Here is a 70,979-nt window from a genome sequence, read left to right as displayed (position 1 = left end):
AAAGGGTTGTCTTTATAGTGGCAAAAAATCCCAAAAAGAGATGAACTTTATCTTTTTTTTTTCACTTTTAGGAGCGTTTACATACCTCCTTTTCGGATGTGACAAATGAAATCCAAAGTACAAAATTTTTCCATAACATTCAGCAATGACTGTTGTTTACCCTACTAGATCAGGACACTTAATTAGAGAAAGAATAGTTTATAGCTTTAGATGCCCTATACCAATATGATTAATGAGTATGACGTTCCATAATGGAAATGACAGCCTCAGTCAATACACATTATATCTTTTTTCCTTGAGAATGCTGTTGATTATTTACTAAGTTTAAATTTTGGGGGACATGAATCATGGAAATTACTACTTTAAAGGGTTAGAATTGCTAGTGATCCATTTCCTAAGGTCCAAAACCCAGATGCTCCTCGACTAGGCTTTACCTAGTTTGAAAATTGAAACTTGGAATTTAAGCTTTCTTTTTGCAGGTTGAATGCAGATAGATTCTTATATATATATACACACACACACAGACACACTAGTCATTTAATGATGGGATTTGGTCATCCAATGCAAGATCACAGTAGTAAAAACTAAGCACAAGAAGTTGTTAAATTAGCTTTGCAGTCAAACAAAGCTTGTACTTAGCATGTCACTTCAAACTTGTACTTCGGTAAATTTTTTGCCACCATGCATCTTATTCCATAGGGCATGACTAAGACACCCTAAACCCTAAACCCTTTGAATGGGATCCCATTTGTTTGATGACTTTGATCATTTTGACCATATAGAAACAATCATTTTTAACAATGACCATGACCATGACCATGACCATGACCATGACCATGACCATCACAGTGGTAAACTGTTAGTTGGGTTTGACCACATATTAGAGTACAAGGTAACATGTTAAACAATTTTAACCTTGGATGCTTGTTCCTTGGATTCAATATCAAGGCATGCTCAAATAATATAGATCCAAAAAAGGAACTTTAGCACAAATTTCTAACCCTTTTTTCCTTCTGCATTCTTTGAAATGCTTCTTCTTTTTCTAATACTCTCTGGAATTCACCTTTCCTCTTTTGCAGTTTCACATTCAAAAAATTTCATCTTTAATTAAAACCCAAATATTAAACACTTGGAAATGTCAGATTTGTGCTAACTTCAAAGACTATATCCCCACTTTATTTTCCAGAATATAGAGGATAGTGAGGCCCCTCCTCCTATCTAAGACTTTTCCTTTTGGTATGAATCTTAAAGAGAGTCTTACCTGTTTGAGATCCGAGCTCTACAGTGTGTCACTCATATATCACACCCACTACACAATTGTTTAACTCATCCATTCGTAGATTGTTCTCTTTTTCATTACTAGAGGCCATTGGCCGATGTGGAGTCGTAGGATGAAATTCAATCAGACCAGTCAATTCGTTGAACTTTAATTTGAAGTTGATACTTTCACTAGGGGATGAAATCAGGGTTTCTATGAGTCACGGCTAAACTTACTAATAAGTAGGAATCTGAGTCAATCCAATCGAACAATAGTCTAGATGGTTTATTGATATCAAATGAGGGATTATAAATCAATAAACTCAATAAAAATAAATAAGTAGATTCGATCCATAGTCGTTGGGTTGACATATTTATATTTATCACAATCTGGACATTTTCTCTTTCTATAAATAACTTAAATCGTGTTATTCAGTTAGTGTTTTAACCCTTCAAGAATACATGAACAAATCACAAGAAATTTTTTATGATCAATCATTTATGAATATTCAATGTTCTCTATCTCTAATTTATGCTCCAACACAAACAAATTGTTCATTTGAATCACGCTCGATGACAACCATATATAATCAAGCTGTTCTTTTGTTAACCATTAACAAGGAAGCAGTCATCAGCTGCAGCATTGGGGAAAAATTGGATTAAAAATGCGGTTGCAAGCTATCTAGCAATTAAACAAAACCTAGCTAATCCTTGAGATTCACCACTTCATTAGTTAAAACATCTTTTGACCTATCTAAAGCAACTATAAGGGATTTACTAATAAGACCAACTCGTGTTAGAGATACTAAATAACTCCTTTCCAGAAAAAAAAAAAAACTCATATTTTAAATTTTCAATCAATCAACATGGTAGTGTTTTATTCGTAGAAACTACTATGAATTTAATTTATTTCTAAAAAATGAACGGTAAAGTCAAACTAATAATGCTCGTTATATAAATTTTGAACTAAATTAAAAAATGTTAGTAAGGATGTTAAGTTCAACAAAACAGTAACAACAATGAGCTCAATATGCAAAAATAAGATGGACAAAAGTTGTACTAGCAACTTAAAAACACACACAACTCAAATTAGGGTTGAGCCATTATCCAAATCCACACAATGCAAAAGAAACAAAAACCTAAAAAAACTCGTACGAACTAAATCACTACCATCACTAAGAACTGCTGGACCATGGAACTCACATATTTTAACCAATAAGAGTTTGCAAAACAATAATTTATCTTATTGGTGAATTAAATATAAGTTTTTAATTTTTTTTATTTTTTTTTATTTTGAGAAGATAAGGAAATAAACAACTACAACGAAAAACCCATAACTGTACTAAACTGATCTAAACTAAATGAAAAAAGAAAAGAAGTTAAATAGAGACTGTTCCTCCAAATCTGGAGACCTTGAGCAGATATAGGTACACCTGTGCAGTAGACAATTTTTCGTAAAGCATTATTTTTCATAAGTAATTTAATTTAACTATGAAAATGTAAAAGGAGGTGGTTGCATTGTGTTTGGAACCTTTGTTGGTGTTTGGGTCATATTCCAAAGAGCATGTGCGGCAATGCAAAGCAGCTTCAAGTCTTCAACGCCGTGGTCCGCCATCTACAGCGTCCAGAACATCCGCCACATCTTCCGTGTCTCCACGACACTAGAGTCCACGTGGAACACGATTGGGTCCACAGTTCCTCCCTTTTCGTGCCTCTCGTGTCATTTTATATTTGCCTTGTCTCTTAGTTTGGTCTCCCACTAGAAGTGACATTCTATCATTAGAATAATATTAATTTCTTCCTAAACCAGATTGAGCTGGCATCCGAGCTATCTCCTGTCTCTACCGCTCTAGGTTCAAGCTTTTGTCTTTTATCGAACTTCTCAAACGTTCTGCAGGTAAGGAAAAATAAAAATAAAAATAAAAACATATAACCTTTCTGAAAATAATTTTATGAAAACCATTTTTAGGCAAAAAAAAAAGAAAAAAGAAAATTAAATTATATTTTCTAAATTTAAAAATATGTTCAGTAGTTGAGTGTGAAAAACTATTCTTTATATTTTTTAAACGGGAAGATAAAAAAAGTGTAAATGTCAAATTGTTATTTTTAATTTCTTCGAAGAAAAATTAAAAATATTTTTTATTTGTTTATGAAAAACTGAAATTGGGAGAGAATTGAGTCATGTTTTCATTGATAATAGGGGCCTATTTATATAGAGGATTACAAGACATAGAATCAGAGTTGTATAAGGAAAGTTATCGTACAATTAATCGGATATCTATGAATATTTCCGAAAATATCTCTAATTTCTAATCCTATTACAACTAAGTTAAGTAACTTAGAGTTTGGGCCAGACACATTTTCTAGATTTACTTGAACACTCTCCCTTGTGTCGCCCAAACGTGTGCTCATCTCGTTGCCTCATTAAAAACCTTGTCGAGTAACAAAAACCCTGTGGGACAAAAATAACCTCGGTCGAAGGGGAAAAAGACCACAACACACCCTTCACATTTCAAGACCCTACATGTAGATATCTCCCCCTGAGGACTACGGTCTCATGAGTTCGGATAACTTCCGCAAACGATGCTACCAATATGTTTCTCGAAAGTGGAATTTAGGCAATGACTTAGTGAGCAAACATGCCACACCATCCTCATATCGAACCTAGTTCACTTTGATTTTGAGGAGAGTCTGTTGTTGCTGATTATCTTTGGTGTTGTCGCTTTTGATGTAGCCTTGCTTCATTTGTTCAAAACAAGCAACATTATCCTAAATGCTCGTAGGCTCATCTATGGTAGACTTCAAACCACAATTGTTCGGACATGCGTAATTATGGATCCAACCCATATACATTCACGAACCACTTCGTGAAGAGCAATGATCTCTGCATGGTTCGAAGATTTAGCGACTAGGTTCTGTTATGTAGACCTCATCATGGTCTTTACCCATGGTGAACACTTAATCAGTTTGGGAATGACCTTTGTGTGGGTAAAAGAGATACCCAACATCAGCAAAACCTTCCAAAACACTTATGTCGTTTTGGGATGGGGATAGAGGACGCAGGCCAGTGTTGGCGGCGTTCCTAGTATGTGATGGGTCCGAATCCATCATCTCTATGTAGGGATAGAACAAGCCCATATCAATCGTACATCTCAAGTATCGAAAGATTTCTTTTACATCAATCTAATGGCGTCGCGTTGGCGCAGAGCTATACCTTAGCTAACAAGTTCGCTGCAAATGAGATGTCCGGTCTTGTGCATTGAGCTAAGTACAATAATGCGCTTATTGTACTTAAGTAAGGCACTTCTGCCTCTAGCACATCTTCGTCATCATCCTTTGGACGAAGATGATCATTTTCCGGATCAAGACTACAGATGATCATGGGGGTGCTTGAAGGTTTGACCTTGTCAAAATGCCTAAGCATCTATCAACACGATGCTCAAGTTCCAAACTGAGACATAATCGTGTTCTCCCAAAATCCTTCATCTCAAATTTGGATTTCAAGTGTTCAGCGGTTTCCCTTAACTCTTTAAGGGCTTCCAATGAAGATCATGTCCAACATGAACCGCGATAGAATCAGAAACTTGTTATGGAAACGTGCGGGCATATCTCTTCCCAATCAAGTAGTCACTTTAGTGAGCGTTTCAACCTTATTGTAAACGCGCTCTGTGGTCTAGAGCCACTTGATTTAGGTAAATGAAGTTCACCATGAACCTTCATGTATATTTCGTATCTAGATCCCTATAGAGATACGTAGTGACCACATTCGTAAGCTGCATGTTCAGTTAGTTATTCGGAAACTACCAAACTGACAAGGTAGTGGAGTGCAATGACATCCATTACGAGAGAATATGTCTCATCGTAGTCGATTCTAGAGCGAGATTACTATCTCTTTTTCTCAACACACTTTCTAACGAAGACCCATTAGTCAATAGGTTTTATGTTAGGAGGTGTTGGCATCACTAGCTCAAAAACCTTCTTCTTCGTTAGAGAATCCATCTTAACCTGGATCGCATATTTCCATTTAGGCCAGATTTCTCTACGTTGGCATTCATTCATCAATGAAGCGTGGTTCGATATCATCGGACTTAACAGACTCATACGCAACGAAATGCACAACTACATCATCAATTATGATGAAGTTTCTATCCCATGTCTCATGTACACTAGTGTAATTTTCAAAGAGCTCTATATTCTCAGGAATCGGTTCTGACGTTAAGGCGTCCCCCAACGATAACCATAACCTGGAAGATTCTCATGAGACGGATTTTGAGTCTTGATCAATGATCAAAGGATAGGAATGTGCCAAAGTATCCTTCGAATCCACGGGCCTATCATGCATCCTAGCTGGGGCCAAGGGCTATAATGCCAGAGTGCCAATTTCTTTGGCGTTGGCGCCATGCCTACCTCCATGTAGGGTGGCGCTACGTCCTCTAGTAGGGACGTCCTTCCTTGCAGGCATGTTTGCAGCATATATGTATGATCTTGTCACTTTATTGGGGATCGAGATGAGACATAGTGGGGACATGCCACGACAATTCATGTCGTTCCTGCTGAACATCTGTGTTCTTATCTCCCTCTAACGACGGGAAGACTGTCTCATCAAAGTGACAACCCGCAAATCTAGAGGTAAGGAGATCGCCTTGCAAGGGCATTAAGTGGCGGATGATTGTTGGAGTCTCAAATCCAACATAGTTTCGCATTTGTCTGTAAGGACCCATCATAGAGCGCTGTGGCGGCACAATTGGCACATAAATGACACACTCAAAGATGTGTAAGTACGATACTTGTATCTAGTCACTAGCTGTAACGCAGAGGTAGATTGAGTGGCAGTGGGTCGTAGATGAATTAGCATAGCTGCATGAGATATTGCATCACCCCAAGCGGATATATGGAGATTGGTGCGCATTACCAATGTCCGGGCTACCATCGTAGTCATTTCCTCTAGACCATTCGGTGTGTTCATGGGAATATGATGTCCAACATCAGTCCCAATGCAATAACCATCGAAAGTCTTTGGTGTAAACTCTCTAGCATTGTCAATTCCAATTGACTTAATAGGATGACCCGGGGAGTGAGCGAGTTGTTATATAGTATGTGCTAGGAGTGTAGTATAAGCAGCATTTACAAATGGACAATGACACAACACGTGATCAACGTGTTTACTAGTCAACCAACATCATGATATATTTAAACGTCTGCAAGTTGGTTGAAGTAGTCCACAGAATCCCTACGGATTCTCTGTAAGCTGTAAGAACAAAATGATTATTTTCATATCCTTTGCATAGGACCGTCTCAGTCCTAACTTCCCTAAGGAACAGGCTTTGTAAAATGAGCGAGAGGCTTTAGAAGCAACTAATGAGGATTTTGGTTGGGCCTAAGTGTCTGAAGCGTTATTTGAAGTAAAGTTGCTGATTGCAGCATCAACTAGGGCGCCGTCATTATGATGGATGCCATCCATGGCGTCATGGATAGGGACTGTGCCAGCCCTAGGTTGGTGGTGGACGGCGGCGGTCACACTTAGTCCAGGAATCAACTTTTGATTCATGCTTCGTTTCTCTCTAGAGAAAGGATGTCCATGTGAAGTCTTTAGTAGATGGATCATCATATCATGACTAGGATGACCTATCCTGTCATGACAAAGCCAATATGTGTTTAAATCCAAGAGATCTTCTTTCATAGCTCAAATAGTGATATAAAGTCCACTAGAGAGACACATAAACTTCTCTAAGATGCGCTTTTGTTCGCAATCGTTAGGGGCATTGCAAAGGAACTCATTTCCGTTCTCTACATGCGTTTTCGCATGGAATCCGTTGGCTGGCTATTCATAGGTGCGATTTACTCTAGGAGCGTAGAGAGTTTTTGTGACAGTAATCAAGGTGCCATTTGGCAAGGGGAACTTGGTCTATTCCATGTCCTTGAATTAATATTGATGGCCCAGTCATCGTAGTCACAAAGTAATATGCTCAGAATCAAAATGAAGTCATAATGAAAAGAACTCAAAATTTTATTCATAAGCCAACAGAGTACATCATTGTCTCTTAACCATTAGAAGAATCTAATCCAAATGCTAGCTAATGCAAAACAATGGTAGTTGTTTGACTTCTTTCGGTACGTAACTCCAAAATAAATATGACCAGGTGAGTAGAGAGATGTCGGTAGAGCAAAACTCGCTTAAGTACCACTTATCTCAAAACCTTCCTAGACATCATACTTATGTTGGATAAGCCTATGTGAATAAAAACTAAAGCAATGGCATTTACTACAAAGTATATGGCAATTGCCTATTACATCTCTTGGAAAAATAAAGACTTAAATAGAATTGGTGATCTATTGATCCCAGCCATATTTGTAGTCTTCAACCCTTCACTTTAGATCATCTTCATGATCTTCTTGTTCCACATAGTGTGCTTCTCTTGCTTCTGTAGGCTGTGACAATTTCTTCACGAGCTCTACAAATGTGTGCCTAATGACCGAATACTCCACATCGAGAACATACATCTCTTTGCTTAGACTCCATTGATTGAGGCGCTTTAAAAGCGTCATTTAGATGGCTCTTAGTGTTGGTGGCGCTACCAACATGGCCAGAGGTGTTGCCTCCCTCTCTCTTTCCACGTTGACTTCTTCGGTTCCGTGATCGCCTATTTTGGCGGTTACCTTCCCAAGTAGAGCGATTATATGGACTAGGACGTCCAGAAGTATCCCTAAGATTAGGGTTTCGCTCTTGGCTCCCTCTCTTAGGGGCGCGACTATAATTGGATTCTGGAATATGCTCTGTTTCCAGGGATCTCTAATTATAGTTCTTCACAAGGATGTTATCATGCTTTTCAGCTACATTCATAGCTCCACTAAGCTCATGAAACCTTGTGATCCGTCCTGCAGTAACATCGATTCGATAGTTCTTAGTAACCATCAATGCAGAGACGGGGAAGGTAGAGAAAGTCTTCTCAATCAACATCTCATTTGTGATCTCTTTACCACAGACTTCCATTAAGGATCTAATGCGAAGTGCTTCCGAGTTGTAGTCAAGAACTGACTTGAAATCACAGAAGCGGAGGCTATGCCATCTCACTTCTAGGTCAGGAAGCAGGGAGTCATGGACGTTGCCAAATCTTTCTTCGAGTGAGACCCACAGCCTTCTGGGGTCTTCTTCATTCATACACTAGTACTGGAGCAAATCATCCATATGACGAGTCATTAGGATGATGGCTTTCTCCTTATTTGCCTCTAAGGCTTCTCTATTTGCTTCTAAAGCTTAAGCTTGCTTAACAGTTAGCATGTCCTGGCTAGGCTCGAGAATCGTATCCAGAATTCCATCGGCCTTGAGATGCTGGCCGACATCACGAACCCACCTATGATATCCAGAGCCAGTTGTTCCCAATGGAGCAAAGTCTCATTTATTCAGGTTACTCATCCTGAAAGAGAACAAGAAAAGGGGATAGTTTCAGAGCGAAAAAGCTATCATGAAAACATATAAAATTCCTGAGCGTAATCGCTTTCAAAAAATTAGGAATTTCTGAGCGTAATCGCTTCCAAGAAATTCAATTCCAAGAGATATTGGATTAGATCGAAACAATGACGTAAGTGGTCGATCAGAAATTCTCTACAAACTCTAAGTTTGGAGATCTCAACAAGCTCTAAACTTGGAGTGAGCACGAACCCCCACAGTTCAGCTTAATTAAGTCTCCCCTATGATGAAGAAAGGGGGGTAGAAGAAGGCAGTTTGCAAGTCACCTAGAAAAAGAAGAGAAAAATAATAAAAACTTCAAAAACGGGAACCTTTAGTAAAACATACCTCTTAGGATTGCAGAGAGTATTCGATCCTCGTTGCAGGATTGTAGACGAGTTTCAGTCCTAGGCAAACAGACTTATAAGATTGCAGACAAACTTCAATCCTAGTGTAGGCGAACCGATTTGTAGGATTGCAGCGTGGTTTCGATCCTTGTTATAGGATTGCAGACTGCTATCAATCCTAGTTGCATGTTGAAACTGATAGACGAGAGGGGCGCGGGGCTGCTGCTGGCAAGTTGTGGGCTGGGCAGCCCCGGTGTGCTGCTTGTTGGCTTGTGACATTGGGCTGCAGAGATGTGCTATTGATCCTAAGCTAGGATTGCAACTGGTTTGCAATCCTGGTCGAAGCCGGTGCTAGGTGGATGCGGTGTTGTAGGGTCATGCGAGTAGCGGCAAAGGCTTGTAGTAGGAGTAGGCGCACGGGCGCGTATGAGAGGTGCACAGCGAATGGCAGCAAACGGGAAGAAGGTTTTTGGGTTTTTGGCTTCTAGAAACTAGGGTTAGAGCTCGTGCTGATAACGTGTTTAAGGAAAACTGAAATTGGGAGAGAATTGAGTCATGCTTTCATTGATAATAGGGGCATCTTTATATAGAGGATTACAAGACATAGAATCAGAGTTGTACAAGGACAGTTATCGTACAATTAATCGGATATCTATGAATATCTCCGAGAATATCTCTAATTCCTAACCCTATTACAACTAAGTTAAGTAACCTAGAGTTTGGGCCAGACACATATTCTGGATTTACTTAAACATTATTTTTATTTTTTACGTTTTGAGAAATATGTCACCAAAATACCAAATGCATTCTCACCCTATATTCATTTTCAAAAATAAAAATATAGACATGAAATTATTAGTGAACGCTACCTTAGGTTTGGTTTTTTGTTTTCACCAAAAATCTGTTCATTAGACCTAGGTTTTTTTATTCAATTTGTTGAGAGAAAACTCTTCATAGCTGACATGTTTAAAATTTTTGTTTTAAAAGTTAAAACACAAGTATCTAATGATTCATGAATTTTTTTCCTTCCAATTAAATAAATTGTCTTAGGAGAGAAAGAGAGCAAAGAAATTTTTGTCGGTATTTAAATGAAAGTGACATTATTAAAAACTATTGCACTGAAAAAGAAGTTGTCTTCAACAATTGCTAGTCTACGTCTTTTGAACACGCCTCACATGCTATCTTTCACCGACTCCTATCCTCACAACCACACCTCCTTCGTGCTTGATTTTTCCGGCAATCTGCGTCGGTTCCATCTGAATCTTCCACTACACTGGTGACGGCTTCCTCACCGATCTTCACCTTCTTTGCCCTCGGGGAGCGATGGAGAAGAATCATCTTCTTCATTTAAGCGTATTCATATTGGTGATGAAATTTGTGGTAAGCTCCAAGCAGTTAAAGTTACTGCTACTGAATCTGACTTCTCAATTCCTGATTTGCTTGCCAAATTGAACACGTATGTTGCTCGGCTACTGAACCCACTTAGCAATTATGGTTGTGCTGCGGTGGAGAATTTTGAAATGACTGAAGATGATTATCAAATCTCTGATGGTAAAATCGCACCCAATATTTGCTTCTCGTAGAGAGTTAAAAACAAATTAGACCTGGAATGGCGATGTGCTGTGATTATCAAGTTAATGGGTAAGCCTAACACTGTTAATGATTTGAAATTTATGCTGGATAGTCTTACTCGTAAATGGAACCCTCAAGGTCCTTGGCAGCTAATTGACATACCAAATGATTATTTCATAGTAAATTTAACCTTGATGAAGATATGCATAATGCTTTGTGTGGAGGACCTTGGATTATTGCAAGACAGACTTTAGTGGTTCAACAATGGAGACTGGACTTTGATCCTTTCAATGATAAAATTAATAGAATGGTTGTCTGGGTTTACCTGTGAGATATTTCAAGGATTACACATTGAACAAAATTGGTAAAATCTTGGGGTCTGTTGTTAGAATTGATAAACTTACTCTTGCTCAATCTAGGGGCAAATTTTGCAGACTCTGCATTGAAGTTGATTTGCAGAAACCATTGAGGCCATTTGTGGAGGTGGAGGGAATTGCTTATAATGTGGTGTATAAAGGCATATCTATGATTTTCTTTAAGTGTGGATGTTATGGACATGTGAAAGCTAGTTGCCCATATCAGAATGAGGAACCTAATGTTGCATCTGGGACCAGCAATGACTATTCAATGAATGTGGAAAAGTCTACTGATACTACTACATCAACCAACCCCCCTGATCATTCTCAACCTACTGACATGGACACCAACACTCTAGTTCATCTCTCTACAACCAAAGATTCTTCTCTAGATACTGTTACACCCATCAAAGGTCATGGACCCTGGATGTTAATGTCCTATAAAAATAGAAAAATGAACAATGCTAAAGCTCCTAGCAATCTTGCCCCTGCTAAACCAGGTTCCAGATTTGCTATCCTGCAAACTTATAATGCTGAAGGTGAGAATGCTATGCAGGAAGAACCATTTATACAGGATGATCAAGTTAGCAAGCATGAGAGTTCTTCTGAACCAAAAATTGTAAAGGTTTGATAAAAGGTTTAGGAGAAATTGGCTCGAAAGGGTAAGAATACCAAAGAGACTACTTCTAAATCAACCATTTATGCTGCGAGTCCACCCAAGAGTACTGTGATCAATTCCAGCAAAGTCAATATGGCTCTTAAGGATATTACTAATGACAAATCTCCTGCTGTTATTGGAATCAAGAAGACTAATACTACTAAGACATCAGATGTTAAGTCTTCCGTCCCACCTCAGCCCAAGAAACACTTTATTTTGAAGCATGATCCAGCCAGGAAACCTCCATTTCCAAGTTTAAATGCTCTGATCAATGGTACTCATGTTTCTCCTTCCTCCTAGAAGAATCCTGATTCATTTGGACACAATCCTCCTATAATTGTTGAGCTTGGTGGTTCTAATTCATCTCCTATGAATATTCCTCAAGGTGGTAATACTTGCAGTGACCAGGTTTGTTATGGAGAAAATTAGATATAAACCAAAAAATATAAGCTTCTATTGAGAAAAATCCATAGATATTTTTCTTTCAATTTACACCCATTCTACATAAGCAAACCTTCCATATAGAGTAGATGTCTATAATTAATAGTTTTTCTCATTCTTTGATATACCTAATATGCCCTTCTGATTATGGAGAGTTAAATTAAGTATCTTGCTTAATCTTATCATCCATTTGAATTTGAAATATTAAGCTAAAAAATCAATTCATTTGGACTTTAATTATCAAAATCAATTACGTCCTTAATTTCTTCCTTACTTTATATTTTGATTACTGACTTGAGTATATATTTCTACATATGCTCATTACAATAGTAGTTCATTTCCAGCACAAATTTCAATTCTTGTTTTCCTTATATGTAGGTATTTTCTTTTCGAATAGATTTTCAATTTTCTTTTCCTTGATGGGGTCAATTATTGTTTCAAAAGATGGAAAGAGATTTGGATTCAATCACTGGGAGAAAATGTTTTTCTTGCTTGAAAGAAAGGGCGAGGGGCAAGCAGGTATGATACTTCTCGCTTGTGTCTATGAAGAACAACTAAAGAAATGTTATTAAAGAAAAGAAAAGGATTATATTCAAGATGGGGTCAAGAAATGGGAAAAAAACTTTTGTTATTGTGTTTTCACTCTTGGGCTCACATTCGGTGCCTCTCTATATTCTCGAAAGATTTCTAATTGTAAGGTATGTATCTTGTTCTTGGATTACTTTCTTCTTTTTTTTAGGTATATTGTCATATTAATCTCATGATAGCTTTTTACTCTCAACTACTACATTTCTAATTTACCTAAGTAATTAGATGAAAGTGAGGCTTGGATACCATAAACCTTCAAGCTAAAAAAAGATCGTATCTTCTACAATCATAGGTATAATATAGTAGAAAACCTAATAAAGAGGTATGATACAAAAAAAAAAGAAAAAAATTTATAATATAGAGATGTCTGTGTCATACAAAAAAAAAAAAAAAACCTCCTATATATCAGATACATACTTGAAATCAAATTAACTAGAAAAAGTGTTTTGATGATCAGATACCTAGCTTATTATATAGGTATACACATATAGGTATAATATAGAGACTTTCAACCTAATAAACATGGTCAACTCGCAATGATAGATTACCTAAGAAAGAAGTTGATGTTAAAAATGATTCTAATAAATAGGTTGATATGAAAATTTCTAGGAATCAAGTTAGCTAAACATACCTGTCTAACTTTAGGTTGTAATTTAAAAAAAAAAATACGATCTATTAGTTGGGTTAAAAACTTTAAACTTCTACCTTTAGGTTAGGTTGCAAGTAAAACAGAAAGTTCCTTTTAAAATAGAAAGTTTAAATGATCAAAAAGTAAATATCACATCCACTTAAATCTATATAACTTTTGAATTCAGAAAATTATGCATGTAAAAAAAGATCCATAATTCTAGCAATCATGATGAATTTAATGAAAATTGCGATAATAATGGGACCAATAAAAAAGATCTACAATTAAGGTATTAAAGATGACGTTAATTTTGTTAGTTGATTTATGTTTGCTTTAAATTATGGCAATTTGTGTAATTCTTTGAAAAATGAAATCTAATATTTTATCCTAGTTGGCAATAATTGGGTGTAGATTGAAAAGAAATAATAGGTGGGTTTTTTTCCATTAAATATTCAAGAAATTGGGTGTATAATGAAATGCCCCTTTGTTCTGACCCTGTTATGAATACTAGTACTTCTGATAATGACCAAACTACTACTACTGGTAGTTCCGGTATGCTCTCTAGTATAGAGGGTATGGCTGAAATTTAACCTTTGGGATTATATCCCACTCTCCTACTTTGTTCAAATGATTAAAATTCTATTTTGGAATTCTAAAGGTGCAGGTAGTGAGAAGTTTAGATATGATATTGTAGATCTTGTTAAGATATATAATGTTGATATTCTTGCTATGTGTGAACCTAGGGTTCAGTTTGCTAAAGCTAAAAATACTCTCTTGGCCCTTGGTTTTACTGATCATAAAATTGTTGAAGCAAATGGTTTTTCTGGAGGCTTATGGCTTTTATGGGATAGTGCAAAGTTTTCTGTTAATTTTATTGATGCTAGTTCCCAGGCCATTACCATTAAAATTTCTATTCCTAGACATCCTCCTTGGATGCTAACCACTCTCTATGCAAGTCCTACAAACTCTGTTAGAAGTGGATCATGGAATTATCTTGATCATTTGTTCTCCAACAATCCACTTCCCTGGATTTATATTGGAGATTTCAATGAACTTTATTCTCTTGCTGATAAAAATTTTGGTTTTGTTTGCTGGAAGATTTGGTGGCCTTAAAACTTGGGTGGATAATAATGGTCTTATTGATTTGGGTTTTTCTGGATCTTGTCATACTTGGACTAATAATAGGATCAAAGAGAGACTTGATAAAGCCTTCTGCACTTGTGATCGGAGGAGTTCCTTTCCTGAGGCTTTCATAAGTTACTTGCCGAAATTAAAGTCCGATCACTGCCCAATACTGCTTCAGCTACATTCCAACAACACTGTTAACAGGACTATCATTCCTTTCAAGTTCTAGGCCACGTGGTTGACACATAATGATTTTGAGGATTTTGTTTCCACAACTTGGAATGCTGTAACTGGTAGTGTTGATAAAACTGCTCAACTTGGCCATGCTTTGAAAAAATGGAATTTTGAGACCTTTGGAAATATTTTTTAGAGGAAAAAGAAGCTTCTTGCTAGGATTGGAGGAATTCAAAAGTCCAGAGATAGATTTGATAATCCTTTTCCTGCAGGTATGAATCACACTATCATCTCTCTTATTCCTAAAGTCCCTGGTCCCCAAAACATGACTCAATTTAGACCAATTAGTCTATGCACAACTGTTTATAAGGTGATTTCTAAAATAATCGTTGCTAGACTTAGGCCTCTGATGCATTGCTTGATTAGTCCTAATCAAGTTAGTTATGTACCTGGTCGCCATATCTCTGATAACATCATGGTTGCTCAAGCGTTGCTTTATAAGTTCAGAAATTCCAGAGGTCTTAGAGGTTTCTTTGCTTGGAAGGTCGATTTATCAAAAGCCTATGATAGACTAAGTTGGCAATTTATTGAATCTGTGTTGTATGAGGCTCTTATTCCTGCATCTCTGGTTAAGCTTATTATGAACTGCATAACTTCTACTAGCTTCCAGATTTGCTTTAATGGGGAACTTACTGATTCTTTTACTGCTCATAGAGGAATCCGTCAAGGTGATCCACTTTCACCTTATATTTTTGTATTGTGCATGGAAAAATTGTCCTATCCAATTCAATCTGCAGTTGATATTGGTGAATGGAAAGATGTTAGTGCATCCCAGTCTGGCCCCAAGATTTCTCATCTCTTTTTTGCGGATGACCTCATGCTATTTGCTGAAGCTACTGAAAAGCAGGCCCATGTTCTTAAGCAATGTCTTGATATCTTCTGTTCCTTATCAGGTCAGTCTGTCAGTTATAAAAAATCTCTCATTTTTTGCTCTCCTAATACCAGTACTGAGATTGCTGAAAATATTAGTAATATCTGTGGTTCCCCTCTTACTTCTGATTTGGGAAGATACCTTGGTATGCCTTTAATCCACTCAAGAGTTAATAAATATACATATGCCTCTATTCTTGTTAAAGTTCAAAATAGACTCTCTAGTTGGAAGTGTAAGATTTTAAGCTTTGCTGGAAGATTGACTCTAATTCACTCTGTGAATGCTGCTATTCCCAATTATGCCATGTAAACTGCAAAGCTCCCGATGTCTAAATGTGATGATTTGGATAAGCTAAATAGGAACTTTTTGTGGGGTGACTACGACGAAAAGAAGAAAATTCATCTCATAAATTGGGACACTATTTGTTTGCCTAAGAACTTTGGTGGTTTGGGCATTAAAAAAACATCTGATATGAATCAGGCTATGCTTGCAAAAGCTGGATGGAGACTCCACAACAATGATTCTGGATTGTGGGCTATAATTTACAGGGAAAAATACCTTCGTAGTGCCAATCTTGTTGATGACTCTTATGTTGTCCCCAAGGATTGTTCCAGTACATGGAGAAGTATTGTTCATGGGGCTAATCTTCTTAAACAAGGCTTGACCTGGAGAGTTGGAGATGGAAGACGAATTAATTTCTGGTCGGATATGTGGCTAGCTCCTTTTTCCCTTCAGAATCATATTCTTCCTTCTGCCTCCTTTAATTCTGCTGATAAAATTTATAACTTTTGGGATGACCATGGTTGGAACATTGATAAATTAACTACTTGTCTTCCTCAACATATTATCGACCAGATTATTCATATTCCTCTTGGCTTTGATGGATGTGGAGAAGATAAACAAATTTGGGGGTATAAGTCTGATGGTATCTTTAGTGTAAAGTCTGCTTATGCTATTTTCTTTGCATCTTATTGTGAGGATAACTCTCCATGGAAATTCATTTGGAAATTGCAGCTTCCTCCCAAATTGAAGACATTCACATGGATTGTTTGCCATGGCAAACTCTTAACCAATGTTCAAAGAGCCAAAAGGAATTTGACCAATGACAACTCTTGTCCTTTATGCCATCAAGCTCCTGAGACTCTTGCTCACCTATTTCGAGATTGCCTTGCTGCTCAATTGATATGGAATTCTTTCAATATACCATCTTGCGTGGCTAATACTTTTCAGATGGGTTGGAATGGTTGGCTTATGGCTCATCTTCTGTGCAAGGTCAGTTTTAGCTCTGAATTGCAATGGAACTCAATATTTGTGTTCATTTGTTGGTATATATGGAAATGGAGAAACAAGGTCATTTTTGAACTAAGTTTCCAATATCCTTTAATCTCAAATCACCTAATCATCAATATGCTGGTACCGAATGGGCTACTGCTGTGAATCTGTGATGCCCCAGAAATTCGTATTTGTTTTCCGGAATCTAAATTGTGGTTATTGGACGGTTTCGTGGCTCGTGGGTGGAAAGTGTTTCGGATGATTTTTTATTCAAAAAGTGTGGATTTAGGGGGGCGGTTTTAAGGTTGACTTTTGATAGATTGAGATTCTCCAAAAACTTCCTTCACGAAAGTTGTAGAGCGTGTCGATACGAGTTCGTGGATATGTGGAATGTGGAAATCGGAGTTCGTATGAGAAAGTTATGAGCGTTTGAAAATTTGGAAAGCAACTATTTTCATTTTGGTAAGTTTCCATTTCCGGAAACTCAAAAATCCTCCTTTCTCTCTCCTGTTTTTCGACTGACCCGACCCGACTTTTCCGGAGAGCTCCGGTGGTCTCCGGCAACGAAACTTTCCATATTAGTTCATCTCCTCCCTTCGGTCGTCTCTGTGGCATCCTCTAGCGGCTATATCCACCGTGTGCGGCGCAGCAAGGCGGCGCAGTTTGGTGTTTTCTGACCCGGTCGGAAAACATAGCTCCGGCGACGTTGTGACTTCATGGTTCCAGCGGTGAGTTCGTAGGAGCATTCCTGAGCGATCCATGGTGTTTGTTTTGATCGATTCACGTTGGAATCAGATCAACTCAAAGTGAACAGTTCACGGCGGCTTGTGGCGGAGATAGGCGGCGATCTAGGCTTTGTTGGCTTGAACCCCAGGTATTAAAGTTGATCTATTTGGTGTTCTTGACATTTTGGACGGTTGGATTAATCTAGTTTTGAGTTTTGGCCGGTGGTGGTTGCACCACCGACTGTGGCGGCGTTTTGGCGGCCTTCCGGCCATGTAATGGATGGTTTCTGGTTTTATATATCATCTACTCGTCGATACGAGCGTTTTGATATATAATACGCAATTTTTGGAGATCGTATGAATATATTGTGATTTTTACGGTTTCGGACCGTTTGATGATTCGATCTGTGAGGATTTGAGCGTCTGATCGACTTGTGATTTTGACATATCGATTGTAGAAGTATTCTAGATACATTGGGTGGTCTCGGATGTGGTTTTGTCTCGATTGGCGTCACTTTGGGGATTTTAGTTCAAAACAGGGGTTTCAGACTTAAATCGTTTGTGAATTGTTACTAAGTGGAAACCAATTGTGATTAGGTACTTGACGAAGTATCCTTTGGACGGTTGTTTTGCAGTTTGGCTGCTTTGTTCTTTATTGAAGACGCAACGCAAATTTCGAGATGAGTAATCTCACAAGGTTCATTTATTAACGGAGTTACCATTATTGTTTTGGCGTTATTTGTTTAACTGCAAACTATAGTTGGTATTAGTAGGCATTCCTGAGCGAATGACTATGTATATATATATTTACGTGTATATATATATATATATATATATATATATATATATTCTTGTGAGTGATGTGTGATGGAATAATATGCATGATGTGTTCATATTATTGTTGAAGGCGACTTTTCAGGAAACAATATTGTGGAAAAAGATGTTTTCTATTGTTTAAAAAGTATTGAGTTTGATGTTACATATTGAGTCAAGCGTGACTCATTTTAAATGTATTAGTCCTTGTACTAAGAGCCACAGATGGTGAGCTGGGATGGAGAAAGCCGAAATTAGATGTTTATAACGTTTTTGGTCGGGTGCGACTTACTTAACGTTTAATTCGATCAAAGACCAGATGGGGTCTGAAAATCATGTCACATATGGTGATAGGTCGTAGATGGTGACCAAGGCAAGAAATCAGAAATCACACCTTTGAGCCGGGCGAGTGGTTACGATCAGTTAGAGCTGTAATCTGTTGCCATGGTACATCATGGGGGGTAGCGGGGAGCTATCTGATGCTCATGAGTGCTTGTTTTTAAAAGAGAGTTTTGGGGATTCTTTCTTTTAAATGTCCGGGGAAGACTTGTGAATCATATTCTATTTGTTAGGTTAACGATAGATATGATTGAGGTGCATTGATGTTTTGTCCAGGTTGGACCGATTGATGTTTTGTCCAGGTTGGATTGATATGTTTTGTTGTGAGTTGCTTTCTATGGTACGATTGATAGAAACCAAGGAGTGAGTTGTTTTCGATGTTGCGTGTTTCTAAGGAAATCAAGGTGTGAGTTGCTTTCCTTATTTCGTGATTTGCGTGGGTTTTATCTCGTGCTTTAGTGTGAGTTGTTTTGAGTTACTCATACGGGCTTGCAAAAGCTTACCGGGTTTGTTGTGTGACAACCCGGTGCACCATTCAAAGGGTGTAGGGGTTAATCCTGCAGGTCGGGGAAATCATAATTGAAGCTAAGGTAGCTGGTTGGCAACAGAACGGGTAGGAAACAAATTTTGTTGGCTTTGCCATTGTATGACATCCCCTATGTAGTAAACTCTGAGGAGTACTCACGTTTTATTTTGTTGTTGACAATTTAATTCGTAAGCTTATGTAATATATGACTCTGTGGAACGGGTCAATATTGACATAGTAGGTTCAGGGCATCAATATGTGTGTAGTTCAATGTTCTAAAAAACGGCTGCCTAGGCCGCCTAGGCGCTGGGCGGTGAGAGGCCGAGGCGAGTAAGAGGGAATCGGCGGCATTAGGCGGAGAGAAGTTAGGCGGCCTGGGCGCCCGCCTGGGCGGTTCGGGCGTCTAGGCGGGTTTTTTTTTTTTTTTTTTTTTTTTTTTAAATGTGTTTGCTAAACACCTAAACCTAAACGAAGTTTCGTCGATCCCAAATCAGACCGCAGCTTTCGCTCTGTAGCTCCTCTTCTCCTCCAAGCCACTGCCTCACTCCTCGTCTTCTCCACGCTTCCACTGCTGCTCCCTGAGCCACCGCAGCTCCCCCAAGCCACCGAAGCTCAATTGCGCCCTTCCACAGTAGCTCCCTGAGCCATCGCAGCAGCCCCCCGAGCCACCGAAGCTCCCCCCGAGCCACCGAAGCTCCATTGCGCCTCTGCTCCACCACCTCAGACTTCCTCTGCTCCGCGCCGCCTTCAGACTCGCGATTGTCATTCCCAAAATCGACCCAATCGTCTATGCATTTCAGGAGTTCTCGTAAGTTCTTATCTTTAATCTCAGAAATTGAATTCAGATGCGATTTGATGATTATGTTTTGCTCCGGAATTTGATTGATGAAAGAAAAAAGTGAAATTTTGATTGTTTTGGAAGAGAAGTGAAAGAAAAGTTTGAAAATTTGATTGGTTTATATGGTAGAAGAGAGTATGCAGTAGCTGATTTGAGCTGGGCTAAGCTCAATTTTACAGCTTCAGAAGATTGATGAATGCCAATTAATTGTTCTGTATTCTGGATATCTGGGTAAACTAGAAAAGTGATAATCTGGGTAACTGGGTTTGATTGTTTGAATGTTTGATAATCAATTTGCTTGTTGCTGAATGTTGATAATTACTGCCTCTAAATCTGATTTGTATGAATGCCATCGTTACTCTGCTAGTATGCGAATTTCAATTTCTTCTGGAATCTAGATATGAAACTAATGAAAGTATGAAACTGTTGGTTTGTTGTTGGCTTTTGAGTTGTTGGTTTGTTGTTGACTTGTTGCCTTGTTGGTTGAGTTTATTGTTGAATGTTGATAACTTGATATGTTTTAGACTTTTACCGACTTTGTGTCTTTGTCAAAGACCGAAGACTTGAAGACTCTTATTGTTGAATTTGTTTTATTGTTTTTGTTTTATTTGTTTCATTGCTTGTTTATTATTTGTTTTATAACTTTTATTGTTTTTGTTTTATTTGTTTTATTGTTTTTGTTTTATTTGTTTCATGCTTTCATTGTTTGTTTATTGGTAGGGTAAAATAGGATGGCATCTTCCGGAGGATCTAATGCTACTAATGAAGTGGGTAGATCATTGAGGCGTGGGTCAACCGATGTTGGATGGGACTTTGCGGTATTGGCGGATCCACACAACTTAGACAAGTTGAAGTGTAAGTTGTGTGGGAAAGTGGTTAGTGGTGGAATACATCGAATGAAGCAACACATTGCCAACATTAAGGGAAATGTTGCCTTATGCAATAATTCTACGGATGCCGATAAAGCCAAATGTATAGCCGCAATAGAGGGAGCAAAACTTAAGAGAAAGCAAAAGGATATGCATGAGAAGGAAGTGAGGGAAGAAGTTGAAGTTACTCATTCCCATGATGTAGAAGATGTAGAAATTGAAGGGCCAAGTTTGTCAAGAAAAAGGCCGCACTTTCTTGGGCCTATAGACAAGTTTGCATCTTCAATCACTCCCGATTCTTCAATTGATGGAAGCAAGAAGATGCGTCAACAAAACATTAATGATGCAATTTGGAAGGAAAGAACACATAGTGTGCATCAATGGTTGGCTAGGTGGGTGTATGAAGCCGGCATTCCATTTCATGCCATTGATAATGATAGCTTCAAAAGATTTGTAGAAGCGGCTGGTCAATTTGGCCCGGGTTACCGACCTCCAACTCAATACCAACTAAGAGAGCCATTGTTGAAGGAAGAGGTTGAGAGGACAAAAAATTCACTCAAGAAGCATGAAGAAGAGTGGGCAAAGAATGGTTGTTCCATTATGACCGATGCTTGGAGTGACCGAAAAAGAAGAAGTATTATGAACTTGTGTGTTAATTGCAAGGAAGGCACTACTTTTCTTTCTTCAAGGGAAGATTCGGATCAATCACACACCGGGGCCTATATCTTTGAATATGTTGACAAATGCATTGAAGAAGTTGGGGCACAAAATGTTGTTCAAGTAGTGACGGATAATGCTACTAACAATATGGCGGCGGGGAATTTGTTGAAGATAAAGAGGCCAAATATATTTTGGACTTCATGTGCCACTCATACATTGAATCTCATGCTTCAAGGGATTGGTAACCAACCAAAATTCAAAGGAGTGATTGAGAAGGCAAAGGCATTCACTATCTTTATCTATGCACATCACAAGACATTGGCTTTGATGAGGAAGCATACAAAGAAAAGAGACATAGTGAGGCCGGGAGTCACTAGATTTGCCACTTCCTTTCTAACTTTGCAAAGCTTGATGGAGAAGAAGAGTGAGTTGAGGTGTATGGTTGCTTGTGATGATTGGACCGCTTGCAAACATTCTAAGAGTGCTAAGGGGAAAACGGCATATAATACCGTATTGAGCACCTCTTTTTGGAATGGGGTAACACTTTGCTTGAAAGTGTTTGCTCCTTTGTTTAAGGTGCTTCGCCTTGTGGATGGGGATAAAAAGCCATCAATGGGCTTTTTGTATGGAGAATTACTCAAGGCAAAGGAAGACATTAAAGAGGCATTCAAACATCAAGAGGCCAATTATCGGCCAATTATAGAGATTATTGATGAGAAAGCCCGTGGTCGTCTTGATAATCCATTACATTTGGCGGCTTATCTCTTGAACCCCTATTACTTCTACAAGGATGAAGACATTCAATATGATCATGTTGTCATGGAAGGGTTCTTTCTTTGTGTGGAGAAGTTCTATCCCGATGACCTTGAGACCCAAAGTGTGGTGACAAATGAAGAATTGTTGATGTATAAGAGCAAAGGGGGTGGATTTGGAAGAGCAATAGCTAAGTTGGGATGTGCAAAGAATGATGACAAGTATGATCCGGGTAAGAAACTAAGACTTTCATTATTTTGTGAAAATTAGAAGGCATGATATTTATTTTGTTTAACTCATGATATTTATTTTGTTTACTTATTGTTATTGTTTTGTTTGTGGCTTTGTGCATATGTAGTTGGATGGTGGTCCAATTATGGAAATGGAACACCCAAATTGCAAAAAATGGCTAGAAGAATACTCTCTTTAACTACAAGTTCATCCGGGTGCGAGAGGAATTGGAGTACTTTTGAGGGAGTAAGTGTTTTCTTTCAAATGCCTAGAATAATTCTCTCTCATAATGGTTGATTTGTTACTAACTTATCAATATATATTTATATATATATTTTTTATGTAGATCCATACAAAGAAAAGGAATAGACTAGATGCTTCAAGATTGAATAATTTAGTCTATGTCCAATTCAATGCCAAGATTATCAACAAAAAGAGAAGGGCTCAAGAGTTGGGTGTGGATGTGCTACTTGGTAATGAAGCTAGCAAGGCTCAAGGGTGGATTGTGGATGGTGGTGATGAAGAAGATGACTTGGATATTATTAGTGAAATTGAGGGAGAGTCTTCGGGAGTGGATAGTGGGCTTAGGAGAAGTTCTAGAAATGTAGAGGTAAGAGAGCTTCATGATGAAGATTTTGTATCGGATGAGGACACGGAAGAGGAGGGAGAAGAAGAGGACGTTGAGTTTGAGTCCGACACCGAAGGAGTCTTGGATGGATATGGAGAGGAAGAGTTAGAGATTTAGCCATTTAGGCTTGCAATTGTTTTATCACTTTAGTCTTTAACTCTTTATGTATGCTTATTTCGGACTCTTAAAATTTGAACATTCTAGGTGCAATTTTATAACTTTAGTCTTTAATCTTTATGGATGCTTATTTAGGACTCTCTTAAAATTTGAACATTTTAGGTACAATTTTATAACTTTAGTCTTTAATCTTTGTGGATGCTTATTTAGGACTCTCTTAAAATTTGAACATTCTAGGTGCAATTTTATCACTTTGGTCTTTAATCTTTATGTATGCTTATTTAGGACTCTCTTAAAATTTGAATATTCTAGATTTTTTGGTGCAATTTTATTACTCTTTGAGTTTTTATAAGTTTATATATTTTTAATTACATAAATAAAAGCTATAAAAATTAAATAAAAATTAAAAAATACAAACCCGCCTAGCCGCCTGGGCGCTCCTCCCCATCCCACCGCCCGACTAGCGCCTAGCGATTTTTCGAACCTTGGTGTAGTTTAAGGGGAAAAAGTTTTCAAGTATTTGATATTGATGACTGAACGTTCACACATGTATAATTATGGGATTATATATCGATTTTTATTGTGTTAAAAATCAGGGGCGTGACAACTGCTCAGGCAAAGAAGTCCTTAAATATTGGTTATTGCTTAAATCTCTTGAATTGGTCCAGACCTCCTAGTGGTATGTTTAAACTAAATGTTGATGGTTCTAGGAATGGTAATTCTGGACAAATTGGAGCAGATGGTATTATCAGATGTTCTTCTGGTACTTGGATCAAAGGTTTTCAGGCCAATTTGGGCATTGGAGAAGTTTTACATGCTGAATCATGGAGCTTATACTATGGTTTGAACCAAACCATTTCTTGTGGTATTGACATGCTGGAAATCAAATATGATTCGACTCTTTTGGTCAAACTTATTCTTGACAGTGATACTACATTGCACCCTCTTAGCTCTCTGATTTCTTGTTGCAGAACTTTGCTTGGGAGATTCAGTTCTGTTTCTCTTAATCATATTTATAGAGAGTGCAATATGGTGGCTGACTGCTTAGCCAAAAACAGTATTAACCATGACTATGGAGTGATTGAATTTGCCGACCCTCCTCCTCATGCTTTGTAGGTTTACTTGGAAGATCTGGATTCTGTTGGTAGATCTCGGAAGATGAAAATTGGGCATGATTCTGATGCTGTTTAGTTAGCTTTTTCTTTTCTTTTGTTGGCCTTTCTGGCCCCTTGTTAACCAAAAAAAAAAAAAAGTTGTCTTTATGCTTGACCGAGTGAGGTCGTATGATTTATCATCAATGAATTAGTCTTCCGTTGCCCTAAAAAAAAAAAAAGTCTTCATATTTGATTAAATAGGCCGATGAAGAACAAATTCTTACCATCAGTCCTTATAGATCAGGCCCCAATTTTTTGGAGTTATTATATTAAAAAAAATCGAAGTCCTAATCAAATAATTTTGTATCCTTGATAACTTCAGCTAATCCAAAGGATTTAAAATTAAGTAAGGTTTCCTTTAGAAAAAAAAAAATTAAGTAAGGTTTAAAAACCTAAATTAGGTCTACTCAAGTTAATCAATTCAAATCGACCTTATCACCTGCTTATAAAAAATGAAGTACTTTTAATTAAGAAAAATTAGTACTTTTAAAAGATCTTCGATTAATCAATTCATTATCTACCTTATCACCTGGTTATAATTAAAAATGAAGTATTTTTAATAGTTACTATAGATCTTATCGTTTAGAGATACTGTGTTTTGCAGTCAATTTTGGACCATATGCTTGGAAGAAGGGAGGTACATTTGATTTTTGAGTCACTAGTGTCCTTATTAGAGTAAATTACTCAACTAATTACTATGTTGGGAATCTCAGTTCATGATTAGTTCCATGTTAATTAGTCAAATGCACTCTCATTGTGGAGATGCTAACACCATTTCAGAAAATGTCATCGCAACCAACAAAACCTTACCACTTAACGACATTTGTGATCACCATTTCTTTATTAAATGATATCTTTGCTTCATTTGTCATCACTTCTTTACTTGTTTAATCTCATACTTAACTTCAGTCTTATTTGTTTAATATCTAGGGAGAATTTGTAGTTTCCCTTATACTTTAAGTTACCACTATGGTGCCTTGATGTGTAATGAAAGAACATATTGGGAACTAAAGGTAAATAAGTATTGGGGACTTTGGAGTTACATATTATCCAAAGAATTGTTGAGGTTTTTCATTTTCATTGTTTATGTTTCCTTCCAGTGCCTACAACACCCCTTAATAGGAGTTATAGTTCATCCGGATCTAGATGGTGTCTATGGTTTAGTAGTTAGGTAGTTACGTTGATGGGTAACACAGCCATACACTTGTGTTCAATCATATTATAAATGAGTTAGAAATGTGGTGTTGAAAACAAAAATCATATACAAGTTTCTGTTAAGCAAATCGATACAAATACAACACGAACACATTATGTCCAACATGAGTTCATTTTGTTCCATGTCCATTTCAAGTGTCATACCCATAGTGAGTCTCTAAGTGAAGACTTGTTTATTGACTTTGTTCGCACCATCTTGTGATTAAAGAGATTCGGATTTGCAGTCAACGCCTTGGAGCCCAAATCTGATACACGTACAAATCCACTATGGTATAAAATTATTAATGCATTGAAGCTCAACTCTACTCGTGCCTATAAAATCAGCCAGATCAGACTAGTTACCTAAAATCCTAAATCATTATAACAAGACAAATGAACATAACATTTTTTATGAAGACTAGAACAATCATTTAAATTATTAAATTATCAAACAATCCTTAGCATACTTGATTATTTTACAGAACACTCGAATTTTTCAATTTAAGGGTCTACGGTCAAATGATTATTATCTATACTTTATTTAAGAGAACAAGCTTTGTGAGCCAAAGTGAGTGTGGAAATACAATAAAATCCTAGACCTTTATATTAATTTTAAATAACTTTTAATAATTGAGTGGTATTATGCTAAATAGAAAAATAAAGAATAATATGAAAAAGAAAATAAATAACTGTCTGTGATAAAAAAGTTTCTATTGGAACCTCCAAATCTGTTCACTTGACCTCATTTTATTATGAATTATTAAATGACATATATAACCTACTATAAAATGACTATTAAAGACAATAATTATACCAAAAAATATTATATTTATTTTATGTAGACTTTCCAATTCAATAATATTAGATTGTATTTCTTATTATTTTCCTTATCTATTTTCATTTTCCAATTTCACTACATACTCATTAAAGTATTCATATATATTTAATAAGAATTAAAAATATGATTAAGATCATGTGACATAAAAATGTATGATATATATGTTGAACGCATATTGGTGAGGGAAAACAAAATAAATCCTCTTAGGGTAATAGAAGGAAAACAAAATATGATTTTATTAGGAAACACAAAATATATGTTTTTATAGGGTGGCACAGCTCAAATTATGATTTTATTAGGAAACACGAAACATATATTTTCTAATAAAATCATAATTTGATTTTTTCCATTCAATTTCAATGTTCGTTTATTTCAATCCATATTAAAATAAATTAGTAAGTGCCACTATGAGCAATGAAAAAAAGATTGATTTATTTTTTTTGTTCGTGTTTTAGATTTTTTACTTTCAGTGTTTATAAAGGTATTATAAAGATTTTGATGAAGTTAACACTAATGATTTTGTGAATTGAATAACGAATTAACGATGAGGACGCAACAAAAGGATAAAAAAGAATGTAATAAATTGAAATTTGGATTGAGAAGATGAAGATTAATGTTATCAGAAGAGAAATTAAGTAGTTTTGTATTTAATTAGTTATGTATTTAGTTTTCCTTAAAGATTTAAATTTTAGAAAATTAGTGTACTTATTAGTCATTTTGCATTTGGGTAATATAGTCTTTCAATAATTCAAATATTTGTAGGGTGAACAAAGAAAATGGTAGGGTGGCAATAGCCGCACCCAAAAAAAATAAAAAAATAAAAACAGAATAGTTCATGCCATTTTCTTATTGATTAGACATTAATTTTTGAAACTCAAGTTTGATTACGAAATGTATATTTTAGTTAAGATTTATAGAGTGATTAAATCATTGAAATGACTAATTTTTTTATTTTAAATATAATAATTTGTTTGCAAATTATATGAGTGAGGTTATTTGAGGAAGTTTAGTGAGGTTTAGTGAGTAAATTTAGTATTTGAAAATTTGATAAGAGGTATAAAAAGTATAGAGGTCAAGTGAGTAAATTTAGAGGTTCTAATGGAAAAACTCCTGCGATAATGCCCATAACTCAGACAACTCCCACTTTCTTATTTCTCAAATAACTTCTATTTTTTTTCTCAATATAATAAATAATAAAATTTTTACACATGCAGATCATGTGAGTAGGAGACTAGTTTATATTTAAGAGAACCCACTTTGACTAACAAAGTGGGTGTGAATCTCACAGCATAGATTATATTAAATTAATGTTAAAAAAATAAGAGATATAAATGTAATTAACAAAATAGAAAAAAAATATTGAACATACGAAAAAAATTTAAAAAATGTTAAAGTAAAATTGAGATTGGAATGGTCTACTCATTTCATTTCATAGTCCCTTTATATAGGGATAGAGTTACAACGGAAATACATTGAATGCTGATTGATCTATATCTGTGCTGATTGATGGTAATCACTGATTCCTTGATTCCCTCTCCGTCAGTTGCTTTGACGAAGGCACACAATATGTTTTTCCTTTAACACTCCCCCTTGTGCCAAGTCAAAGACAAAATGGTGCATGAGTTGTTGCCTCACTAAAAACCTTGCCAAGTAACAATAAAAACCATGTGGGACAAAAATAGACCTTGGTCGAAGGAAAAGAGCACAACGCACCTTCTACATTTGAGAATGACATGTGTGTGTTAGACTCCCCCTGAAGTCTACACCTCCCCCTGATCTTTACATTAATCAAGTGAGTTTGGAAAGTCTTCGCATTCCTATGCTTTTCACATGTTTCTCAAATGTGTCCTTAGGCAATGATTTGGTGAACAAATCTGCCACATTCACCTCAGACCTTACTTGATTCATTTGAATCTTGAGGAGAGTCTGTTGTTGCTGATTGTAGGACAACTTTGGCGATATGTGTTTTGTGTTATCACCCTTAATATAACCTAGCTTCATCTGTTCGATGCAAGCTGCATTGTGTTCGTAAATGCAAGTAGGCTCTTCAGTGGTAGAACTCAAACCACTAGTCCCTCGAATATATGCAATGATAGTTCTTAACCATACACACTCAAGAACCGCCTCATGTAGAACAATGATCTCTGAGTGGTTCGAGGAGGTAGCCACAAAGGTTTGCTTGGTTGATCTCCAAGATATCGCTGTGTTCCCATTGGTAAATACATAACCAATTTGGGAACGATATGTGGGTCAGATACGTATCCAGCATCAGCAAAACTGACCAAAACGTCATTTGGCGTTTTAGTGTAGTGAGTGGCGTTTTCGCCATCAACATTTCCTTTAGGGATTGCAGTTCCATCTGCGGTCCCTCTTGTCTCTCTGTAGGGAAAGAACAGTCCCAAGTCAATGGTTCCTTTTAGGTATCGTAAATGTTCTTGATACCATTCCAGTGACGCTGCGTTGGCGCTGAGCTAAATCTAGCTAACAAGTTCACTGAGAATGCAATGTCTGGTCGAGTAAATTGGACTAAGTACAATAATGCGCCTATTGCACTTAGATAGGGAATTTCAGCTCCCAATACTTGTTCGTCATCTTCCTTTGGACGAAATGGATCTTTCCTTGCATCCAAACTTCGACCGATCATGGGAGTGCTAGCAGGATGTGCTTTGTCCATGTTATATCGCCTGACTTTTGGACATATGCAGACTGGTGGATTAATATTCCACAAACTCGTTGTTCTAGTTCAAGGCCTAGATAGAATCGAGTTTTCCCAAGATCCTTCATCTCAAATTCGGATTTCAAGTAGCTCGCGGTTTCTCTTATTTCATCAAGAGTACCAGCTATGTTCATATCATTGACATATACTACTACAATTGCAAATCCGGAACTTGTTTTCTTTATGAATACGCAGGGGCATAATTCATCGTTCTTATATCCCTTCCCAATCAAGTAGTCACTTAGACGGGTATACCACATCCGCCTGGATTGTTTTAATCCGTAAAGTGAGAGTTTCAACCTAGTTGCAAACGCACTCCGTGGTTTAGAGTCACTTGGCTTGGGTAATGTAAGGCCATCAGACACTTTCTTATATATCTCTGAATCTAGATCCCCATGGAGATATGCAGTAACCACATCTATGAGCTGCATTTCCAGTCCTTTGGAAACTACGAAGCTAGTTAGTAGCGGAACGTTATAACGTCCATTTTGGGAGAGAATGTCTCCTCGTAGTCAATTCCAGGGCGTTGTGAGAAACCTTGCGCCACAAGGCGAGCCTTGTACCTTAGGACTTCATTCTTCTCATTACGCTTTCTGACAAAAGTCCATTTATGTCCTACAGGCTTTACACTTGGTGGGGTTAGCACTACCGGACCAAATACCTGTCTCTTTGTCAGAGAATCTAATTCTACCTGGATTGATTCATTCCATTTAGGCCAATCTGCTCTTTGTTGACATTTTTCAACAGAGCGTGGTTCGATATCGTCGTGCTCTATGATTCCTTCAGCAACAGTATATATCATCAATGTGTATGGAAGATCTTTCTATCAACTCATACGCACTCTCGTAATCCTTTGAGATTTCTTTGTTCTCTGGAATAATTTCAAACATCGGAGCGTCCTCCAGTATTGATTCATGGACATAACTATAATCAGAGATAATCTCATGAGAGGGATTCTATACATTGATGATTGGTTTGTGCCTTACTCACCCTCTTCTTCCTTGGGTGAGTGTCAATCGAACCAAGTGACCTCCCCCTCTTCCTTGGGGAGCCACGGCCTCAACCACACCTCCACTAAGTGCGGTTGCAGTGCCTCTATCTGCGGCACCGTGCCCCTTGTTGGGGACTTCTAACCTTGCAGGCACATTTGCAGCTGGTATATGTGATCTCGTCACTTTTGCGATATCAGTAAACGTATCAGGCATCGAATCTGCTACGTTCTGAAGATCGATTATTCTTTTCACTTCACTTTCACTTTGTGAAGTGCGAGGATCAAAATGAGACAGAGTGGGGACAAACCACGACGATTCCTGTCGTTCCCTTGGAAAATCCTTTTTCCTATCTCCCCCTAACGACGGGAAGACTGTCTCATCAAAGTGACAATCCGCAAATCTAGCGGTAGAGAGATCGCCTGTCAAGGGTTCCAAATAGCGGATAATTGTTGGGGATTCGTATCCAACATAAATACTTAATCGTCTCTGAGGACCCAGTGTAGTGCGCTGTGGGGGCGCAATAGGCATATATACGGCGCAACCAGATATGCGTAAGTGTGAAATGTCAGGCTCATATCCAGTTACCAACTGGTACGCAGATAATGGTTAGCTAGCAATGGGTCTGAAACGAATAAGTAAAGCTGCGTGCACTATTGCATAACCCCATGCAGATATAGGCAGGTTGTTGCGCATAACCAATGCCCTAGCCACCATCTGTAGCCTTTTGATGGTGGCTTCTGCGAGACCATTTTGTGTATACACATGGGGTACATGATGCTCTACATCGATCCAAATAGATATGCAATAATCATCAAATGCTTTTGATGTAAACTCTCCAGCATTATCAAGCCGTATAGACTTGATAGGGTGATCAGGTGGTGAGCCCTTAAACGTATAATCTGTGCTAGGAGTATTGCAGCATTTCTTGTGGACAATAAAACGACATGTGACCAGATTGTCGAAGCATCCACCAGAACCATAAAGTACTTGAATGGTCCGCATTCTGGATGGATAGGTCCACAGACATCTCTTTGTATCCTTTGTAAGAATGGAATGTTTTGTTTTGTATCTTTAGCATAGGAAGGTCTCGATCCTGTTTTTGCTAAAGAGCAGGCTTTGCAAAACGAGTGATGTGCCTTTGAAATAGTCAATGAGGCATAATGGGAGGGAGGTAGTGCTTCTGGTACCTCAGAAAGCAATGACTGCATTTGAGCAATCCTAGAACCGACACCTTGCAGTGTGGCGGATTTTTCTCCCATTTTTCACTCGAAAGAAGGGATGTCCGTGTGAGTTCTTGAAAAATACGGATCATCATGTCACGACCTCGGTGCCATAGGCGGTTATGCAAAAGCCTGTATGAGTCAGTGTCCCACATTTCATTGTTGGTGACAGTATAGGATTCAATGATCCGAATCGTAGTGAGGTACAGTCCACTAAATTGACTCATGAGTTTCTCTAAGATGTGTTTCCTTCCACAGTCATTAGATGTAATATCAAGGTATTCAGTTCCATTCTCACGGTGTGTTTTTACTGGATAATCGTTGGCACAAATAGCTTTGAAACATTAACAACGTTCGATTAGCTCTTGGTGCATATAGAGCGTTTGTGACTTGAAATGTTGCGCCATTAGGCAGCAAAAATTTGGCAGTTCCTCGCCATTTTATTAGTTTTGATAATCCAATCATCGTAGTCACAGAGGAATTATAGGCTATTAGTTCAATGAATAATTGCCTATTTCTTAATATTGTGTGGGTAGTCCCACTATCATCTAAGCACTCAAGTTCTCCTCCATTCATTCCTACAAATAAATTGGAGGTATTTAGAAAATATAACTCATATTCTTTAGAGTATTTCTATTTGCGTAGAATGGTATTCTTTTCATTCTAATAATTTTTCTTTTTTCTGGATGTATTGCTTTCCATCTTGATAGTGCTATTTCGAACCATGTAAATATGTGTATAGAAATAAATTTGAATAAATTCAGTGCTTCAGAATAAAATTCAAAATTTATTAATAAGCCAACGATAAGCAAATCAAAGGTCTCTGTTCAGAAATCTTATTCATCAATCCATGATTGAAAATAAACTTTAAGACCAAACAATAGTCTAATTAAAAATGAGGCATTATGCCTTCACAACTGTCTTTGGAAAATAAAATGAATAAAGCAGATCAGTCAAGATTGAGAGCATCCATTGACTTAGCAAGTTCCTCTTTGCCATTGGAGTCTGCAACTGTAAGGTTGACGTCTAGGTCATGACCTCCTTCTTCCATATAGTGAGCCACTTGTTCTTTAGACTCTCTATACCTCTTGTAATTGGCTGCTACTCTGTTGTTTGCTTGGCAATTCTTGTACCAATGCCCAATGAATCCACACCTATAGCATGGTTCATTGTTAACTCTTTCCTTTGGCATCTTGTTTCCATGATCCCCATGTCCCTTTCCACGTGGTGCATTGTTGCCACGTGGGTAGGGATCAGCACGTCTAAACCCCCTTGCATTGGAGTTATTTCCACCTTTCATTTTTCCATAATTAGCCTCGGGAATTTTCTGTGTCCCAATGGGCCTGGCATTGTTATTCAAGAGAATCTTATTTTGTCTCTCAGCCACTTGCAGTAGGCTTATCAATTTATTGAAGGTTGTGATTCTTTTGTTGTCATAATCCAACTGATACTGGTTCGCTAGTATAAAAGCTGAATTAGGAAAGGTGGTAAGAGTCTTGTAGATCATATCATCTTCTGTGATTTCCCTTCCACAGAAATTGAGACGTGCCTTTAAGCGCAACATGCCCTTGTTGAAGTCATTGACCTTTTTATCGTCAAGCAAGCGGATTTCATTCCACTGAACAGCTAGTCCTGGGAGTAAAGTATCGTGAATGTTCCCAAAACGTCCTTTAAGGGCATCCCACAGTGCTTTGGGTGTCTTTAACTGAAGGTACTCCCAGCGTAGGCTAGGATCAATATGTCGCCTCAGAAAAATTAAGGCATCTGCTTTCACCTTATTAGATAGTTCATCATCTTTGGGATCAGTAATGGTGGCAGTGTAGTCTTTTGCCACAAAGGCAGTTTCCATATCGGAAACCCAACGATGGTACTCAAGTCCTTCTGAGTCCAAGATGTCAAACTCAGGTCGAGTTGGATCAGTCATCTACATAAAACAAGAGAGAAGATATAAATTACGCAGTCATAAAGACATCCACGTAAATTATTTTCCAAACGTATGAATTAAATTTCAAGACCAAGATTCGTAATGGTCACACATTTTTTTTTTCGATGCTATGTGAAAATACTTTATCACAGTAAGTGTGTGTATAATGCGCATGAATTTTCATTATCATGGCCAAACGGTATTGATATGTTGTATTAAAAATAATCATAGCACATTTAAATATAGCATATAAAAATAAACTACATGGCATGCTCAAATTGCACAAATATACAACAAATTATATATTACACATAATAATAGCAATAATATAGCATGCGTAAAATAAAATGTAAACAATTAGTAAAATACAAAGCATGTGTAGACATAATTTATATAAGCGTAAATAAAATAAAAACATGCTCAAAATTTCATAAATAATATATAACAATATATATAGATATATATGGCATGCTCAAAAATCAAATATATAATCATGGCTTAAAGATAATTATATAAAGCATAAATGACAAAGCATGCGTAAAATAATTAATATAATCTAACTAAGCATGCTCGAAAAATTTATAGTAAAAGCATAAACAATAAAATATATAGCATGCTCAAGAAAATAAATAATGAGAATTTACCATAGTATGAAATTAAATAAATTAAAAAGAACATACTTGGTTTCGAAAAAGAAAACAATCCTAGCGCACGCGCGTGTTGATGCAGGCGTGCGTAGCGATATTTTTGGGCTTGAAACTAGGCCGCTTCCTCTCCCTTTTCAGCAGTGGGCTTTGTTTTTTTTTCTTTTCTTTTTATTAGCCTGCTTTTTTTTTCTTTTTTTTTTTCTTTCTTTTCTGGGCCGCAGGACCTGTTTCTTTTTTTTCTTTGCTTTTTGTTCTCTGGGCTGCAGAGGCCTGCTCTTTTTTTCTTGGGCCGGGTCTTTACTTCGGCCCGGGTCACGTTTGCTCTCTCTCTTTTTTTTTTTTTTTTAATTTGGGCCGGGTCACACTGTTTTTTTCTTTGGGCCTGGTCTGATCTTTGAGCCCGGTCACCACTTTTTTCTCTGTTTCTCTTCGGTTTTTTTTTTCTCTCTTCCTCCTCCTCCGTGTCTTCGTCTTTCTGGTTCTCTCTGTTTGTTTTGCGGTTTGCAGGAAGAAGAAACTTCGTGCAGAAGCCGGTCTGGACGAGGGCGTGGGGCGCTGGGGCTAGGCTAGGCCGGGGCGGAGCTGGGACCGGTGCAGGAGACGAGCGGATCACGGCTGGCCAATCCGAGCGTTGGCGGAGGCGCTGCTGCAGATGGGCTGCCGGATTCTGTGCTGGGATCGGCGCTGTGGGCTGGCCGCGTGGGTAGGAGGACGGATGAGGCTGGAGCAGGGCTGCAGGTTGAGATCGGTGCTGCTGGCCGGTATGGATCGGTGCAATGATGGGATTTGGTTGAGGTCAGCCGGTGTTGCAGGCTCAGGGGGCGGTCCCCGATCTGGTCGAAGGCGTGGGTGTGGGCTGCAGGTGGTGCTGTAGGCCAGAGACTGCAGCGAGCGGCCTGGAGGGCTGGGATCGAGGGGGAAAGCCGTTGGATCGGGATGGAGGCCGGTGACGTGGGCTGGCGGTCACCGATCTGCACGGGTTTTTTTTTTTTTCAATTGGTGCGGCAGAAAGAAAAAAAACTAGGGTTTGGTTTTTTTTCTCTTGGCTATTTGCTCTGAGCGTGCTGATAACGTGTTAAAGTAAAATTGAGATTGGAATGGTCTACTCATTTCATTTCATAGTCCCTTTATATAGGGATAGAGTTACAACGGAAATACATTGAATGCTGATTGATCTATATCTGTGCTGATTGATGGTTATCACTGATTCCTTGATTCCCTCTCCGTCAGTTGCTTTGACGAAGGCACACAATATGTTTTTCCTTTAACAAAAAATGAATTGAAATATAATCATTTTCTCAACAGATAACTATCTACTATCCGCAGATAACTACTCACTATCTGCATATATCTTAAAAAAAAATCGAAGTCCTAATCCAATGATTTTGTATCCTTGGTAACTTTAGCTAATCCTGAGGATTTAAAATTAGGGTTTTTGACCATTTACCCTAATTATAGGGACTTCTTTCCCTCTTACACCACTCTCTTATTTTTGTTCTCACTTATCCATAAAGACTCTACGAAGGTCTTCACTAATACACAATTAATTTTTTTTAGACTATTTTACCCTTGACCCTTTGTTACAGAGAGAGAGAGAGAGAGAGAATGGAAGAGAGAAGCCATAGGAGACTTCGCCGGAGTCTCGTGACTGGTTGCCGGAATCCAGTCACAGGTCGCCGGCTGCCAGACTTTTCTGAAAATCTCGCAGGAGGTTCCCAAAGAGATCGTCAGAGATCTTTTAAGTCACTGGAAATGTTTATTACCCCCAATAAACCTTAATTGTCCCTTAATAAAGGTTTAGGAACCTTGCCGGAGGTCCCCAAAGAGTTCATCGGAGAGATTTATTGCCCCCCAATAAACCTTTATTATCCCCGAATAAAAATTTGTTGGGGGGTAATAAATGTTTATTAGGGGGAGGGGGAACTAATCTCCCTAAAATTAGACAAATAAAATTTTGATTGGGAAAGAAGATGAGAAAATTACGTCAATTCAAACCATTTTATTGGGGGGCTAATAAAGGTTTATTGCTCCCCAATAAACCTTTATTACGAGATAATAAAATATATAGGGGGTGATTCAATTTAATCAGTTTACTCCTCGAGCTTGTCAATTTTCCTCAACCATGTCTAATTTCTTAGATTCCGTCTAAATCGAACGTTAAGCTTGACGATGGGGCCCATTTTCAGGGCTAAAATGGTCATTTTAGGACAAAAATGGCAAAAAAAAAAAAGAAGAAGAAGAAGAAGAAAAGAAAAAAAACCACGACAAAATACTTGTGATGACCTGGATTTTCGTTATGTAATTTTGGTAATTAATAATGGACCAGTTGTACGAATATTTGTTATTGTGCTTTATTTGTAGGTTGTATGTGAAGTGGAATGGTTTTTGTACGTATAATTATTTGAATTTCACAGTTTAGGGGGTCGTGTAAAGTTTGACTTTTTATATGTCGGGATTCTCGAAAAACTTCCTTCGCGAAAGTTGTAGAGCGCATCGATACGAGTTCGTGGACATGCGGAACGTGTCAATCGAAATTCGTATGAGAAAGTTATGGCTAGCGGAAGAAGTTTCCGTTTTAGTATAAATAGAGAAAAAAATCAGAAATTCTTCATTTTTCCCTTTCCTTTTCCGGAAGCCCTCTCCTCTCTCTCTCTTCTCTCTCGGTCGATACCTTCAGTATCAGAGATTTTAGATTGACCCGACCCGAACCCGGTGACCCGACCCGGCTTTTCCGGTGAACTGCGGTGGTCTCTGGCCGTGAAACTTGGTCAGCTGGTTCGCCTCCTCCGTCCGGTCGTCTCTGTGGTGTTCTCTAGCGACGACATCCACCGTGTGCGGCGCTGCAAGGCTGTGCAGTTAGTGTTTTCGGACCCGGCCGGAAAACACAACTCCGGCGACTTCGTGGCTTCATGCTTCCTTGGTTGAGTTCAGAAAAGGCTTCCTGATCGATCTATGGTGTTTGTTTTGATCGATTTACGTGAAAATCGGTTCAACTTAGTTTGAGCAATAATCCAAAGCTTGTGAGGTAGTTTTCAACCCTTTATGCTTATTTTCTGACTTCGAGCTATTTATGAGAATTCACAAGCATGCTTAGATGAAGCTTTTTGATGTTGGGAGTTTTGTGAAATATTGAGTTTTGGCCGGCGGCGGTGTGCCACCGCCTGTGGCGGCTTTCCGGCCATGTAAGGGACTGTTTGTGGTATTATATATGTTCTAGTTGTTGATACGAGCGTTTCGATATATAATATGCAAATTTTGGAGTTCGTATGAAATTGTTATGATTTTTACAGTTTCATACCGATCGATTTATTCGATCCGTGAGGATTCGAGCGTCCGATTGACTTGTGGTTTGGTCACATCGATCGTGGACGTATTCCGGAGACTTTGGGAGGTCTCGGATGTGGTTTTGCCTAGATTGGCGCCACTTTGGGGATTTTAGTTCAAAACAGGGGTTTCGAACTTAAATCAAATGTGAATCGTTACTAAGTTGGAACCGTATGTAATTAGGTACTTGACGAAGTACATTGGACGATTATTTTGCGGATTGACGGCCTTGTGCTTTATTGAAGACGCAGCGGGAGTTCGAGGTGAGTAATCTCACAAGGTTCTTTATGAACAGAATTACCATTATTGTTTTGGCGTTAATCTTTAACTGCAAACTATAGTTGGTATTAGTAGGCATTCCTGAGTGAATGACTACGTATATATATATATATATATATATATATTACGACGGATATATATATATATATATCATTGTGGATGATTGTGATGAATAATAATATGCATGATGGTGTTCATATTATTGTTGAATGTGACTTTTCAGGAAACAATATTGTGGAAAAAGATGTTTTCTATTGTTTGAAAAGTATTGAGCTTGATGTTACATTTTTGAGTCAAGCGTGACTCATTTTAAATAGGGCTGGCAAATCCAACCGATCCGAACCAGCTAACCGCGTCCGTCCCGAACCAAGAGGTTCGGTTACCAGCCGATTCGGTTACCGAAAGTGTGGTACGGTATAACCGTACCGAGATACTGTAATTGGTACGGTATCGGTACTGAATATTAACAAAATACGGTATACCGTACCGTACCGTACCATATATTTAATTATTTAAAATATTTATTATATAATCAATCATAGCCGTTGATTTTCTTCTGTTTTATTCCATATTAACTAACAACCGTTAGATGAAAAATTTCCAAACCCTAAATCCATAATCCCTCATTCCCTCTCTTAGTCTTTGGAGTCTGGACGACTCACCTCGTCTCTCACTCTCTCTCTCTCTCTCTCGAACCCGATCGAGATCTGACCTGAGCCTCTGCCTCTCATACTCTTGGTCCAAACCGGCAAACCCTAATCCCTAATCCGATGATTCCGATCCCTAATCCCTCAGTGGCTCAGTCCATCTCTCGACCGCTCCCTCAGTCTCTCTCCCTTTCTCGAACCTGATCGAGATCTGACCTGAGCCTCTGCCTCTCAAACTCTTGGTCCAACCTGTAAACCCTAATCCCTAATCCGATCCCTAATCCCTCAGTGGCTCAGTCCATCTCTCGACCACTCCCTCAGTCTCTCGAACTCGAGCGAGGTTCTGACTTCTGAGCCTCAGTTCGAAGAATCGCGTTCGACCCATTCGATTTCATTTCACATCAAATCGATCAATTGTTGTAGTACTGCTAGTGAGTACGAGCTCGGAGCTTCAATTGTTTTGGATTGTTGAGTTGAGGTTCGAGACTTCGATCTACCCAATTTTAGCAATTCGATCTTGGATATGTTATTGTTATGTATTATCTTGAGATTTACCAATGTGTTATGGGTTTTGCCACTTTTAATGGGTTTTCTTTTGTGCTTGGAGGAGCAGGAGCACTGAGGAGGCGAGGAGGTGAGGACTAAGTTTGATGTTTGACAGTTTGAGGGAGAAGAAGGCAAAGTTAATGGGTTGAAGGACTCAGTTTGTGGCTCTCGATGGTGGAACTCTGAATTGTAAGCAAGACTCTATTCAATTGAAGTTATAATTGGATATATGTATAATTCTCTGTTTGAATTTTCATGACTATGTGTTGTTCTCTTTGTAAGAGCTTTTATCTAAGTAAGAGAGTAAGAGTTGCAAAGCATTTTAAATGGAGTACAGATGAATTAGAAAATGCAACCCAAGACTCATTTACAATTTTACATGCACCACAGCATTTACAATTTCATTCTGATCCGAGTTTCCCTACTTTATATGTTGCTTTTCTTATTTGGTCTAACATGCTCTGATTAATTTTCAGGTGTTCCAATCTCAAGTTCTCAACAATTCAAGAAATCTTACAATTAAGGCTTAGAAGTTAGAACTGGAGCAACGTAGGAGCACTGCAGTTGGTCGGTTTGGACCAACAGGTCAGTTTCAAAGTGATATATATATTTGTAAAGTTAGATGATGAAAATGTTATATATTATATATATGTTTGATGTTTGTATTAATATCACAATGTTTGATGTTTGTTTCTTTTTTCTGCAACAATTAAAATGTGTGATGTTTGTTTGTTTTGTTTGATTCTTTTTTCTGCAGCTATAAATAGTATAATGTTTATAATGTTTGATGTTTGTTTTGTTTGATGTTTGTAATTTTTATAATGTGTATAATGTTTGATGTTTATAATGTTTGAAATGTTTATAATGTTTGTTTTGTTTGAACATTATAATGTTTATAATGTTTGATGTTTACAATGTTTGATGTTTGTTTATAATGTTTATAATGTTTATAATGTTTGATGTTCGTTTCTTTTTTGTGCAACTATTAATATCACAATGTTTGATGTTTGTATCATTGTATGCTATGTTTGTTTCTTTTTTCTGCAGCTATTATAAATTTATAATGTTTGTATGTTCCACTTGTTTCTTTTTTCTGCAGCTATGGGTACTCAAAGTGGTAATTTGAGTCAGACTAGTAGCTCAAGCCCTTCGATTAGTTCTGGCATACATGTGACGGGTACTGTAGCTTTGGATCATTCCCCTTTAGGACAACCACCTTTAGGACAACCACCACCACCTTTAGGACAAACACTCCCACCTTTAGGGCAAACTTCAGGTTCAGTTGATGAAGCTGATCCTACCAACTCCCAATCCCATGGAGCAGCTACTGCTGGACAGAAAAGAAAAGAGCCTACAAACAAAAGCCCTATTTGGGCACATTTTACTAGATGTAAACACCCGAACTCAGACTTAATAGATACTTGTTGGTGTACTTGCGATTATTGCAATGACAGAGTGTTATGTGATACTAAAAAGAATGGGACAAGCTCGATGTGGGCACATACTAGGAAATGTGCTACTCACCCATTACATGCAGAACCTGATCCTAAGCAGGCTAAGTTGAATAGAGATAATGTGAGTGGAGGAGCCTCATACCATAAGTATAACAAAAAGAGGTGTGATGATAGGTGCATCGATATGATTATCAAGGATGAGCTCCCTTTTAGGCACGTGGAGAAGGAGGGATTCAAAGCTTTCTGCAAAGAGTTAGAACCTCAATGGCCTGGAATGGACAGAAAGCAGGCTGCCAAGGGTGTGCTAGATAAGTACAATTTTGAGAAGGTTGTTTTGTTGAGTCAATTGAAGGCAAATGAAACTCGGATCTCAATTACCGCCGACACCTGGACATCGATCCAGAATATAAACTACCTAGTACTAATAGCCCACTTCATGGATAGTGACTGGATATTGCACAAAAGGATCATCAACTTTTGTACAATTACTAGTCACAAAGGAGAGGATATTGGAAGGGTAGTAGAGCAGTGTTTGAGGAAATGGGAGATCACCAAAGTGTTTACAATCACAGTAGACAATGCTAGTGCTAATGACTTAGCTGTGGCATACATGAAGAGAAGGTTGACCAGTTACAAGACTTTGATGTTTGAGGGAGAGTTTTTACATTTAAGATGTGCATGCCACATTATAAATTTGATAGTTAAGGATGGTCTGAAGGAGTTACAAGATGGGATTGCTGCTATATGGAACTGTGCCAAGTATGTTAGGAGTTCATCAAGTCGTCTTGACAAGTTCAGGGAGTTTGCTGTTTTGGAACAGTGCAGGGCAAATGCCAATGTTCCATTAGATGTAGTCACAAGATGGAACAGCACATACCTCATGCTTGAAGCTGCACTTAAGTATGAAGCTGTGTTCGGCAGAATGGGTGAAGAAGACTGCAATTTTAAAGCTTATTTCGACGAAACGGACAGAAATGGCAAACCCAGGGTTGGACCACCATCTAGTGAGGATTGGAGGAATGCAAAAGCATTTTGTTTGTTTTTGAAGAAGTTTTATGAAGCTACTGTGAAGCTGAGCGCTTGGAAGAAGATCACTGCCAATATATTATTTGTTGAAATGGTTACATTGCAAACTGAGATTGACAAGGCTATCATTGCAGAAGACCCTATTTTGAAGAGGGTTGCCACTTCAATGAAGGCCAAGTTCAACAAATATTGGGGAAGCTTCAAATCGGTGAACAAGATAATCATGATAGCTAATGTTCTTGACCCAAGATACAAGCTGCAGTGGGCTAAAGTAGCAATGCAAAAAGTCAATGCAAGCTACGAGACAATTCATTCAATACAAGGGGACTTAAAGAAAATTTTGCTGAAGATGTATGATGAATACAAAGCCAATGAAGGCAGCAACGAAGCTGAACTGTACATGGGAGAAGATCTAGGATTCGAAGGGGATGACTTGGAGAATCTTGATGAAGTCAGCAAGCAAATAGCAAGGGAGAGGATGGCAGAGCAGTCACAATGCATACGAAATGAGGTTGATCAGTATTTATCGGATAGGTATGTTAGCCTCCTTGCAAAGAATTTTGAAATTCATAAGTGGTGGAAGGCCAATGAGTTAACCTATCCAATCCTATCAAAGTTAGCAAAGGATGTTTTTGCTGTTCCTTGCTCAACGGTGCCTTCGGAGAATGCATTTAGTTTGGGATCAAGAGTGGTGGATCCTTTTAGAGCTTCATTGACACCAAAAATGGTGGAAGCCCTTGTTTGCAGTTCGGATTGGTTAAAATCTGATCCCCCAAACTTCTACAAAGATCCCACTGACGATGACCTTGAAATGTATCACTCTTTGGAGGAACTTGAGAGGGGTACGCTACTCATATTGTTTGTTACTTTGTTTCTTATTTTATGAATCTTGTTATTGTTTTTAACCTTGTCTTTGTTATTTTGCAGAAAATGCTTTTAATCAAGGAATGGAGTCAACATTGACCAATCTCAGCTCTACACAAGCTGATGCATAGCAGGCAACAGCCAACATCGTGAGCTTTCTTGTTCAACGTTAGAAATTGCAAAAACTGCCTAAATTCTTCTTCATTGATTGAATTTGCAGAACTGTCAGCATTCTTATTCTTTTCAACTAAAATTTATTTGCAGAAACTTTGACTCTTTGAGTGAGGCAGGGAGCACAACAAGCAAGTATGAAGTGACGATGAGATGAAATTTGAGTCTTTGAATACTTTGTTTTCAACTATTGTCCGCTTTGTTATTGTATGATTCATTCATTTGTGTGAACTGTAAGTGATGATATGAAGTGATGATGAGATGAAATTTTCGTGATGATATGAACTATGAAGTGATGAACTGAAGTTGATATGAGAGAGTGAGAGACTGAGAGTTGATGAACTTTAAATTCAGATATGTTATTTGATTGTTTTTTATTTTCTTTCAGTTATTCAGTTGTTGACAGGTTAGGGATTTAAAATTTTCATTTGGGCCATAGCTGAAAGCTGGCCCAATCTTAAACTCGGTTGGAGGCCCAACCAACCGCTACCAACCGATACCGAGAAGTCGGTATACCGACTTTTGTGGCCGGTAGTGGTACTTCATTTTGTGTACCAATTAGTTCTGGTACGGTACGTGGTTTTGGACTTGAAGGTCCGGTACCGTACCGAACCCAGCCCTAATTTTAAATGTATTGGTCCTTGTACCAAGAGTCACAGATGGTGAGCAGGGATTAGGAAAGCCGAAGCTAGATGTTTGTAACGTTTTTAGGTCGGGTGCGACTTACTTAACGTCTGACTTAAGACCAGATAGGGTCTAAGAAGATTACATATCACAGATGGTGACAGGTTGCAGACGGTGACCTTGATGTTTGATTTCATGACCAGACGGGGTCTGAAGATCATGTGTCACAGATGGTGACAGAGCACAAATGGTGACCTTAATGTTGTTGATTTTGAGACCAGACGGGGTCTGAAAACACATGTCACAGATGGTGACCAAGGCAGGAAATAGGTAATCACGTCCGTAGTCGGACGAGTGGTTACGATTTCAATAGAGCTATAGTCTGTCTGCCATTATAGATTATGGGGGTAACGGTCGAGGTTGCTGGAGACTCATAAGTATGTAGCGAAAGGAGAATTCCTTGAGTATTCTTCTTTTATTGTCTAGATGAGACTTGAATTGCTTCTTGATGGTTAAATTAGCAAATAGAACATTTTCACAGCGGTGATTTATGTTGTCCTTTAGATGGAAAGGTTATGGAGTGTTAGAAGGAATCATGGTAGCATGGTTTCCTTTAGCTGATGTATGTGAGTTGTTGATTGATGTTCATGAGTTACTCATACGAGCTTTCATAAGCTTACCGGGTTTTGTTGTGTGGAAACCCGGTGCACCATTCTTTTGGTGTAGGGGTTAATCCTGCAGGTCAGCGTAATCGTGGCTGAAGTTGAGGTAGCTTGTTGGCAGCTGAACGGGTAGGAAACAAATTTTGTTGGCTTTGCCATTGTTATGACTTCCGCTATGTAGTAAGCTTTAAGGAGCATTTACGTTTTATTTTGTGATGACAATTTAATTCGTAAATTTGTGTAATATATAACTCTGTGGAGCGAGTGTATATTAACTCGGATTGGTACAGGGCATCAGTATGTACTTGTATTAAGGGAAAGATGTTCCAGGTATTTGTATTGATGACTGACGTTCACGCATGTATAATTATGGGATTATATATATCGATTTTCATGTGTGTAAAATCAGGGGCGTGACAGATACTCATCTCTCTGGAGAGCGCTCTCCATTCTCGCCACTCCCCAAAAATCCTTCCACGACCTCCACCAGGTGCCGAAGCTCCGATGGACTCCAAAAAAGCCATAGCCTCTACTCCTACTACCCAAATCGACCCATTTCAAGTACTCCAATCGAGTCGTCTTGAAACCATCTTGGACCACAGTGATGGCGGCCTGGAACTGATCCGGGGACGTTCGAGCTGTACTTCAAGGACTTTACCCAATTAGATAACAGTATCCAATCTCTCCTTTATCTCCACTTCTTCTTCTCCTCCTACTCCTCTCCTCTGCCGTCGTCACCGCCAAGTGGGTCTTCCAACAAGAAGTGGGTCTTCATTGGCGTCGACGTCGGAGCTGGCTGTCTCCCCTAACTTATATCGCGAAGCCTTCCTCTTCTTGTCAAAACGACGACACCGTCAGCATTAGAACCACTCTCCCAACTCCAAATCGTGTTTCGATTTCATTGTGTGCAAATTACAAGTTTGAGGTGAGTTTGTTTGTGTTTTGGTGGGTTTTTGTTTTCATGATTTGTGCAAAAACCTCCGGTTTCTTGTTGTGGGTTTTTCTGATTGCGATGAGCCTTTTCTGTGAACGCTACGGTTGAAAGTGTGGGAAAAGGGGAGGGAATCTATAGAGGATAACACAACAGCCTTTTGATCAAAAATTCACTTCTTTTGCTCCATAATTTGATTCAAGTTTTGGCTAGTTTTTTTTTTGTCTAAGAAAAACGTTGTATTCTTTGGAATTATTGACTGATGCAGATGGGTTTTGTGCAATCGTGGGTTTCTCTGATATGTAATCTTAATCTCTAAGTTCTTGGGTCTCGATCTATTGTGATCATAACGTAAAATTGAACAAGTATCTTAAGCATGTAATTGTGTTCTGTTCTGGGTGGATTCTCTCATTTTTTTGCTTAATTGGTTATCTGATCAAGTATTCTGATTGGTTTCAGATTTCTCTGAAGATTTTGTGATTTGGGTATTGCAAATATTGTTTGTTTTTACACGTGAAATTTAAGCAAAAGCAATTCTGGTTTGTTCCGCTTGTGAATTGTGAGGAATCATATGGGTTTTTGTTGGTGACTTGATTTGGTTCCGTTCATTGGTTTTAGAATGGGTTTTAGATCTAAAGTTGGAGACTGGCCTTAGTGCTTAAGTGTTGATTGAGGGCTAATGGGGTTATCTGAAGAAGAAGAAGTAGGGGGGAGAGAGGGGGGTCGAATATGGTAATGGGAATTTTTTTTTGAAATGATTCTTTCATCCCTAAAAATGGGCCCCGTTGTCAGACTTAACATTCAAATTAGACGGAATCTGAGAAATTAGACACGGTTGAGGAAAATTGACAAATTTGGGGGGTAAACTGATTAAATTGAGAGGACAGAGACTAACATGAAATTACCCCTAAACCTCAAGGGGATAAACTGAATTTAATCCTACACACACACACAGATATATATATATATATATATATATATATATTTTTTTTTTTTCTTTCAGTCTTGACCTTTTGCCCATAGTTTACTAAAAAAAAAAAAAATTGGTTTGGGCACCCAGAAAATGCTCTGGGCACCAAATCGGAGCAAACCCACCCAGAAATCGGGTCGGACCTTGGATGTAGCTGAGGGGACCAAGCTCGAGACCCCTCTTGCCGAGGACGAAGATGATGACAGCGGTGCACAACGGTGACCTCCGATTTCAAAAGAGCCATTGCTGATGCTGAACCCGGATTGGTTCTGCATGTTTCCAATCCAATACCCCACAGACAGAAGAAAAGTTGATCAAGGAAGCGGGCTGAGGCAGAGGTAGAGGGGAACCGACTGACCGAGATTTTTCGGGAGAGGACTGAGGCGGCAATTTTGCAGAGAGAGAGAGAGAGCCGGTTTTGTGGTAGAAGGAGGCGGACTTGATGTCGGGGAAGGAACACCGAAAATTTCACCGGTGATGCAGAGTAGGTGGGCGACAATGTTGCGGAGCTTGGCGAGATCAGATCGAGAGAGAGAATGCCAGCGACGGGGTCGTGCTGGAGAGAGAGAGAGAAAATAGGTTGAGGGCAAAATAGTCATTTTACTTTAATTGGGTTAGTGAGAATAAAAATCTGTTGTTGGGGTAAGTGAGATAATTTTAGCTCATTTTAGTGCTTTGGGTCAAGAACCCTTAAAATTAAGTATGGTTTAAAAACCTAAATTAGGTCTACTCAAATTCGTACTTTAAAAAGATGCCTTGAATCGCTTTGATTAATCAATGCATAATCTACCTTATCACGTGGTTATAAAAAATGAAGTTTTTTAACAATTAATATGGACCTTACAGTTTAGTGAATCTGTGTTTTGCAGTCAATTTTTAGGACCATATGTTTGGAACAAGGGAGGTACATTTGATTTTTGAGTCACTAATCTAATGTCCCTCTTAGAGTAAATTGTTTAACTAATTACTATTATGGGAATCTTAGTTCATGATTAGTTCCATTTTAATTAGTCAAATGCACTCTCATTGTGGCGATGCTAACACCATTTCAGAAAATGTCATCGCAACCAACAAAACCTCACCACTTAACGACATCTGTGATCACCGTTTCTTAATTATGTGATGTCTTTGCTTCATTTGTCATCACATCTTTACTTGTTTAATCTCATACTTTACTTCAGTCTTTGTTTGATAGTTAGAATTTGTCTTTGCCCTTATACTTTAAGTTACCACAATGGTGCCTTAGTAATGAGATAACATATCGGGAACTGAAGGAAAATAAGTATTGGGGACTTTGGAGTTAGATAGATCCAAAGAATAGTTGAGTTTTTATTTTATTTTTATTGTTTATGTTTCCTTATAGTGCCCACAACCCTTTAATAGGAGTTATAATTCATTTGGATCTGGATGGTTTCTATAGTTTAGTAGTTAGGTAGGTTGATGAGTTACACATCTTTCCACTTGTGATAAATCGTATTATAAATGAGTTAGACATGTTGCATCGAAACAAAAAACTATTTCCAAGTTTTTATTAAACAAATCGATACAAATACAACATCAACAAGGTTATGTCTATCGTGAATTCATTTTATTTCATGTGCTTTTCAAGTGTGTCATAACCATAGTCTTCTGTCTCTTCAGAAAAAACCATAGTCTCTAGTGATCATAAAAATAGCCGGTCTCCTAGCTCATACGTGTTTATTGTTAGCCAAATAGCCACCTTTAAGTATAAGGGCCAAGTTATAGTGTACGGATTGTGAGTATGAGATATCTTACCTAAGGAATTGGAAAACCCACTCTAGCTAAGGAAAACCTAAAGGGTGCTAGATGAATATGCAAATGTACAAATCACAAATAAGGGCACACAAGTGAACCAAAGTTCATGGTGAATATATGCAAGATGGTGTAGTGGTTTGATTTTGGTGTTGGAGATGGTTTAAACTCAAATTAACACACAATAAAAACTTGAAATGTAACTAGGCTATGTTAAACTAGATGTGATAGAATGGATGGAAGTTAGAGTTTTAGGTTGTTCACCATAGCCTCCCTTGCATGCATTGATGTTCAAACTATAAGTAATGCAATCCCAAGTATCCAATTACCCTCTTAACATCCGGATAAAACTACTAAGGCCTAAACTCCTTTGATTTTATCAATTTCCACAGGATAATTGCGAAATTAACTACCAAAGAATAAGTTATATTACCGGATAAGTGTCAATTCCTTGCTCCTATATGCATAAAAGTTTGAGTTTAGATAATCAAGCAAGCAAACCAATCTTAGGTCTAGGTGATTTTAACTCACTACCCTCACATACACACCTAGTGTGCTATCATGCTATTAATGTTCAAAGCTAGCTACTCTCTAAACATTGTTCATGTAATGACAAATGCAACGTATTCAGATTAACTAGATTCAAATACAAGCACTCACTTCTTGGATTAGCATGTGAAGATGATCATGGAAATTACATCAAATAAGATTCAAACATCAATTCATTACAAGTTTGGCTAGGGCTTTCAACCCTAGTCCCAATAATAGACTACTCACACATATCTACATAAACTAGCATCAACATAATGGAAAATATTAAGCTATCAAAGAATAGAGTTTAGAAATGACTAGGGATGATCACAAGTGAAGGATGATGAAGTGGTTGATCATAGAAACTTTGTCATGGAGATGCTGTGGTGGCTCCTCTTGTGCTCTAGCTTCTTTCTTGAACTCCTTCAAGACTTGAGATGATGATGATGCTTGGTATATATAAGATGTTATGAGTAGGGATGTAGTTGAGAAATGAAGTGGTGAAGATGGAGGTTTTGTGGAGGAGATGGTGGTGGATTGTGTAGAGAATAGAGAGAGAAATTGATGTAGTGGTTAAGTGTGGGTGATCCTCTCTTCCTTAAGAGAATTTGTGCTTGAATAGATGGAGAGAGAGGTGTGAAATGGTGTTGTGAAGCAAAAGGGAGCAGCTCACAGCTTGCAATAAGCATGGAGGTAGAGTAGAAAAGTGGTAATAGTTCCCAAAATTAAGGGAAAAAGGCATGAGAGTGATGGTGTAGGTTGGAGTAGGAAATGATGAGTGAGGGATGGTAATTAAGCCTAAAACATGATAGATATTGGAGTGTTGATAATGATGGACTCTTGCGTAATAGAGAGTGTTTGGTTGAATTGGAACTAAAAGGGTTGGAATTTGGTTGAGATAGAATGATAGTGAATGGATGTAATGGAATAGATGTTATGGTACTCATTCTCCTTGCTCCTCCATGAATGTGGCAGAAAAATATATGGCACCACCGTGAGTGGTGGTGGGCCGCCAAAAGTGGTGGTGAACGAAAAATTTGCCGAAATTTCACTTTTTTCTCCTCTTCTCAAGATTTTCTACAAAATATGGAATTAGATTAGTCAACATTAAATTAGACTTTAGAACAAGGAATTTCCATGTTTTAGGGTATAGATATGTATATGAAATATGATCCAACATTTATTCACACCATCTTGTAATTAAAGAGATTCAGGTTTGAGACTATGCCTTAGAGCCCAAATCTAATTCACACATCCAATATGGTACGAAATTATTAATGCCTTGAAAGCCAAACTCTATTCGTGCCTATAAAATCAGCTAGATCGGACAAGTTCACTAAATGAATATAACAAAATAATTGAAGATAACATTTATGATGAAGACTAGAACAATCATTGAAATATTTAAATAATCAAACAATTCTCGGGTCACTTCGATTATTTTATAGGACGCTCGAATTTTTTAACTTGAAGATTTAAAAGTGATCATTTATCAAAATTTAAAGAAGAAATTAAATTTCCCACCATACCTCCCTTCTCGTGAATTTTGTTCACCCCCTCAATAAATTTCTTAGTTGTACTCAACTGTTCTTGAATCTAAATCCAACGGTGGAGAATAATAATAAAAAATAAATAAATTTGAACTACTTTATCATTCTCAGCCCTATGATTTAGATCTAGCGACAGTTCAGCACAACTTAGTAGAGAATTCACTGAGTAGATGATCACGATTGCCCTCCCCCCACTATCGTTTGATGAAAACCTAAAAAAATGGACCGTTGGCCCATATGTCAAATTATGAACCCAATAAGGATCATCAAGTAATGAAAACAAAAACAAGCCCAATGGTGATGAAGCGCAACAAAAAATATTAGAAACACAGCTGCTGCTTCTCACAAATGGCTTCCACTTCCACACTCTTCTGCAGAGCCAAAGCAATACTTCCCTTCTCCTCCACGCTACGACGTCGTTTGCCTCTCGTCGGAGCAATCTGCGTACTCGGCCTCGGCCTCCCCAATCTCTTCTCCGCCGCCTGCAGAACCCGCTTCGCTCAGTCTCTCCCTTTTGCCCCTCTCTTGAGGTGACTCCTTCGCCTTCTTGCTCTGATTCTCAAAGGGGTTTTCTGTAATTTTGTGTTTTTCTGTGAGAATTAGTCTCTGGGGATTGTGGGTTTCAGATCAAAATTCAGAAGCCAAGCAAAGGCAATGGAAGGGACTCAAGGCAGCAGCACTGTACCAAGCATTGTTGTTTATGTCACTGTACCCAACAAAGAAGTAGGTTAGTCCCTTTTTTTTGATACTTAAGAACAAAAGATGGGTGTGCTTTTGCTATGAGACATGCTTGGAGTTCATAGAAGCTAAAAGGGTTTAGATGGTATGTTAGTCTGTGCTGTTTCATGTGTTTTTGAAAATAATTGCCCTCCGTTAGGTTTCTTAGTTTTAGGCTTGTTAAACTCAATTCTCATAGTGATAAAGTTCTCAACTTTTTTGGTTTTATTAGTTTAGTTTGATCATTCTCTTTTCAGTTTGTGCAAGTTGTTTGTGGGTGATTAGTTTTCAAGTCTTTATCTCTGAAGACAAAGCAAGAACCTGTCGGAGTTAGTTTTTTGCTCGATTAGAATTGGTTGTGTGGATGTTAGATACTCCTAATTTCCATTGCACCCAGGCTTTGTGAGCCGAGTCCAGGGACGTTAGGGTGTGATTGAATTATAAAGTTAAGCTTCTAATTTTAAATCTTCCTGGTAATTTTCTGATGATGTATGAATTAGGTCCAAAGAATTTTCTGTAGAGTGTTTCTGTTAATTATTTTCTTTTCCCTGTCTTCTGGTAGCAGTTCTAGGAATTTTGTTATATATTTGTGTTACATGCATTCCAATTTTAAATGAAATATGGGTCATCGGGCTTTCTATTTTTTCTTTTCTGTCATACAGTGGCTTCTGTATGCCTTGTAAACTTGTAATCGATCAGATATGTTGCACTATTTTTTCATACTGTCAGTTTATTGAGCTTTCTTTTAAAAATTAATGTACCAAAGTTTAAACCACTATATTATTCTATGGCATATGTTGTGCAGGAAAGAAGTTAGCTGAAAGCTTGGTCAGAGAAAAACTTGCAGCATGTGTTAACATAGTACCAGGTATCAACTTCAGAGTATTTTCGTTTATGCTGGTGCAAGGGCTGCAAGCTTAACTTTGCTTGATCTGATGATACTGCTGAAATCTTTTTCCTACAATGCAAAATGAGAACAGAAAACACTGAACTCATTTCTACAAGTTGATATCAAATACTTTGTTATGTTTGAAAAACTATGTCCCATTCAACATCAAAAACTTCATTAAAGGTGAAGGATCATCTGTTACAATCTATTTTTTCTTGTAACATATGCTAAAACATGGTTGCAGCCCTTAGTTCTTGTTTCAGGTAGCTGTCAATACATTTGCTACTTTATTTATTTACTTTCTCTTTTTTCTATCCCGGAGCTTTGGATATATTACTGTTAGAAATGGACTACATGGTACATATTGCCTTGCTTAGCAGCTTAGCTATGGACATAGCGAATGCTTGGGAGGTTTAGAATGCTATTTATCTCTCAACAATTAGCATGCAAACTGTTCAAAAAAAGAAATTTCACCTCTTTCTTTTAATTGGTGCTATATCGCATTTTAATCTTGAATTGACAGTTGAGTACATGAATTTTAATAATATGGCATCAAATTTGCACATGTCTGACACATGATGAACTCTGTATGCAGGCATTCTGTCCATCTATCAGTGGGAAGGTGAGGTAAGGATCATATACTATAGTCTCTGGACCACCGTATGATCATAGAGAAGGGTGGATGGTCTCTCTTTCTCACTTGTTATTTTGTTAGAGAAATTTGTATAATTGCGCAAGTGAGCATCAAGTATAAAAATTATTGTTCTTATTTCACTGTCTACTGTTGGTTGACAGGTTCAGACAGATTCAGAGGAGCTTCTTATAATCAAGACCAGGCAATCCCTTTTTGAAGCTCTAACAGAGCATGTCAAGACAAACCATCCATATGAGTAAGCACAGATCTTATAAATTTCACATAATCGATGAACTTTGCTGAAATGTCATATACGTGAAAATTGCGGTAGCCACATAACTGATGAACTTCTTGAAAAATGTCATAGACCATCTCTTACCTGGTAGAATCTCAATGTTCCTATAAAATACCTGGCTGAAAGTAGAACTGGACATAAAAAGTAATTCTCTCTTTTTTTTTCATGTCTTCTTTATCAGTGTCCCAGAAGTTATTGCCTTGCCCATCAATGCTGGCAGTCTCAACTACTTAGAATGGATCAAGAACAGCACAAAGGACTGACCTAAAAGCTCATTATAACGGTTCCAAGTATCTATAGAACCATTCGAGCATGTCTTGAAGTGACAAGCATATGTTCCATGAGTGTGTGTATGTCCAAGCATCCCAAATAAACATTTCTTAATGTTGGTTGCTATAGTAATTATGTACCTCTAATGGTGTGTGGGTTTCCTGTTGGTTACTTTGCCTGGTAATGTATGCACTTATTCAAGTAAAAGCATAAATATATGCCCTGTGATGCAATTATACTTTACTTTTAGAGTGCTGCCTCCTGCTCATGGTCTTTTAATTCTGGGTAAGTTCTGAAAATGGCACCAGTATACATTTGAGCCGGTATCTACGTTTCATTTTTTCGTCGGATCCTCAATCGCCTATGTGTTTTTGGCCAACCATGACCATGACATTGTCCGGGGGCGGTAGGGTGTAACATGCAAGAATGGGGCTAATTGCAAGGACCAAAATACAAAACATCATGGAAATATCACCAGCCTATAAAAAGGAATAGAATTTCTGATAAAAAGATCAGATATCAATTGAGAAGTATATAGAAGTTTTGATAAAATTTGCAAATTCAAAGACCAGTCAACTTCATTGAAGACTCGAGACTTCATTTTCCATGACGACACCACCACCCTCTTTTACCAGGAGAGTTTCCCTTATTAGTTATTACTCGATCAGCTTTTTACAGTTTGGGTCCAACGGTCCATTATCTAGTTTCCCACTTTCACACACCCGTTTTTGAATACCCTCCACCACCAAAAAAAGAAAAGCTCCTCACAAGGCTTCCCAACTCCGTCTCCTTCTTCTTCTCCCAATGTCTTCCGTACAGTTAGGGTTTTCAGAGGCGATGGTCGAAGTCGCAGCGACCGAGGCTGACGTCGGCATTGCGTGTCAGACCGTGCAATCCCATCTCTCTTACCTCGTTGATCAAGTGAGCTTGGGGCTGGGGATGAGCACGGAGCATCTAGGTTCGAGGGAGGAGAGGCTCAACCAACGCCTGCGCGAGGTTGAATTGAAAGAAAAGCAGTTGGATTTACTCCACCGAAGACTCAAAAGGAGGGAGAAGAAAGTTGAAGAGCTCAGGTTGAAACAATTCGAGCCTCGAGTCAAGACGGAGGAGGATCAATCTATCATGAACATGGACTGTCGCGAGTTGCTGGTGTTCGTGAATGAGCAATTCAGAATAATTGATTTGGCGGGAACCCGGATGTCGGCTGTTCTTCAAGCATCTCCAGACCCCGGAAAGATGGTTCTGGAAGGAGTGCGAGGGTTTTGTCCTTCGAATCGGAATGTGGATGGAAGACAGACTGAAATGAGTTTGAGGTGTATGAGAAAGAGTTGTGTTCTGTTGTTGCAGGAGTTGAAGAGAATGTCGCCGCAAATTAGTGCTCCGGTGAGAGAGGAGGCAAGGAAGTTAGCAGCTGAGTGGAAAGCGAAGATGAAGGAGGGCAGTGAGAATAGTTGGGAGGCCAAGGGGCTTTTGCGGCTCATTGCTGCTTATGGATTGGATGGTATTATTTGTGATGCTGAGGAGCTTCAGAGTCTTGTTGCTATGGTGGAGCAGCCGGAACAATCTAGTGAACTAAGAAGGACTCTTGGTTTGACAAATGGGGCACCGGGTAAGCGCTTGTTCTCTATCTTGCTCGTTTTGTTAAGATTGAAATGTTGATATAGCTTGCGTTACAGGAAATATCCTAGGTAGCACTGGTTACATTTAGTATAATGAAGATTCTAGTTTTACGCATTGAATGATACCTTGTTTTGAAGATGAGATTTTTCTTTTTAGTTTTAGTTAAGTGACAAGTTTTACTCTTTGCTGGCCTGAAAATCATCATAACAGGTTCCTGTATCCATATCTGAGCCTGTGTTATTTAGGCCTTAAGGGCTTCTAGATTAAAATCTCAGTGGACATATTTGGTGCAGCAGCGCCACATGCACTTTTGTTTTGATTCTTTTTCATTTAGGACGTGTCACTGTAGCTCTGCTTTGGCAATTCGAACTTCTGTATATCTTCAACTTGCAAACAGTGGAAATTATGTTTGACATGTGTAAGACAAGCATCATCTTGTGCATCTTTAGCTGTGCTTGATATGATTTGAATGTTATAGCTGCCTGCCCTGCAGCCTCAACCCCATGGCTTACCACTTTATGCCACTAAATGCTGTAAATATCTTTTGATATGCATGTCCAATTCAAAATAATTGAGTAGTGACCAGTTTATGTACTACTTTCTTCTCTTTGTTTCCTATTGCAACTGAATAGGGACCAATGCCAATTCTTCCATTGTTAAGATCGAGGGACGAGAATCCTCTCTTGCTAGAAATGCAGCGACTCTTTCTTCTCCGAATCATTCTTTGCCGAATGACATGTTGGTTTCTCTTAAGTCGTCATCGGATAAGGCAAAACTTGTGTTGAAATTGATAAAAAGATCTTTAACCCAATACTGGACAAATGGTGATGTTAGCTCCAAAGAAATGGTTGTATTGAGTAACATTTCTCTATTGAATTTTCTAATGGGAGCCTCAGCTCATGTTGGACCTCATCTGAAAGATGGTGCAACAAATCTAGCAGCCCAGTGGAAAGCAAATATGACAGCTGATACTGAAAACTCATTGGAGAATTTGGGATTTTCGCTGTTTATAGCTATATATGGATTGGTTTCTACTTTAAACGAAGATGAGATTGTAAAGCTTCTTGGAAAGATTTCACAGCATAAACGGTCCCTAGAATTATGTCAGACAAATGGTTTTGCAGATAAGATTGCTGGTAAGTTCCTTGAGAATTAGCTGTTATATTTTGTTGTTTATGCCCAATTGACTGTTATTCATGCTTATTTCTTACCAAGCTTGGTAATTTCTAAGTGTGGGTGATGATACTTGGCAATTCTCTTTTTGATGAACCCTACAATTTTGTTTTACTCATCAGGTCTTATTGGGAAACTTATTGAAAAGAAGCAAGTGATTGATGCTGTTAGATCGATTTGTTTGTTCAAGTTAATTGACAAGTTTCCCCCAGTACCGTTGTTAAAAGCATATGTGCAGGATGCAAAGGAGTGGTCTGAATTAGTTTGCAGCTTAAAGATATCAGATGCTGAAAAGGTATCTCAGTCTTGGATTTCCTATTACTGTTTCTTAAAAATAACTTAAAAGGATGATCCTCAATGTATATATGCCTGTTACTATCTTACTTCTTCTCACAGGAGAAGGCTGTAAATAGAAAAATAGCTGATCTTAGAGCTGTCATTCAATGCATCAAAGATTGCAACCTTGAGTCTGAATACCCGTCCATGACTGTTGAAGTGCAAATAGATCAGCTGCAAATACTCGAGGAGAATTGGAGACCATCTTGTGTCTCCAAAGTTAGACAACAAGAGAGAAAAAGGAAGAGACCTAATATCAGGTAGGACATTGTCCCAAACTATGAAAGACCACCGTACATCCTAATTTTGAAACTCCTTGTCCAGGGGATGGTGCAGACCACGCACCCCTAATTGTATTAATGAAACCGCTTTGATGACCTTCGTTACTTCCATTCAAGAGAAGAACATGTATTTTGACCCACTTTTTGTAGAAAGTGAGAAACCCTCAACATAGATGGAGGAGTACTTGACATGATATGAACCTAGATGTACATTTTCACTTTTAACTGTGGGATGTTTAGGTTTCATACTTATGTTGTTTAAAGTATATTAATTAATCCTCAAAGCAGTTTCATCCTAAACCCACCTTTTTAGTGCTTTTTGTTTTACAATTGTTCTTTTGGTGAATGTTTTAATTGTACTTATTCTGCAATTGTTTGCTCGAATGTGCTAGTCTGTTTACATAGCTATTCCGTATTTATTTTCCAACAAGCGCAAGTCAATTTCTTTTTTTCTCTGAAAAGAAAAACAAACGACAACACAAAGCCTCCAGAATAACCACAACCAATTTTAAAAATAGAAGTGTAAGAAACTTTTCGTTTTGATTTTTATCTATTTTATTATTTTTGATGTCACATTTTAATAGGTGGTGTATGTATCTTGCTGATATGTAACACTGACAGTACTTTTCCTTCTATTACAAGTAAGCAGATTTTCCTTAAAAGTTCAAAACTAAACAATCAAAACTCGCATGCTGCACATGATATTTCAGAATCCTTCGCTTATATGTGAATAGAGATAATAGTTTTAGAATCTTTCTTTCTGATCAAAAGAGTAGCATCTGATTCAGGACGCCACTTTGATTGTAGCTGTATGTGCATATTAGCTGAGAGAGTCAAGCTTCCCATTTTAAATCATCATGGTAACTTTCTGATGCATAATTTAGGCCCAGATCTTCCTTAAAGGTAAAGCATCGTCTGCAACAATCTAATGTGGATGGGAGCCATCAGATAAGATATCACTCTCTTAGTTAATGTGTCATTAGGGTGAGTTATCTGATATGTACCTGAAGAATGCTTATTATTTGAAGCTGCAAATACTATATTCGCACAGGGACGGCATTATTCAGGTGCTATCAGGAGATTGGGTGGTTGACGGCCTGACATAATGCAGGAAAGGTGTTTGGAAGACATGCACCCAGGAGATGATATTCCTCTGGTACCTTGTAAAGGAAGGTATCCTAGCAAGTTCATTTCTTTTTTCATTCTCATTCACTCTTTTATTACTAGAAAAGTTACTATGTTAAATCAATTGCATTACCCAAAAAGGATGTTCGATTAACTGAGAACATGAGTTATTAAGGTACAATTTGATGCGTACAAAAAAGAGGTCTTTTATTACTTCAAGAGAGCTAACTGAAATCTCACTTCAGCTAGCTTCTACATCTTGGTGGACTTGACATTTCACATCATTTGGTCATCAGAGAGCAAGCATACTCCACACCTTTTCACGCTACAGTAGCCCACAGCGGACTGCACTCCGCCAGCATGCCTCTTATTTTGTACAAAGAAGTCAAAGGAGGCTTCAGCGGCATTGTTAAAATCAGTCGTCCACACTTCTTCAAGTCTATCATACCACACAAACAAGTGATCTGATTCCTGATCACCCCAACCTGTCCGAACCCTCTCATAAGTACGAGCGCAACGGTTAAATTGATGGTTTTCACCATTTACAGTTTTGAAAGTGAACTTAAATCCATAATCTAACCAACATGGCTTGTGGATTGTAACAACAGCACACAGAGCTATACCCAAAAAATTTGCATCATGACACCAATTTAGAGGAAGCTTGATTTTTATTGAGGATCCTTCCATTTGATAGCTCAACCATTTTGGAAGTTCATTCCCTGGACATACAACAGCAACTGAAGGAGAGTTTTGCTCCTGAAATTCTGATTGAAATTTCTGTACATAGATAGACATCATTAATTCATGATCATTTAACTGGTCAAATATTAGAAGCAGAGGAACTAAGCAGTGGAGTTATAAATCCAAATCCAAAAACATATGCTGCTATTAGGTGCAAACCTTGAGGAGACTTAGACGATGATTGGCAGTTGCCGTTCGCATAATTCTAAGGTATGCATCATCCACTATGTTGTTCCTGGCATTCTCATCCAAATTTAAGCAATCATAAAATAAATGTTGCTCATGACGATCAAGTAAACCGCTTTCACATATTTCATCCAAACCCTGTGTGAGTGCAGTCATCGAGCGTGACACTGTCTCCAGCTTCATGCAGCCACTTGCATCAAACACTTTTAGAAGATATGGGAGCTCTGGTAAATATTGCAGACACTTGCAGTTGCTTACATATAGGAACCTCAGGCCAGACGCTTGTTTGATGGCGGGAGATATGCTCTTAATCATGCTTTCACTCAAATCTAATCTCCAGATTGAGGTTAAGCTATAAATGCAATCAGGAACTTCTTCTAATGCTAGACAACCATGGAGGTCTAGACCACGTATCGAAGACCACAGAATGACTGACGAGGGAGGCATTTTTTTCAGTCTGCAACATCCATCAAGTGCAAAAATTGTAAGGTTTAAATTGTAGATGCTACTTGGGAGAGACTCCAGGCTTTTGCACTCATATAACCTTAATGTTTTAAGCCCAACTAGATTTTCAATAGAATAGGGTAGCTCTTTGATTTCTGTTAGACTTAAACTAAGATCCTCCAGGTGTTCCATAGGCTCCAAGATTTCTGGGAAGTTTCTGAAGCTAGAGCATCCTTCAAGAGAAAGTCTCTCAAGAGATTTCAACTTACATATGCTGGTTGGGAGACTGACAAGCCTTTTGCAAAATTTCAACTGAACGGAAGCGATAGAAGAGAGACAGTCAATTGATAATGGCAGTCCTTCTATACTTGTCCCACACAAATAAAGAGATGTGAGGGAGTTCAACTTCCAAGTGCTGTTTGGAAGATTCTTAATACCCTCACAACATTCAAGGTTCAATTCAACAAGCTTTTCTAGAGAGCAAATTGATCTAGGCAACTCTTCTACTGCAGTATTGTCTAAATTTAAGAACCTCATATTGTGTGGCATATCTGAAAGGATTCTAAGATTCAAGCAATGACTGAGATTCAGAGAAGCAAGCTTGTGAAGAACTTCAAAATATGAAGGAACTTCAACCAACCGTACACAGCCTGGAAGGTCTATACTCTCAATATTTATACTCTTCGAGAGATCTGGAACTTCAACCAGCTGCTTGGAGTCTCTAAGATCAATTCGTTTTAAGTTCCTAGGGTTCTGTAACAGATTAAAGAGAAATGGTCAGAATAATTTAGCTTGAGTATGTACCTTTCCATATTGTACAACTAGTATGTAAGAAAGAAGTCAAGAACAAACTTAAGGCATACCTGTCCTTCATTCCAAAGTCTCTGGAGTTGGCTGTTGGGCATAGAAATCTCAACAAGATTTTCTGAAGAAAATTTTGGTGGCAAAGATTTTAAAGGGTATGCAGGCCAGCAGAGATATCTAAGAGTGCTAGGAAGAGACTTCAAATTAAGGCGCACATTGCATTGCTTAACATGGTAGCGCCTATAAAACCTTAGGAATCTTAGATTATACATCTTTTTGAAGTCTGGACTCCTCAAGTTGAGCTCTTTAATCTTAGATAGGTTTACTGATATGCTTTGAACCTTTTCAGTTCCCTGACAGGTAAGAGCAAAGTATACATGAGAATATAATATGCAGGAAAGTTCCACAAAACTACATAAATTTACTGATGTTTTTCTTTGAAAATTGATGATATACATATATACATATATATATATATATATATATATTTTTTTTTTGTTTAATTTTATTTAGAGCGGAGCTCCGCTTTGAAAATTAATGTGTGAAGTTCGAGTTTTGGGTCACTTTTCGGTCGCATATCCTCATCTCGACCGTTCAGTTTTTAGATACTAGTGTATAGAACTATAGATCATCTCTGCAAATTTTCAGCCAAATTGATGATCTTTAATGTATCTAACTCTCTTAAACCAATGGACGAACTGAATCTGTCCAACCTGAACCGTACTAGCTTAGAGGTGGCAAATGGGTCGCTAAGCAAGAGCACGGCACGGGCCCGGCAAGCTTAAAAGAGGCCCGGCACGACCCAAGCCCGTTAGTGGCCTGGCACGACCAGAGCACGTTAGAATAACGGGCCGGGTTGGCCCTAGGAATATTAGCCCATTGGTCCAGCCAGGCTCGAGCCCATAATGGGCCCGGCACGGCCCGAGCACGACATATTGTGGGCCGGCCCGTTACAAACACAAAATTTAATTTTGTTTTTAAAAATATTTAAAAACCACAATGATGAAATTTGAATATTAGACCTCTTTATTTAAAATCTCATGACAATTCCACCAATGCTATTTCTTTATATTGTCAAAATAGTGAAATAAAACATTATATCCTTGTTTTGACATAAAGTATTTTTTCTAATCTCATAATAATACAACTATAGAATGAAGGAAAGAATAATATGATACTAAATCTTCATTATATTAATAAAGATTAATCTCACAATAATATACTACAAGCAATATATTTTGAGTTATTATTTTTTCTTTCTTTCTTGTAGTGGAATATAAAAAATATTAGAAAACTAATCTTAAAAAGCTAAGATTAAGAAAAGGGTGAGGCTATTGCCACCCTATAATTTTCTTTGTTCACCCTACTTGCTCATTACACCTTATATTTTAATTTCAATTATTAAATTTACTTATCTCACCGATTTTTCTTTTCAAAAATATCCTTATAAGATATATTCAATTAAAAAAGATTTTTTTTTAAATTTAAATTTCTCATTTAATTTATACCAATAAAAAAACTAAAATATATTGAAGTTTCATAATAAAATCATAATCAGATTTACTTCCATTTTTTTTCTTTCAATTTCAAAGTTCGACTGTTTCAATTCATGTCAAAATATTAGTAAGTTAATAACTATGAGCAATGAAGAAGAGATTTTTTTTTTTTGTACTTAAAATTTTTTCACTTTCGGTGTTCGCAAAGGGTATTGCAAAGATTTTGATGAAGTTCACACTAATTTTTTTATGAATTGAATAATGAATTAACGATAAGAAGGCAACAAAAAGACAAAAAATAGTAATAAATTCACATTTGGGTGGAGAAAATGAAGATTAATGTTATCCAATGAGAAATTAAGTAGTATTTGTATTTAATTAATTGGTTATGTATTTATTTTTCTTTACATATTTGAATTTTAGAAAATTAGTATACTTATTAGTCATTTTGCACTTGGGTAATATAGTCTTTTAATAATTTAAATGATTGTAGGGTGAACTAAGAAAATGTTAGGGTGGCAATAGCTGCACCCTTAAGAAAAATATTGTAGAACTTAATTTATTTTAATTTTTTAAATAGTTAAATAAAATTAATTTTTATTTATTCAAATTAAGATTTTAAAATAGTGCTTTATAGTGGGTAGGCACGAGCACGACCCGTTTATTGACCTGGCAAGAGCACGGCCCGACACGATATGGACACGGGCCATGGGCCGGACCAGGTTTAATGTTTAAGTAAATGGGCCGGCACGAGCTCGGCATGATAATAAATGGGCCGGCCCAAGCACGGCACGAAGCACAACTATGCCCGCTTAAAATGGGCCGGGCCGGCCAGTTTGCCACCTCTATACTAACTTTAAGGCAGTTATCAATGCCTTAACAATCATTAATTTAGCTGAAATTTTGCAGAGATGATCTATACATTACTACCTAAAAACTGAAAGGTCGAGATGTAGATATGAGACCGAACAGTGACCCTAAACTCTAAAAGCACAATTTAATTTCAGAATATATATATATATATATATATATGTACTATCTAGAGCGAGGCCTCACTTTGAAATTAACGTGTGAGGTTGGAGTTTAGGATCACTTTTCGGTCTCATATCTACATCTCGACTGTTCAGTTTTTAGGTACTAATGTATAGATTATCTCTGCAAAATTTCAGCCAAATTGATGGCCGTTAAGGCATTGATAACTGCCTTAAAGCTAGTACGGTTCATGGTGGACAGATTCAGTTTATCCATTGGTTTAAGTGAGTTAGATACCTTAAAGATCATCAATTTGGCTGAAACTTTGCAGAGATGATCTTTACATTAGTACCTAAAAATTGAACGGTGGAGATGTAGATATGAGACCGAAAAGTGATCCTAAACTCCAACCTCACACGTTAATTTCATAGTGAAGCCTCACTTTGAATAGGATCTGTGTATATGTATATGTATGTATGTAGTTTCAAATAGAAAGCCAATGCATTAGGTTCTTACCGTATTTCTTCCCAACACATGACAGACATCCTCCAGGTTCCACAACCTACTCCGCTTTCCAGGTTCTTCAGGACATTGTTCGTGAACAATTGCCCAGCCCATTTCTTGTATCACATCATGCATCCATAGGAAATTACGGTTGCCATACTCATTTTTGATTGATATGAGAGACATATCAATGAGAATTTTGATACCACTATCCGCAAATAAACCACAAGCATCTAGTTGCCTCTTTGCATCATCAATTGCCTCCTCTTTATGGAAACATGCAATATTAAGAAATATCTCCCTCTCATTTTCATCTAATGCATCATAACTTACTCTATACACATTCAGAAGCTTTTTGTCAGGAAACTTTTTCAATTTATTCAATAGACTCTCCCTTTCTTGCTTGCTCTTGCATCGACGAAATAAGGAACCCCAAATTTGTATTGCTAATGGAATACCTGCAGCATAATCCACTACTGCCCTTAGAAACACTGCAGATTCCGCTCCCAAATTGAATTTTTGAGAAGCATTCAAATGGAATAGCTGAAGTGCTTCATTACAATTTAATTTCTGCACCTCGTATATCTTAACATCATGGTCAGCTCCTTTTCTAAGTACTTGCATCTCGGTAATTAGCTGCATATCTCTAGTTGTTATAATGATCCTACTTCCAGGGCCAAACTGAACTTGATTTCCAACTAAATATTCTAATTGGTTTAGATCATTGACATCATCGAGAACAATGAGGGCTTTTGCACGAGAGAGCCTCTTGTTAACAAACGTTGATCCTATTAGTGGAGTGCCGATACTTAAACTCTCTTCCTTCAATAACTCACGAAGAAGTTCATTTCTCAAATGCTTTATTCCAAATTTCTCTGATTCTTCCCTCACATTTGCAAGGAAACAGGAAGCTTCGAAATGAGAAGAGAGTCTATGAAATACAGCACCAGCAAGGGTGGTCTTTCCAATACCACCCATACCCCAAATACCTACTGTTCGAACCTGAACATGTGGTGGTGAAATGCATACTAATGATTCTATTTTCTGAATGCGACTTTCAACTCCAACCAAGCCCGTCAAATCATTTGAGGATTGACGATCCAGTTTCATCAAAATAGCTTGGACGATTCTCTCAACTAGTTCAGACTCATTACTGGCATATATGACAAAGGACCAATAAGTAATAATTAGTCACATAACTGTTTAGTCAAAGAGTAGAAATTAACACAAGCTAGTCACAGATTTACCTAATAGTGTCTGAATCAAACCCCGATAGGTTGGCTGCTATTGTCAAAGCACCCTTCCACTTGAGCACTTTGTCCATCTTGTCACAACCTGCTTCATGTTTAGCAAATGCAGCTGCATAACTCTTCCTCTGGTATCGAACATGTGACGGATTTACTCTATAAAAAATAGGTATAACAAACTGTTGATATCGTTCCTTGCATTCCAGTATATGCACAAGTTCATCCAAGCACCATGGGGAAGAAGCGTAGTTCTCAGAAAAAATAATCAAAGAAATCCTTGATTCCTCAATTGCTTTCCGGAGAGCAGGTGCGATTTCAACTCCATTCTCAAGTTTGTAATCCATATAGGTGATAACTTTCTTCCCATATAAAGCCTTAAGAAGATGGCTGGCAAAAGAATTGCGGGTATCCTCACCTCTGAAACTAACAAAGACATCATATCTAAAGCAATGTGCAGATAAAAAAGGTGAAGAAGCCATGCATATTACAGAAAGGTGCAAATTGACTTTGTGCTTTCTTGGCTATATGATATGTGGTGCCCACAAGCAAGTCTCTGTGCTTCCTCGGAGCAACTTCTTCAGAATCATGACCTTCCTGTCCTTCCAATAAAGTACGTAGATGATAAATACTTGCTGCCTAGTTTACGCGTCGCTTTGCTGTCAGAAAGAAGGTATGATGCAATTAATTGGTTTGAACAATTCATAATTGATAATTGTTGCATCTCTAACTAAACATGTCATGTTCTCTGGCCAATGGGTCCTCGATCAAGAAGGGAATTTTTTTGTTTTGTTTAAGATGAGAGTACAATTATTTTTGTTCTCATAATTTATCGTGCACGTTTTATGAGAAACTCTTTTCTCCTTTTTTTTTCCTTATATTGATTCATGATAAATTACCTTATTGAAGCACAACAGATAAATTACCATAATAAATTTTAGATTTTCTATATTTTGAAGCACAACAGTATGTTACACTTGGAAATCAGAATTAAAAAAATAAAAAATAGGAAATTTTTCTGAAAAAAAAAAATGTAATTATTAGGAATTTCCCTATTTGTAAACATGTTATTTTTTTGAAGGGATTTGTAAACATGTTATATATTTGATGGGATTTTGGCTGCTATAATTTCAAAACCCTAAACTAAACCCAAGTAAACCCCAAATTTGAACCACAATCAAAGATGAACCCAGAAAGTATAATAGAAAAAGATTTTATCTAAATTGGAATTGGCAATTCGCACCAATTATCCAAAACAAACGAAACAAAACATGCATGTATATTAGTCGATATCTATGTACTAATAAAAAATAACCCAGAAAAAATAATTGACAAGCTAGACCATGAGATTGATCAGAGAGGGGATAGATTTACCAATGGCATCTGTATGTCCAGGGAAAGTCATCTGTATGCCGACTTCAATAAGTGGAAGATTGGAAGAAGATAGACTTCGTCACACATTATGGAAGAAGATAGACTTCGTCATACACATTATATTAAGACAACTTTGTAAATAGAATATTAAGTTCCAGGTCTTGCGTCGAAGAGATAGGTCAGTTTAAATTCTTTAACAGAACTGGGCCTCAAGTTTGCCCATGGTGGGCAGTCTTGGACTATTATCTAGTAGTGTCTGGACTTGGTGGCCTTGTTCCTCATATTTACATGCTATGGAATTTGATGAACGCAAATCCAATATTAGATTAATTGGGTGTTGAAATTAATGCTTTCCTGGTCCAACTAGGAAACTGTTGAAGACTTTGCATCAGCCACTTGCATAACTGTTTTTTCTTTATCTAGATATTTTTGTGTGTAATTTGTAGAATCGTTGTAAATCCGTACGTAATTAAGATATCTTGTAATTATAGAAAATCCTGTAATTATGGAAAGATTGTTTCCTATTAGAGTTAGACTACTCATTTGTACTTGTATATATACCCCCATTGTGGGATGAATATAATGATCGAATTAACACTGAATTGAAATATTTTTTTCTACTTAATTTGCATTATAATCTAGTTAATTACCTCTTGTATTCCAGCCACATGTTTGGTTATCTAGGTTAATCTTGTACCCTATATAAGGGTTAAGTTTGTTGTTGTAATCATAGGGTTCTAGATCTGAAACAAAGTTAAAAAGTTTGCTGGTTTCTCATCTGTTCTTACTGCTTCAATTGCATAGCTACTGTTTGGCTCCAAAACCAGTTGGCTTGCAAACTGTCTCTTTTGAGCGAGTGATTGCGCAGGCGTGCTAGCACCGCGGGGTGCAGTCGTTGGGGTAGTCCCTTGACCTGACTTCTTCTTCAAGCGCTGTGGACGAGGACAGCACCAACCTCGTCACAGGGTTCTTCTCTTGCCTTTCGGGAAAGGACTTTTGCCTTACGGATAAGGACTTTGGGTGTGATCTCTTCGGTCACCAAAATCGATACTCAACGTTGTAGGCTGAGCAGAGCAATCACTGGGAAGTTGGAGAAAGCACGGGTCTTGCTAAAGCGTGACTTTAGCTTTGCTGGGTTGCGAGGGCGTTACCCTTGCTTCGCTCGGTGTGTCGGTGGCAGTAGTACTAGCAGTCGGCTCGCGAGGAGACTAGGACTGGAAGCACGGTCGCCGGGTTGATCTGGTGATGCTGACAGTCGACTCCCGAGGAGACTAGGACTGGCGGGCGGTCACCGGGTTTCAACGAGGTTGAAGGTTTGCTCCGGGGAGGCTTTGTAATCGCTGGGATTGATTGATTCGAGAGAGAGGTCCTTGATTTCGCCGTTTAGCCCTGTATTTATACCCTAGGGTTTCGACTGCTCCTTGCCTCAAAAGGACTCTTAATTGAAGTTTCCTGCTTAGTCTCTTACTCGATTTCAATAAGGCTTCGTCTCCTTACGAAACACGGAATGGGCGAAGCTATAACCCAAACCCGAGTGGTTTTATTTTTGGGCCGCAGGTATCGGCCCGCTGGTTCGAATCCACTAAAGGATTTTGCCTAAAATTGCTTTTGGGCTCAAACATTGCCCCCCAGGCCGCGAAATCAGGCCCGCTAGGGTGTAACTGATTGAAGGGGACTTAGAAAGACCTGCCGGTCGCTTGAAACGATGTCATCAATGAAGATCGCGTCCTTTCGTTTGTGAAACGCTTTCTGTCGCATCGTTTCCCTCACAAAATCCTTTATTTAAACTCACAGCCGCAACCTTGTCACTTCAGAAACCCTTCCAGTCTCTTAAGCCCAGAAAAACCATTTCTGCCAACATCTTCTCTGCAAACTAAACAGAAATTGCTCCCCCTAAGAAAATCATCATCGATCAGGAAGAAGAACTAAATGAAAATGCCTCTCGGACTTGGGGCACCAGCATCGGTGCCCGCATTCATCTTGAAACCTCAATTCATCGACCCCTACTCCTTCGTTTTCCCGACCATCACACCGGGTTGGGCCCAGCACCGCAAGGCGTTATTCCGGATGATGCCATCGCTCTATATGGCCTTCCTATTCGCCGGCCCATTCCAGTCCTCCGAAGGACTCCTGGAGACTTTAGCGGTTGGGGTGCCCAGAACCATCGAGCCAAGATAGGGAATTGGCCATCTTCCATTAGTGCACAGGAGATTTCCTGGTATCGCGAGACGCGGGCACGAGATCTAGCTCGCTGGAACGCGGCAGGTATCACCCACACTATCAATTTGTGTTTCCATCTTCCTCGCGGTGGTAATTGCTCGCCGCTCGCTGTTTTCCTCTGTTTTTGGAATACCGCCACCAACACATTTGACTTTAGATTTGGTCAAATGAGCATCACTCTGTTAGATATCCTCGCCATCACTGGCTTGCCCATCGATGGCGAGCCTTATGTGCACGGCCAATTTGACTCTGTCAACTTCACCTCGACTATGGCCCAACACGGTCGCAGCGCTCACAGTGGCTCCTACCCGCGATGGTTGGCGTATTACAGCCGGGAACACAACGCGACCGGTGGAATCGCTTTTCTTGAGTATTGGCTGTGTAAGTTCATATTCTGCACCTCTTCCTGTAAGCCCACTGGCACCTGGACCTTCTTAGCAACGACCCTCTACAACGGCCGCAACATTGGGCTCGGACAACCGGTACTGGGAGCCCTCTATCGCATGCTGTACCAAGCGACGATGCATCCATTTGAGACCAACATATCTGGTCCCTTCTGGATTTTAGATTTTTGGATCCAGACTTACTTTCAACTCTTCCGCCGCGAAGATATCCCGCTACTTCCACCGGCCGACCAACTCTTAGGTCGATGGTTCTGCCGCGAGGACAAGTACTCATCTCCCCCTTATTCTGAATGTTTTTCTTATCTGTACTTGCTAGATGATATGCCGTACTGTGACCTAATTCTGAGCAGAAGATTCCCATCTTTGCTCGAATATGGTTTTCTTCCTGGCGATCCTCGCTATTCCGACCGCGCTCGCCTGGCTTTTCGCCGCGCGGTCTCCTGTTCGGATATCAGGATCGCCGCCGAAGAACTCAGCTACGAGCTCTATGCTCCTAATCACTTCGCCCGTCAGTTCGGCCTTGTCCAATTGGTACCAGTCCCTCTATACGACGCTTGGAACTACAACACCTCTTGGCGCAGATTCGGGCTCAAGGCCCCCGCCGGCACAGAGCACGCTCGCGCTAGTCTATCTCCCTGATTGGGCCCAGGTCATCGACGCTGTAGACGGAACTGAAGAAGGCTATGAGATTTGGTGGGCGGAAGTCTCCGTCAATTGCTGGACCCCACCAGACGACGAACTCTTTGCAACTATCTTTGGCGAGCTGAGGAATCCTTATCCTGTCGATGTTGACATGCTCGCTCGCTTCTCTGAAGAAATTACTGGGCCCCGGCCCCTTCAAGTGATCCGACCGGCGCGAGTTCCTCGCCCGGCCCAGGCTGGAATCGTAATTCGCGAACCCCCGCCGGAGGTAAGTATTGTAACTTTACCCTCTGCAAGTTCCTTCACTGTTCACTCCGTTTACTCACACTTCTTTGTACTAGGGGAGTGCGCCGCGCCCTGGCCGCCGCACAACCAGTGCTTCCCCGGCCGCCGGACAATCTGGAAAACAGAAAGCAGTGCTCGCTGAACCTGCAGCAGAAGATTCTTCTTCTTCTGATGACGACGATCCACAAACCGTAAGAAATCCTCTATCCTCAGGATCACGTTCTGTGGGTTAAGTCCTAACTCCTTGATTTTGACAGGTCGCAGCTGCTCTAGCTCGCAAGCACAGTCGCTCGGACCCTCGCGTTGACCCCTGGGCAGAAGATGAACCACCTGCTGACCGATTGGTAAGAAACGAGAAGCTCATCCTAAGCATTATCCACACCTTCGTCCGAACTTCCATAGCCTTCTCTTTTTGCAGGTTCGTCGCCGGCAGTCTGGAACCGCTGGGGAGGGCTCTTCAGCTGCTAGTCAAGGAACAACTGCTTCACAAGCGCCGGCGCCCGTGGGTCCTGAAAACCTTCCACCTCCTATCAACACCGTTGGTGACTCGGCCTCAATTCCTGTGCAGATCATAGAGGACAGTTCACGAGCCGGAAGAGAATGCACCCCTGCCAGATGCACCGCCCGAGGAGCCGATCGCTGTACAACCCCCGGCAGACGTATTGCTCAATCTTGACCCCAACGCGGCAGTTGGAGAACCTGCAACAACACCAACTACAGACGAGCCCTCAGTTGCACAGGTAACCCCCATTCCAAAATCCATGCCTCATCTCTTGATTGTTGATTGACTCTGTATATCCTGATAAATTTTCCCCAATCGTAGAGTAACGTCCCTGCTGAGGAGGTCGCTGTCGCTGATCCTACTGGGCCCGCGGGTGAAGGCATGGTGGCTCAAGAACCTGCCCCCCAGGTTCTAGAAGTAGGAGCTGAGATAATTGTAGCACCGGAACCAGTCGCGGCCCAAATCGTCGAGCCCCAAGAAGTCCCTGCTGAGGTCGCTGTTGACGCTAATGCTATTGTCGATGTCCCTCCTCCCGAACCTCCTAACAGGCTGGAAAGGCTTGTTCGCGTGCTCGAAGTGGCTCCTCCAGGAGTCATAGACGAAGCAAGGGACGGTTTGCAGCGGCTTCTGGGTCCTGACATTTTACTACCGGGCGCGCCTGCCAGAGCTCAAGAATATTTGATGGTGCTTCGCCGCGAGCGCACTATCACCGAAGCTGAATTTGTTGAGATATACGATCTCCTACAAAATCTCCCTGCGCGGATTAATGAGAGAACTGCCGCGACTGCGCAAGCTAGGCAGGTTCAGGCTCACTATCGTGGCCTTTCGCAACAAGCAGAGGCATCTCGCGACTCCTTAGGTGATCGAGCTATTCGCGTCAGGGACCTACGGATCTCGCAGAACCACCTTCAGTCCCACATTCAGGACCTGCAAGCCCAACTGATCGAAGCAAAGGCCCAGTTGGTGGTGGTGACGGCCCAACTTGAGCAAGAGGAACCTCAGATAGAGCAACCCTTAGCAACCTTCGAAGCGATGACTCAGAACTTGGCTCAAGCACGCGAAGCAGTCCGACAAGCGGAGCTAGCTGCTGCTGACGCCAGCTTTCTTCTAGATGAACACTTACTTCGCTTGACCCATGCGGGTCGTAAACTTTAGGCCTCTTACTTCAGGCCCATTTTGCTTTGTATGAACAAACTTAATATTTAATGTTTAATATTTAGCCCGCTTCGCTCGGCCCAAATATCACTTACAGTCTGACAATTAATGATAAGTAAAACCATTGAAAAGATAACCCCAATTTGGGAGGTTACCTCCTTGGAGACTGCCTTGCTTCCCACGCGTTTTCAATATCTTCCATTTCCGAGATTATAGCATTTAACTGCATTGATTCTCTTATTGATGGCGTTGAAAGTACCTCAACTGCTTATCGCGCGGTGTAGAGTTGGTCCTATAAATACCGGTTTCCAAAGAACAACGATAACCAAACCACCATGTCTTTCCCACAGATATCCTCGCAAGACCTGTTGCTCTTTCTTCAGTTTCTAAAATCTTCCCTCCATGATTTCAACCTTAGCCACAAATTCTTAGGCTTCATGGCTTAATCTCAAGACCTGGGTAGGCCTCATGGCCTAATCTCAGGTCCAGTGGCATGTCTTTGGTTTCTGAAAATCTGGATGAACTTGCCAGTCTCAGTTAAACCGAAGAACACGCCACGCTCCTAACGCGGCAGAATCAGATTCCGAAGAGGCTGTCTCTTCAGACTGTCCGCGAGGAGCATGGGGCAGAAGGGCGGAAGGCCACGTTGAGGCCTACTGTTCTTCTCCCGCAGTCTACCTCCGGGGCCTGGGTGCGAGGCTTCTGTTTTTCCCCAGGAGGTAGATGTGGTTGTGAGTCGCGCTCGCTCCGGACCCCAACTCCTGCCTGGAAGAAAGGCTCAAGGAAGGAATATGATGGATTGTTTCCTTCCCCCTTTTTCTAGTACTGATGACAGCAGTGGCGACTCAGATCGGAGGAGGATATGAGTAAAGGGGGGAAGAGTGCTCTGAGGTAGCGCCCAGATCCTTCTCCTTGCAACCAGATCCGGTCACTTTTAAACTTTACGTTCCTGTCAGAGCCACTTTTGACCTTGTAATTACATGTGAAATTGTATTGCTCTATTCTGTTGTATGCTTCTGGCCGCAAAGCCACTTTATGTATGAAATTCCTGCTTTAAACAGAAATCTGCAAAAAATTTGTTAGTCTAAAACAAAGCCTCTTGTATAGGCTTTTCACATCTATTCTTCACACACTTTGTCAAGACATTCAATTTGAAAAAATTGAGGTTAGCTGGGATAACTTGGATAATGAATACAATAATGATAAAACAAAACCTCATGTATAGGCTGTTACATAATAAAGCCTCAGATAAGGCTGCTGTTACATAATAAATCCTCAGATAAGGCCTATTAGATATGGAGTTGCCCCCCAATGTTCATCGGGGAAGCAGAGAC

The 70,979-nt window shown here is 38.8% G+C and overlaps 5 protein-coding genes and 2 long non-coding RNA genes across 9 annotated transcripts; 6 read left to right on the top strand and 1 right to left on the bottom strand.

The window, feature by feature from the left end:
• The first annotated feature begins 20,768 nt into the window (after positions 1-20,768).
• Positions 20,769-23,295, top strand: LOC112178369. Its single transcript, XM_024316525.1, has 3 exons — positions 20,769-22,551; positions 22,678-22,796; positions 22,897-23,295. Exons 1-3 carry the CDS (start codon positions 20,769-20,771, stop codon positions 23,293-23,295), a joined length of 2,301 nt encoding a protein of 766 aa, XP_024172293.1.
• Positions 23,296-39,877: 16,582 nt separating this feature from the next.
• Positions 39,878-42,024, top strand: LOC121048961 (zinc finger BED domain-containing protein RICESLEEPER 3-like). The gene is made up of 2 exons (XM_040511556.1): positions 39,878-41,908; positions 42,004-42,024. The coding sequence occupies exons 1-2, from the start codon at positions 39,878-39,880 to the stop codon at positions 42,022-42,024; spliced, it is 2,052 nt and encodes a 683-aa protein (XP_040367490.1).
• Positions 42,025-42,031: 7 nt separating this feature from the next.
• Positions 42,032-42,455, top strand: LOC112178368. Its single transcript, XR_005803171.1, has 3 exons — positions 42,032-42,098; positions 42,184-42,269; positions 42,385-42,455. It is a non-coding gene; the product is annotated as an uncharacterized LOC112178368 (long non-coding RNA).
• A 7,181-nt stretch (positions 42,456-49,636) lies between these two features.
• On the top strand, positions 49,637-52,380 carry LOC112179024 (protein CutA, chloroplastic). The gene is made up of 6 exons (XM_024317324.2): positions 49,637-49,862; positions 49,959-50,059; positions 50,855-50,917; positions 51,534-51,565; positions 51,734-51,828; positions 52,049-52,380. Exons 1-6 carry the CDS (start codon positions 49,681-49,683, stop codon positions 52,128-52,130), a joined length of 555 nt encoding a protein of 184 aa, XP_024173092.1. The 5' UTR covers positions 49,637-49,680; the 3' UTR covers positions 52,131-52,380.
• A 138-nt stretch (positions 52,381-52,518) lies between these two features.
• LOC112180442 (FRIGIDA-like protein 1) lies at positions 52,519-57,057 on the top strand. Of its 3 annotated transcripts, XM_040511642.1 has the most exons (6): positions 52,519-53,746; positions 54,390-54,893; positions 55,053-55,225; positions 55,327-55,526; positions 56,432-56,720; positions 56,918-57,057. In XM_040511642.1, the coding sequence occupies exons 1-5, from the start codon at positions 52,942-52,944 to the stop codon at positions 56,517-56,519; spliced, it is 1,770 nt and encodes a 589-aa protein (XP_040367576.1). In that variant the 5' UTR covers positions 52,519-52,941; the 3' UTR covers positions 56,520-56,720; positions 56,918-57,057. The 3 variants fall into 3 exon arrangements, with proteins under 3 accessions (XP_040367576.1, XP_024174772.1, XP_040367577.1); XM_024319004.2 differs by lacking the exon at positions 56,918-57,057 and having other exon boundaries at positions 56,355-56,463; XM_040511643.1 differs by lacking the exons at positions 56,432-56,720; positions 56,918-57,057 and adding an exon at positions 56,324-56,345.
• On the bottom strand, positions 56,827-64,516 carry LOC112180441 (disease resistance protein RPV1). Its single transcript, XM_024319003.2, has 6 exons — positions 64,438-64,516; positions 63,067-63,722; positions 61,832-62,972; positions 58,907-59,200; positions 57,573-58,796; positions 56,827-57,449 (listed from the first exon to the last, which is right to left on the bottom strand). Exons 2-6 carry the CDS (start codon positions 63,543-63,545, stop codon positions 56,949-56,951), a joined length of 3,639 nt encoding a protein of 1,212 aa, XP_024174771.1. The 5' UTR covers positions 63,546-63,722; positions 64,438-64,516; the 3' UTR covers positions 56,827-56,948.
• On the top strand, positions 57,053-57,878 carry LOC121050718. Its single transcript, XR_005803642.1, has 3 exons — positions 57,053-57,177; positions 57,281-57,623; positions 57,752-57,878. It is a non-coding gene; the product is annotated as an uncharacterized LOC121050718 (long non-coding RNA).
• Positions 64,517-70,979: the final 6,463 nt, after the last annotated feature.

The sequence above is a fragment of the Rosa chinensis genome, chromosome 7, assembly GCF_002994745.2.
Source record: "Rosa chinensis cultivar Old Blush chromosome 7, RchiOBHm-V2, whole genome shotgun sequence".
NCBI classification, from domain to species: Eukaryota; Viridiplantae; Streptophyta; class Magnoliopsida; order Rosales; family Rosaceae; genus Rosa; species Rosa chinensis.
This window is presented reverse-complemented; position numbering and strand designations above follow the sequence as displayed.

Bases quoted from the DNA above. Each gene is read 5' to 3' on its own strand.
- LOC112178369 (XM_024316525.1), top strand. From the start codon at position 20,769: ATGGCATCTTCCGGAGGATCTAATGCTACTAATGAAGTGGGTAGATCA. The intron at 22,552-22,677 runs GTAAGAAACTAA...GTGCATATGTAG, and splicing joins TGATGACAAGTATGATCCGG to TTGGATGGTGGTCCAATTAT. The intron at 22,797-22,896 runs GTAAGTGTTTTC...TTTTTTATGTAG, and splicing joins ATTGGAGTACTTTTGAGGGA to ATCCATACAAAGAAAAGGAA.
- LOC112180441 (XM_024319003.2), bottom strand. From the start codon at position 63,545: ATGGCTTCTTCACCTTTTTTATCTGCACATTGCTTTAGATATGATGTC. The intron at 62,973-63,066 runs GTAAATCTGTGA...CATATATGCCAG, and splicing joins TTTGATTCAGACACTATTAG to TAATGAGTCTGAACTAGTTG. The intron at 57,450-57,572 runs GTTTGCACCTAA...ATCTATGTACAG, and splicing joins ATCGTCTAAGTCTCCTCAAG to AAATTTCAATCAGAATTTCA.
- LOC112179024 (XM_024317324.2), top strand. From the start codon at position 49,681: ATGGCTTCCACTTCCACACTCTTCTGCAGAGCCAAAGCAATACTTCCC. The intron at 50,060-50,854 runs GTTAGTCCCTTT...TATGTTGTGCAG, and splicing joins TGTACCCAACAAAGAAGTAG to GAAAGAAGTTAGCTGAAAGC. The intron at 51,566-51,733 runs GTAAGGATCATA...GTTGGTTGACAG, and splicing joins TCTATCAGTGGGAAGGTGAG to GTTCAGACAGATTCAGAGGA.
- LOC112180442 (XM_024319004.2), top strand. From the start codon at position 52,942: ATGTCTTCCGTACAGTTAGGGTTTTCAGAGGCGATGGTCGAAGTCGCA. The intron at 53,747-54,389 runs GTAAGCGCTTGT...GCAACTGAATAG, and splicing joins TTTGACAAATGGGGCACCGG to GGACCAATGCCAATTCTTCC. The intron at 55,527-56,354 runs GTAGGACATTGT...CTTTGATTGTAG, and splicing joins AGGAAGAGACCTAATATCAG to CTGTATGTGCATATTAGCTG.
- LOC121048961 (XM_040511556.1), top strand. From the start codon at position 39,878: ATGGGTACTCAAAGTGGTAATTTGAGTCAGACTAGTAGCTCAAGCCCT. The intron at 41,909-42,003 runs GTGCCTTCGGAG...CCTTGTTTGCAG, and splicing joins TTGCTGTTCCTTGCTCAACG to TTCGGATTGGTTAAAATCTG.